Source organism: Zalophus californianus, chromosome 3 (assembly GCF_009762305.2).
Source record: "Zalophus californianus isolate mZalCal1 chromosome 3, mZalCal1.pri.v2, whole genome shotgun sequence".
NCBI lineage: Eukaryota > Metazoa > Chordata > Mammalia > Carnivora > Otariidae > Zalophus > Zalophus californianus.
In genome coordinates this window covers 121,720,919-121,793,007 of record NC_045597.1, presented here as the reverse complement: position 1 = coordinate 121,793,007, position 72,089 = coordinate 121,720,919, and positions in this window count along the sequence as shown.

Here is a 72,089-nt window from a genome sequence, read left to right as displayed (position 1 = left end):
CGTTGCTAGTGAAAAGATGGTTCTGGTACCTGGAACAAGTTAAACTAGTTACTTGATGGACTGTTATGTAACATTTAAAAATATGCCAAAAAAAAAAAAAAAGAAAGAAAGGAAAGAAAATCAAAACAAAACATGTAAACAAAATTTTGGAAATGTTTCAGGAAGTTAACAGAAAACAAGAGAACATTATACGTGCAGAGGTAAAGGACGAGGAAAGGAGGGAGAACTGGTGCTTGGGAAGAAGGAAAAAGAAGAAAACAGGTGAGTTAAAAAAAGAATGAAGAAGAAAGAAGAAAGCATCTTCCAAAAGATAACAGTGGTTACAAATTTTACAGTCAGAAAAAATGCATATAAGAGAAGACAGTAAAGGTGCTCCACTTGCTTGAGGCAATTTCCTTGGGACAGGAAGACTCTCCAAGCTCCTGGGAAGCAAGAGGTTCTCTAAAAGGGGGTCAGGTCCTATGTTCTCAGTCTAACCTCTGTGAAGCCCTTAGAACAGCACGACACTCAGACTCAACACAACAAATAGATAGGATTGGACTTACTATTTCTTCTTTATAAAATTCTAATGTCAAGAATTTTGAAAGATTGATAAATATTTGTTTACTATCAGCAGCTGAAATTTTATCTTTGCCATAGATTTTCCTGAAACCTAAATAACTAAAAAAGAAAGATCATAATGTTGCCCACAGAATTTTGGTAATCACATGTATTGATGTTGAAATGTTAATGCTGAATTGTTGTTGAATGAACCATTGTAGCACAGAATGGCCATGTTCTAGGCCACCTGTGGTTTTACATTTGTTCTATCTACCTCACCTTCATATGAACACAAAGAACCATATATTAATTCCCGTGGCTTCTTGACCAGAAATGCTGTGGGTAGATATGAAATCTTACTTGTATTTAAGTGGAAGACATTTTGGGTGCCTGGGTGGCTCAGTTGGTTAAGCGTCTGCCTTCAGCTCAGGTCATGATCTCGGGGTCCTGAGATCGAGTCCCACATCAGGCTCCCTGCTCAGAGGGGAGCCTGCTTCTCCCTCTGCCTCTGCCATTCCTCCTGCTTGTGTTCTCTTTCTTGCTCACTCACTCTCTCTCTCTCTCAGATAAATAAATAAAATCTTTAAAAATTAAAAAAAAATAAGTGGAGGATATTTTGCTACTTTTTGGTTTAGTACAGAGGGTCAATATATTGATTGGCTTGAGCCGTCATTCTGGTGTTCGCTTTTAAACAAAACAATTTATAATGAGAAAAAGCAATGTAAGCGCTCCTTGAACTTCCCTTAAAGTTTGAAAGATTGTGATAGGCTTCTCCTTGTCACATAAAGAGACAGTATCTTGATAGTTTTAAATATTCCAATCAGCTGTATAAGTAGCAAATTTATACTACTGTTCATATAGAAAAAAATTAGTGATTACATCTAACACTAATCCTTTGCCATAAGAATGTCTTATTCTCAGTCATTTAATTTTAACATCTAAAGAAACTTATAGTTTACATTCTTGTCTTGCTCCAAAAATGCCAACTAGCACTCAAGCTTGTTGACCTCTGTGAGTTTTTTTCTACTGATTATTATATTTTGCCATGCTTGGGAGATTTATGTACTTATGGCTAAAGTCTGAATTAACGTATATGTGTGGTGTATGGTGTTTAAGTTAAACTAGTACATTTCAGACCAGCAAGTTTTGCTACTCGGATGGAGGAAGGATATAAATTCTATGATTTTGTCATCGTGAGGACTCATGAATATGCCATTGTGTACCACCCTGCCGCTGAAGAAACACAAGATTTAATATGTGCCTTTAAAAATACATATTTGTGTAAATATATGTAAATATAATTTCTCCTGGCTATTTCATTGTTAAATGATTTGACAAATAATTTGGTTGAGATCATTGCCCTAATTTGAAAAGAACTTTAAATTTTGACACAAAGATGACTTAAGAATCAGATATATATTTTATTTGAATTATGTTATTTATTCTTCTTTTAATTACTTTTATTAAGTAATAATAAACCAAAATAAACTGCAAAATGCTTGTGCACTTCAACATATTCAATGAGCTTGCAGGATGTAGAATTAAAGAATGGCTCAGGAGGACTTTCTTTGAGCAACAGGAACAGAGAGAGAAACCAATATGCTTACCTATCAGAATTAAGTATTTTGATCCACTAAATTTGTCATTGGTTAAATAAGAAGGAACAATATTATCTAAAGCAATAAATTTTGATATATAAATTTCCATAGATAAAAAGACACTGTAATTGAGAAATGTTAGAAAGGGTTAAATATCCTATTCCATTTTATATATTTTTCCCATTTTATATTAAAAAAAAAAACACTCCTGGGGCGCATGTGTGGCTCAGTCAGGCGTCTGACTCTTGGTTTCAGCTCAGATCATGATCTCATAGGTGGTGGGATAAAACCCCAAGTTGGACTTTGAGCTCAGTGGGAAGTCTGCTTGAAGATTCTCTCCCTCTGCCCCTCCTCCACTCAGATGGGTAAATAAATCTTTTAAAAGAATTAAAAATAAAATAAAACACTCCCTTAAGTGAGGATTGCTTTTTTAAAAGCCACCAACACCAAACATCTGCTTCTGAGTAAAATAGAAAAAAAACAAAAACAAAAAAAACTACCACGTTTGCACAGTAATGCCAGTAAAAACAATAACAACAACAAAACCTTAGTCTCTAGTCAAACTTCCCATGAATATACTGAAAAAATAAGCAAATGAAAATATTACAAATCATAAGAAGTGAAGAAAAGGAGGAATTAAGAAGATAAAATGCCAAGAGCAATCTGGCCAATTCCAATGAACGGAGAAAAGTAACATTGCAAATCAAAAACTAAAACTGCAGAATTTGTTGTACCAACTAAGTAAACAGAACCCAACTATTCATCTGTGTGCACTTGAAACCAAATAGATGACTAGAAGACTTGCTCAGATTAGAATACTATGTATGTTCCTTATCAAAAAATTCTAAACCCAACTTGAACTGAGCTAATATTTTATTCTATTTATACTTCCACTTAATTTGAGGAAGAAAATAGTTAATCAACCAACACAAGTTCTTTGAAATCACCTAAATGAAACAGTTGTTTGAGAGTAGGGGTTTTTCACTTTTCAACCGGCTATTTTGTCATTTAAGAGATGGTGTGTTAAATGGAATAGTTTCTAAGAAAAGTTCTATTGATCTAACCCATTTTAGCCCTTGTTAAGAGTAAATGCAATAGACACTGGGAAAGGGATCAGAAGACTGTGCATTAGTAAAAATGGCATTTAATTGTGTGCCAGTATAAAGTTAGCTTTAAAAAGCTTCCATCAACAAGCCCAAAGCCAGACAATCAGGCATTACTATTCTAAAGAAATGGAGGATGTTAATCAAAATGCTTGTGTCGCTAAGGAAAAAGGGGCGGACCTTCTAAGTCACAGCAGTCATGTTGGTCCTGTTCACAGGACCATTGTCTCTAGCCCTCTCCATTCTTCTGCCCAAAGATAGCTATGGAGCAGATGTCTTACAAGGTGATATTATTCTTTATGTAACTTTCTAAAATATTAGTCACCATTTTCTATTCCTGATGATGACATATTTTCTAATTGCTTCATAATATAATGAGTAGTTTAAGAACCCAAGTAACTACAGGTAATCTCTGCTATTTGGCAGTTTATGTCACGCACCTTTGCTTTTATGAAAGATTTACATTAATACCTGTTCTTGCTAATCAAAGAAATTCAAAGAGGATTCTTGCTTTAAAAGAATAAAGGTAAAAAGGGAAAATAGAGACATTGCATTACAGAGACAATGTGCCATGACGGTGGCCCCATCAAGCTCCTTCCCCACGACTACACTCAGCATCTCAGCTGCAAGCCACTGTAGCTTTGAACTGTGCCTGGGAGCATCTGTGCTTTATCTCCATTTGTCTTGGGCATCTGTTAGCAAGATGTGTCCGAAGGTATCAGGAAAAGCCAAGCGAGGTTAGTTTTTGCGTCTGGGAATGCTCAAAATTGTTCCATATAAATTAACAATAATTACTTCTTCCCTTTACACTGTTTCAGCTTACAAAAGTTAGGCATGCTCTACACTCGAATAGTGGGGGCAACCTGTATAAGAAAGGAAATTTTACTTTCTTCGCCTCATTATCTCTGTTGTACAGAAACAAAAGTGACTATGCTAGTCATACTAAGCAGGGATATTTTAAGGATCACTGGCATGGGTTACAGAGCTCTCAAAGAATGGTACCATGGAAATATATCCCATTGCTACATTTTAAGAAAATGGGATTTCAGGCCCTTCAGAGAGTTAGATAATCCCTTCAAATCCTTAAAGATGTGAATAATAGCTCTAAGTAATACTGGTGTTTAGTAAATATAATTTGATAACTGTATGAAGATGTAATCCAATGTAACTGGGCTTTCACAAAGAACAGTGAAGGAAACAAGTTATAATAGTCAGATTTCATCGAGTCATGTGATAAAATGAAGAGGCAGCCCTAATGCTAAAGAGACTTCCGGGAATTGTTGGGGATGGGAAGGAATATAAAAATAGTCCAGCAGGGCGGGTCACATGGGGTAGACCTAGGGACAACGCTGACACAAAGCAAAGAATTAAAGGCATCACTGACAGTGAACCGTACATTTATGATGGCAGGCATTCACGATATTAATAGATGCTTAGGTCACATATTTGTCAAGGTGCATATCGGTCCTGATGTCTGTCTATGACAACACACGTGTCTCTGCGCTGCCTTGCCATCATGATGTAGTGGTTAGGATATGGTCTCTGGTGCCAGGCTCTTAGGATTCAAATCTCAACCTAGACATATATCGGTTGTGTGACATAGACATGTCACTGACTTCCCCTCTGCCTTCATATCTTCATTTGAAAAATGAAATAAATTTTTCAACGATGAATGACAAAATTGAAATAATAGTACTGTCTACTCCCAAAGGCTTTCATGTAAATTAAATGTTATTATATGCTAATATATGTTGAGGACTTAAACCAGTGGTACAGGGGTGTGTGTAGGGAGGATTATTAGACATTTAGAGACAGAAACTCTAACATTTGTGAACAACATGATATCATTAACTAATGAGTCAACTAATTATTCCACAAGTATTACTGGGGTTCAAGGTCTATAGAGATTTCAAGGTAGGCAAAGGACCACCTACAAATCTGAAATTGGGTTTTTGGCAAGCTAGTACAGCAAATATGAACTGAAAAAACTCTAGTATTGATACAATATGAAAAATAAAGAGGCTCTGCAAAAAACAAAACAAAAAAAAAACCCTATTCTTATCATTTAAAGATCATGCTTTATGATGGTAGACTAGTTCCCATTGACTCTAACATGACAAATGTTGACCTGTAATCACAACATTCAGATGAGAAGACCTACACTGGCCTCCTGCGTAGCCCCGGTAACCACATTTTCCTAAGTAAAACACAGCTTTGAGTTTGTAATGCTCTATTTGAGGCTCAGTTGCTGCTTCCATTATAAACTTTGCTATTCCATATTATAACTTGTTACCTTTCTTTTGCATCAAGATAAAACTTTAGCGTATGTTTGTCAGCTTTAATGTAAACTATTATTTTAGGGGAAAAAAAGGTGCAAATGAGTAAAATGAGGAGTTTGTAGTCTTCAACATCCTTTGAAGAAGTACAAATAAAATAACCACTCCTCTTTCCCGACCTTCAGTTTGACAATGTGGTAGATGCCTTCAACTGTATACAAATCTTTAATATGAGCAGAAGCCATTTTAATATGAATTCTCAAATGTCTAAATTTGAAGCATTGTAAGAGCCTTGAGGATGGGAAAATTAATTTTCTTTGGAAATATATATTTAAATAAGTATAATAATAATTTACAATTCTTTGCGCACATACTCTTTGGGATTGCACTAGAATATATTTTTTTTGTATGCTTACTTAACCCTTGCAATAATCCTGTAAGGGAATTCTTATCCTCATTTCTCAGATAAAGAAAATGAAGTACAGGGAAGTTAACTAATTTGCTATGGTCACATTGCTAAGAAGAGGAAGAACCCAGGATATGAACCTTGTTCCACTTAACTACAAAATCGGTTTTAATTGCTGTGAAATGCTGCCTATTTAGACCCACACCATCTCCATAGATACCTACTTGGTGGCAATATGATGTAAAGATTCAGCACGTTGAGGCTCTGCTCAGTCTACCTGAGACAAAAATCTCACCTCTGCTACTTACTAGCAGTATGGTATCAGGAAAGTACTTAGGATGGATCTAGCACATAGTAGGTGCTAAATAAATATTAGATCCTATTATTTTCAGAATACACAGAATTTGAGCATGAGCTCACTACAAGGAGAGAGTCATAGGAGTCATATCAGAGAAATGGGGGGACAAGTATATAAATCCTGTGGGATCTTGAAGGCCATTGTAAGGATTTTGGCCTTTACTTTGAATGTAACATAAAGACACTAGAGAATTCTAACAAGAGAAGTGTCATGATCTAACTAGGTTTTCTTGACTGCTCTGGCTGCTGGATGGAAATACACTGCAGGAGGGCAAAAGTAAAAGCAGGGAGACCAGTTAAGTGTCTCTTGCAGTAATCCAAGAGAGAAATACCAGTCTTTTAGACCAGAATGATAACAAGGGAGAAAGTCAAGAAAAAAGTGGTTAGGTTATGCAATCACAGGATGTATTGATATATTGGATATGAAGAATGACAGAAGAAAAAATATTTAAAAATGACTAACGTTTTAGCCTGAGCACCAAAGATCAAGATGAAGGACTTCAATAATTAATAACTAATAATATTAATAATTAATGCCTTTGATAATTTCATTTCTTATAGCTAAAAGTTAATTCTACTCCTGGATTTTCTGTGTATTAGTAAATGTGCTAAGGATTAAATAGACTACCAGTTGAATCTGCTAGACAAAGGATACCAGACAAATCTTTGAATACATTATCTGGTTTTCTGATTTCACAATCTAACTGTTCTATAATACAAGAACTGATGACTTGGTGAGTTAACAGAGTGATAGGCGTCCAGGACACATGGAGAGGCCATCGTGAAGCATGCCTGGATCTATTACCTGAGTAACCAGTCTTTTACACTCAGAGGTATAAGTATGAAATATTGTTAAATTTCCCTTCACACTAGTAAGCATTCTGGAAAGATCTCATTGTTTTCTTGTCCTTTTCATGTACTCAAAGTCCAATCTAGACCAGTATATAGTTCTTATCTTACATCTGAGTCAAAGCTTTCATTTCTCACTGGCCTGCGGGCTCCCAGGCATGTGTGTGGATGTGTGTGCCACCTGCCATCAGCAGATCACCCCACAATCTTAGGGAAACTCTCTCATGGCCTGGACACTGCGAAGACAACTGAAGCCTGACTCCTTCAGAGCATCCCTTAACCCAAAAAGAAGCTCCTACATTCTTACGACACCTCAGTCACTTTTCTCTTCGCACTGCCACTTCTCCCCAGTCCTCCTTGCTTTTGTTCAGGTAGGTTCAGAGTAGATCAGCAAGTTCGCTGACCAAGCAGATGTCTGAGGAAGGAAGGAGATGCCAGCCTCGCAGGGACCTTCTGTCTGTATGTTGATGATTCCCTTGGCTGGTCTTCCCCTGGCTTGGAGTTGTGCAGATCACAGCATTCCTGATGACTCAAATTACTCCCTGACTCTTCCTCTACCTTGTCTTTTACTTTTTTTTTTTCCTATCCTTTACTTTTTAATAGTCTGGTATGCAATTTGGGTACTAACAGTTGGATGGAGATCTAAAAATTAGCCCAGAGGCCAATAAATAATACAACCTGAGGGAGTGGGCTGGCCTCTACTACAGCCAGCTCTCTTCAGAACAGGGGACACACAGCATCTATCTGTCCTCAGCTTTAGGCCCAAGTTAGCAGTTTAAGGCAATAATAATAATAATAATTATTAATAATAATAATAAATCCCACTTGTATCCAACTACATACGTTTAAAATTCTGAAAACTTCCCAAATGGTGTTGCTGAAGCACAGATACTCCAAGAGTGAGTGGGCAAATAACTGACTTCCTTTGAGCCACTAAGGTGATTTGGGGAAAGCAATTCGCAACACCTTTGTTCCGTAGTTCTTCTTTGATCACAGGCTCACACACGAAAATACACATGCACCACCATCACCACTCTCAATTAGTGTTCAGGGATATAGCAGAATGAACATATCTGTTCTTTGCAAAATGGGTATGCCATGGTGCCAACAAGAGAATTCAAAATAGAAGATGTGAAAAGTTTACAAACTACTGAGCTCTTGATTCAGCTTGTTGGGGGACACATGGTCACTAATGATCAGAATTTAACCCTCCCTCCCCCCGCCCTGCTTGGCAGGCAGCCAAGATCACAGCTCCAGGGAGTACAATCAGATGCATATTGAAGATCTGCTTCTAGTGATTTTCTCCCCCCCTTTCTACATAGGAAGCCTATTTGGCTGAAAAAGTGGTTCCCTACTGGAATTCTTTCTAATTGTTATGTTACTCTGACTGGCTACTCTCACTATTGGTCCATTCCCTATCTGTCCTTGTTTTGTCATCAGGTCTTATGCAAATGAAGCATCCTTGTAAGTTGATTTGAGACCTTGTTTAGGAAGTAAGAGTTCCAAAACACTGAGACAGAAGTTGCTGGGCTTCCTACTCCCCACCACCCCACCCCCCCCCCCCCCCGCCCCAGTCCACAGAAGCTAATTGTGGGCTCATCCCCAGTGAGTAAGAAAGGAGACCTTTTCCTCATTTTGTTTACTTTGAATAAGTAGTTCCTGAGAGCTGTGCTTTGAATGTAGTTCCTCTTAGCAATGCTTTCTAGAGATGATGGACCCCGTGAGTAAGCATTGTTTAACATGACACATTCGAACCGACAAACAATCACACAGGCCAAATACTTCCTTCCTGCAATATGCATCTCCAGAAAAGTCTGATAGGGTATCTAAAATAATTAGATTTTGTTCAGTAATCAAACTCAATCAAATGAATTCTGTGTGAACTACTTTTATTCCCACAATGAGAAATGTGTGTCATATCCCCTGTAAATTTGCATATTTTTCCATAAACCTAAAACCAATCAATTTTGAGGAGTTATGATAATATAAAGAATCTGAGGCAATTACATGTCTTTTAAACAGGGATTCTAACTGCATTTCACTGCTGGTATTCATGTAGTAAAGTAGTCAAAACTTCTTTAACCCTTTTCATGACATTTCAATTAAGCCGTAATGATTGAGGCTCAAGACATTTCTTAGGATTAATGACCGGCTGGGGAAGTGGATGGCCTGAGGTGAAGCCAAGGGCCATTAATTCCCTCTGGTCATTAATCCCCCAGGAAATGCCTTAGGCCTGGTTTGATATTAGCATTACAGGCTGCAAATATACTGTTGAATTTCCTGATTGGTTTTAAAATAATTTATTAAGATGTCATATTGTAATTTCTGCCCTGTAAACCAACATTTCCAAATTTTGATTCCTGTTTTTCATCCTACAATGTTGATTGCAAGGACAAAATAGAAACAGTTTCATTGGTCATATTGCATATTTTCTTTGAAACAGTCAAAACATGTTAAAGTTATTTTTGAAACTGAAGTTCCAAATGGCCATTTGTCCTTGTCATGTTGTTTGCTAGTGAAAATCTTGGCCATGACAATAAACAGTACTTATTCAAATATGCATGTAGAATGTTCTATTTGGTATCACCTAAGTTTATGAAAGGTGTTGAACCCTTCCCCTAATTTTGTCTAATGTCAAATGAATATAAATCGACCTTTAATTACAAATAGAATATCCACACTTGAGACTCCTGTTAGAAAATAATCAAACCTTGGTCATAGAAATAATATTTATGGGAATTGTCTAAAATGTGTATGTTCATCCATTCCTCCAGACACTCAAGTTTCTCTCTAAATAATGGGCCACTAAAGTTTGGAATAGAATTCCTTTTGATGAACTGTACTCTGGGGTTATGCCTCTATTAAATTTGAGAATGTTCATTTTTTAGAAAATCTAACAAAACTTATTTTTACCACTTGCATGTTGTTAGATATTGCTTATTACATTGCCATGTCCTCCTTATGAGGTCCAGGAGACACATTTCTTTGAGACTTCGTGTCAGAAATAACTGGGATGAACCTAAGAAACCAGTGCCTTTTTACTTGTTGGAAACTATGGAACTTGCAACTGATCTTATTTCTCTTGTTTGGCTGCTAGAAAGCATGAAGTAAAATTTACAAGACAGAGCTGACAAAATTCTTAGAGCAATTTTGGGTACCATCTTTACTTCTAACTTTGTTTTACTCTCTCCTACCCTAATTCGTCTTCTTCTCTTACTCACCAGCAAGTTCCAATTATATATCTATGTCAACTCCTGCTAATTCAGTTCAGAATGTGCTGGGATATAATTAACTAGTTAATTAATTAATTATTTATAAGTAATTATTAACTGCACCAAGCAACAAGCCTTTCCCTCCTCCCCAGTGCAATGCCCATTTGTACTCACTCCTGACATCTAGTCACATCTTTTTGTGATATGGCGTCAGCTTGTCCATCTCCTTCACAATGCCTGACAGGACAAACATGGTGGGGGCACTGATCAGTCCCGTAATACCTAGGGCTCTCTCCCAATCTGGTCACCAGTTCAGCTAGATAAGTACTCCTGTTCTCTGTTACTCAAAATTACTGTTAATCATTGAAAGATAATTTGTATAACAAATTGTTGCCTCTGCTTTTTTTTTCAAATAAATCTCTATTGACTGAAGTTTTCTACCTTAGAATACCTAATTGAAATTGCACATTTCTAAGACCCATAATCCACCTGATAACACAAAATGTCAAGTGTAAATAGTTGCTTATTAAGTTCGACTTTTATTAGAACATCAATGAAAAGTGATTCTTAATGGAAAAAAAAAGGAATTGTAGTAAAAATATATTAGGTAAGGGACTATTAGATTCTCCCCCACCCCCCCAAAAAAGCAATGACCCCTTCAGGAGCAATATGGAGATTCAGGCTCGGTCAAGGGACATTATTATATAAAGGATAAGAAGGAATATCTGCCCATCTATCTAGCTGTCTATCTACTTATCTTTCTCCATCTATATATTTGATGATTGCCATGACATCCTTGAGTGAATTGAAGGTCAATTCAGGAAATACGACTTGAGCTTACTGATCTGAGCTGTGAAATGACAACACAAGGTCCATAGTCTGTCCTCAGCTCAATGCCGCATGTGTGTGTGTTCATGAAGCACATGGTATATGCTGTGTCTGTCTGGCAGAAACATTTGTGCTTAAAATACAGCCTGACAGTTCCCTGCCATCTTGCAAAACAGTGTGGCTTATTTAGAACAAATCTGTTATGACTGACCACAGAAAGATGCATGTGTGTTTCTGAGCCTCTTCCTATGAATAGGCAAAAGGACCATCTGGGCACGTGGCATTTACACATCTTTGAGCAAAGTTAGCATTCTGCCTCTCAGTAAAATCCATCTCCCAGGGACTCTGTGGGTTTGTGATGCTTCCTGTAGAATGGAAGAGGAAAACAAATGCACTTCAGTAAAACAGAAGTATCTTTTTTTTCATCTGTCATAGCCACAGTTTGATAGTATCTGTATTTCATTTTCACTTCGGAATATCACAAGAGGGAGAAATGGCAGGAAGCAAGTTGCTTCCACATGGTTGTGAAAGAGAGTTGTTATATTTGGTTGCTCTCTGTGGCACATCTCTGTGAAAAAAAAAAATCTAGCTACCATCCTGGTGGTGAGGGAAAAGAAAAGTCATGTCTTTATCCTCTACTAAGAAAAATTATTGCTAAAATAATTTGTGTGATCATAATGACATTTCCCCTTTGTGTATCTTTATTAAAAATCAACCTGACTTTTAATTCAGACAAATACTTATGTGTTTATCTTAAACATGTATTTTATTTGGCAATGCAGAATACTCAGAGAAAACATGAATTGGACTTCATTATTTTGTAATTAGAAGTTATTAAGGTCCAAAAACTTTCCAATATTAAGGAGTTCAAGGCACTTTGCTTGGTCATAAAATAACATGATTTTTTTTAAAAGAAAATCTGCCAAGATTTATACAGCCACACAAATTATTGACCATTGCTAGAAATATTTATTTTACTCAGAATATTTTGTATTTCCTCTTTAAAAAATGACTTTCTACCATATGGTTTATTATTTTCACTGTCCTTGAGAGAAACATGTCTTTCATCCTAGGATAACGAATAAATTTAGAAAAGAGTAAAACTTAGGCAAGTATTACTAACCTGAAGGGTGATTAACTGGGAATTTACATATTTGGTTAAAGGAGGTGTGTGACTATAAAACAATGAGGCTGATCTCAAATGTCCTTTCAATTCTAAAATTTGACATGACATTCCCTCTCTGAGATAATCTTTTGCAACTTGTAAATTCAGAGAGCAACTCTAAAAGAAGAGTGCCAAAATGTTTTAGTGCAATGGCAACATTGTTAAATTTCATGGAGAGCATCCTGAGGGTGCCATTTTGAAAGACAATCACAAGTTGTCACACACGATTGTTGAGAAAAATTGTCAGTCCCATTGCTTTCTAGTCACATATTTTACTTAAGCTTCAGTTGTTTTCCTTCTATGAACTGAAATCCTGAATGGACTAAATTGTTGCCAAATCTAACGTCTTTTAATTCAAAACAACTTCCCCTTAGTCTCCCCTTTCCTCTTTGTTTCTGTAGTCCCTCCCATGGTCTAGGTCAGGGGTCAGCAATTTGAGGGGTCCAGATATTAAACACATTAGACTTTCTAGGCCAATAAAGTAAAATCAAGAGTATAACACAGGTACTTATATAACAAGAGAATAAACCCTTGTCCTGTTCTGCCCAGTTTGCCTGGCATGTGTATTGCAGGTAGTAGGGATGTTCTGTGGCCAGTTGCCATCTAAAGAAGACTTTCTCGGGATGATGAAGGACTAAATCAATGGAGAGGAGCCTAGCGGGTAGTGCCTCAGGTGGCTGCCATGGTCATTGTCACTGTCTGTTCCAGTGAAATCCAGACCCAGTGCAGTGATCTCAACTTGGGCAATGGCCCAGAGAAGAGACCACACACTAGACTAAGAGTCTACCATTTTGTGCATACCAGTTGCCAATAGCAGAGTCCTCGATGTGAAGGTGACAATTGGCACAGACCCTGAGTGGTAGCAAGGTGTGACACAGTGTGCTGGGTATAGAAAGGGAACGCGGCAGGATTCCCCTAGGCCTCCCACCTGAGCCTTGGTCTCCATGACTCTTAGTGCTAGCTTGCTGGGAAATGCCCACAGATAGTACAAAAGCAGGCAGCAGGCCAGATTTGGCCCACCCACAGTTTGTCAGCTCATGGCTTAGAGAATCACTTGGCTCCAATCCTTGTTTTACTAAATCCCAGGAAGGGTCCAGCTCTCCGAGAAATAGTCTTTCCTGCAGCAAATAGATAATAAGCATAAACAGATCTTACAGTCATCCTCAGAAATTTGTGGGGAGAGGGAGTTAGTTGCTGTTTCATCCAGTGAATTATCTTTATGTTTTTCCCAAATCCTTCCTTTAGCAGTTCCTCATGGTCCCAATTCAACAGAAAAATTAGAAGGTCCCGATTCTCTTCATGAATGATGGGGCCTAGGCAGACTCTTAGGTGGTTCAGCATTCCTTTCTGACTGGCTAAATAGCACTGTGGTTTACAGTAGGGGTCAGCAAACTGTAGCCTGTGTGACAAAACCAGTCACCCCCTCCCCATTTTTGTACGGTCCACAGCTAAGAAAGATTTTTACATTTTTATGCAGTTGGAAAGAAATCAAAAGAAAAATACTATTTGTGACACATGAAAATTTATGAAATTCAAATTTCAATGTCCATAAATAAAGTTTTATTGGAACATAGCCATGCTTATTCATTTACATATTATCTACGGCTGCTTTGCACTAAACGACAGAGTTGAGTAGTTGCGACAGAGACCGTATGGCCTGCAAAGCCTAAAATATTTACTATCTGGCCCTTTCCAGAAAAAAAAAAAAAATTGCCAACTACTGGCTTAGTGTATGGCTCTGAAATCAGACTGTGTTCAAATCCCTTGTCACCATTTTGAGTACTGTGTCCTCTTGGACAATTTACTTAACCTCTCCTTCCAACAGTTCCTTCATCTATGAAACAGGGACAAGGCAGCACTTCCTTCATAAATCCATGTGAAGAAGAGATGTATTTATCTACAGAAGCAACTTAGACCAGAGACTGGCACATACTCAACATTTAAGAAATGTTAGCTACTTTTATTGTGCATTTCTGAAATTGGATCTTATTTGTATAAATATGCATGATAACTAAACAAATATGGTCTTTCCACATACAAAAAGCAATCAGATGGCAAAAGGTTTTGGATTTTTCACATGGAGTACATTGGTATTTTATATATTAATAAGAAACACTTAGTTATGACTATCTATTTTGTAAAAGGCCATGAAAAGCAACATGACTCCTTCTAGAAGCTATCAGTCTACTGAGGGAGCAAAGTTCAAACATGTGAAATAGACATACCTTTAAAAGATGACTTTCTTTATCACAAATTTTAGAAATATACATTTTCCCTACTACTTTAATAGCAGCTCAGCATACTGAATTATCATGAAAGACTATCACTGAGCCTAGTACAACATAGAGAAATCAGTTGCATTTCTTTTTTTTTTAAGATTTTATTTATTTATTTGTCAGAAAGAGGGCACAAGCGGGGGGAGGGGCAGAGGGAGAAACAGGCTCCCCGCGGAGCAAGGAGCCTGATGTGGGACTCTATCCCAGGACCCTGGGATCATGACCTGAGCTGAAGTCAGATGCTTAACCAACTGCCACCCAGGCGTCCCCAGTTGCATTTCTATACACTAACGACAAACTGTCTGAAAGAGAAATTAAGAAAGCCAACAATCCCATTTACAATTGCATCAGAAAAATATACTACTTAGGAATAAATCTAACCAAGGAGGTGAAAGACGTGTACACTGAAAACTCTAAGACACTGATGAAAGAGATGGAAGAAGACACGTATAAATAGAAAGGCATTCTGTGTCCTAGGATTGGAAGACTTAATTGTGAAATGTCCATATTATACAAAGCAATCTACAGATTCAATGCAATCTATCAAAATTCCAATGGCTTTAGAAGAAACTATCCTAAAATTTGTCTGGAACCACAAAAGACCGTGAATACCCAAAGCAATCCTAAAAAAGAACAGAGTTGCGGGCATCATACGTTCTGATTTCAAGCTATATTACAAAGCTGTAATTACAAAGTTACAAACTAAGCAAAGCAGTATGGCACTGAAATAAAAACAGGTACACAGACTGGTGGAACAGGATATAAACCCACATATGTAATCAACTAATTTTTGATAATGGAGCCAAGAACACACAACGGAGAAAGAATAGCCTCTTTAATAAACGCTGTTAGGAAAACTGGAGGGCAGAATGTAAAAGAATGAAACTGGACCCCTACCCTAACATCACTTGCAAAAATTAACTCGAGATGGATCAAACACTTAAATGTAATACCTGAAGCCATTTAAAACTCCTAGAAGAAAACATGGAAAAATGTATCCTTGACATTGGTCTTGGCGATAATTTCTTGGATAGGTCAGCAAAAACACAAGCAACCAAACCTAAAACAAACAAGTGAGACTACATCAAACTAAAGAGCCTCAGCAAAGGAAACAAGAAATTGAAAATGCAACCTTTAGAGGCTCCTGGGTTGCTCAGTGGGTTAAGCAACTGCCTTCGGCTCAGGTCATGATCCCAGGGTCCTGGGATGGAACCTTGCATCGGGCTCCCTGCTCAGCGGGGAGTTTGCTTCTCCCTCTCCCTCCACCTCTCCCCTTCACTCATCTTCTCTCTCTAGCTTGCTCTCTCTCTCTCTCAAATAAATAAATAAAATCTTAAGAAAAAGAAAAAGGCAATCTTCAGAAAATATTTGCAAATTATATATCTGAGAAGGGATTAATAGCCAAAATATATATAAAATAATTATATATGAGAAGGGATTAATATCCAAAATATTTATAATATATAAATATATAATATAAAAATATATAAAAGAACTCACACAACTCAATAGCATAAAAGCAAATAATCCAATTTAAAAATGGGCAAAGGACCAAAATAGACATTTTTCCAGAAAAGACATACAAATGGCCAATAGATATATGAAGAGGTGCTCAACATCACTAATCACCAAGGAAATGCAAGTCAAAACCACAATGAGATATTACCTCACACCTGTTAAAATGACTATCATCAAGACAAGGAAGAGTAAGTGTTGGCAAGGATATGGAGACACTGGAACCCTGGTACAGCATTGGAGGGAATGTAAATTTGTACAGCCATAATGGAAAATAGTTTGGCACTTAATAAAAAAATTAAAAATTGAACTATAGTATGATCTAGCAATCGCACTCCTGGGTATACATCTAAAGGAACTGAAATCCAAAGAGCTGCACACACATTCATTGCAGCATTATTCACAATAGCCAAAGTGGAAACAACCCAAATGTGTTTTGATAGATGAATGGATAAAAAAAATATGATATATATCGATATGAAACAAATATGCGTATAATATATATGGATTATAATATATACGGACATGTATGTGTGCACATAATATGTATGGATATGCATATAATATATATGGATATATATATGTGCACATAGTAATTTATATGTACACATACAATGGAATATTCAGCCATATAAAAGAAGGAAATCTTGCCATTTGCAATAACATGGATGAAACTGGAGGGCATTATGCTAAGTGAAATAAGTCAGACAGAGAAAGAAGTACAGCGTATGGTATCACTTGTATGGAATCTAAAAATACAAGGCCGATTTCACAGAAACAGAATGGAATGGTGGATGCCAAGGGCTGAAGGGAAGGGGAAATGAGGTGATATAAATCAAAGGGTAAAAAATTTTAGTTATAAGAAGTTTTAAGGATGTGATGCACAGCATGGTGACTGTAGTTAATAATATGGTACTATATACTTGAAAGTTGCTGAGAGTAGATCTTAAGCCTTCTCAACACACACACACACAAACACACAAAGTTAGCTATGTGAGGTGATGGACATGTTAATTATCTTGAACTTGGTAGTCATTCCACAATGTATATGAGTATCAAATCATTACGTTGTACACTTTAAATATATACAACTATATTTGTCAATTATTCCTTAACAAAGTTAAAAAAAGATTACTTTATCTACCAAAAAAAAAGAAAGCATCCAATTTTTCCTACTATTTTAGTAGCAACTCAGAATACTGAATTATCTTGAAAAGCTCTATTTATTGAGCCTAATAATAGTGCTGAACCACAATTCATCTTTAGAACCTGCTGTTCTTTCCCTTATCAACATTCTTGCTGCCTATAACCTAATGTTCGTTAGTCTCCCCATGGGCTGAATGAGGATTTGTAAATTAGCTTTTTTTTTTCTTCTCACTGACATCAGAAATTATAAATAGACTTGAAATTTCCCAAGGCATTCTAAATGGAAAATATTGTTAATACATAAATTCTAAAACTCCTAATCAAGAAGTCTTGTTTTGAACTTGAAGTTGATAAGAACAGGCATTCCCAATAAGAGAGACATGACCATTTATTATTTCAACAACTATTTATAGCATAGGACATAGAACCTGTAGCTGGGAACAAGGCAGATAGCAAATATACCTGTGCAGCTTGCACTCTTGTGGCTCTGGAATGGTAATAAATAGTTCTGACTTTCTTCTCTCCAAGTTTCTTCCAGTCTATCCTGTCAAGAATTGCAGACTAATCTTCTCAATGCCCTGTTTTTGTCAATTCATTCTCCCCTTCAAAAAGCTTTGTTTCTCATTGTGCCGCAGATCAAGTGCAAATTCCTTAGCACGGCATTTAGGGCTTTTCATGATCCAACCCAAGACTGTGTTATGTTTTCTCTTGTTGCTGCATTTCCACACTTTCATTTTTAAATTCTCTATTTCAGACAAACTTACCTATTTAGCATCCTACAATCACATCTTTTGCTTCCACACCTTTAAGTCGTTAAAAAAAAAAAAAAAGACTAAAAGGAAATGAAAATTAGCTAGTATCCATGGAAAATCTTTTTAAATTTTGACTCTATGGACAAAGCATAAATGGGGTTTTATTCTTTCTCTTAGGTGTCTTTTCATTCCCTCTCTTGCATAACACTTGACTCTCCAACGGTGGTATTATAAGACTGAATTGTAGTCAAATGCTTCACACTGATTCCTGGAGCTGTTTCCACTACTATGTCTAAACTAGCTCTAACTTTTGGAATATTTTTTCCTTCCCTTGCTCAATTTAATATTCAAGGTTGTGATGGGACATTGATCTTTAGAGTTCAAATTTTCATTGTATTACAGTGAGTAAACTTTTTTGAAAGCCATCAACATTCAAATTCTGCCACACTCAAAGCTTCATGAGGACATGTGACCATTTGCCAAGGGCTGTATCTTCAGTAGAAAGTAGTACATAAATATTTCCATGAAATCAACAAATCCTCTTTTTTCTAAAAGCTTTTAACACACATCCCTCAATTGTTATTTAATCAAATATAGTTTAATGCTTACTTTGTATCAGGTGGGTACATTGCTAATCTATAACAATGCAACGACAAAAACAAACATTAAAAAATAACACATGTTTATAAAGCTAGCGGGAGTAGAAACGTTTACTCTCCCATGGTTCAATACAATTTTATTTGAAACTTTGTAATTCTGAACAGAGCCCTCTGGCCATGCACAATCTCAAGAAGTATTTATATTACTCCACCCACAAAACTCCAAGCATTTGTGGTTAAGGGACCAGTCTCTTCCATCTTTGGATTCCCTTCAGTTCTTAGGCAGTACTTTGTAAGTAGCTGATGCTAAACAAATGTTTGTTTAGTTGAACTGAATGATTTAAGCAAGAGAAAGTCATTACCATATGCGCAGACCTTACATCATAAATGTATAATGCCAGGTAGCAAACTTCATATTTAATAGTCACATCCACAATGTCAGCTTATGACTGTTACTTCCGTTTTCTGGTTTTGTTGTGATCTTACATAAAGAGCGAGAACTTGGCCTTCAAAACCCAAGATCCCATCCCTAAGTTCATCTTGTCCATGACTGTACCACTGCCCATAGTACGCAACCTATAATTCTCCATTTCTTCAGCCCCAAGCTGAACTTTATTGAAAGATAATTCCAGAGAGGAGTGTTCCCACCTCACTCTTCACCACTTGGGTTACAGCTTATCTTTTTCCTAATTCCTTCACCAAGTAATGATTTATAGAACAGACCTTAACTCAGTCATATTGATCTGCCTCTTGTGGTTATTATGATGGAGTCAAGTTTTACAGCATTTTCAAGATTAAGATTCTATGTAGCCCTATCAAGTTTCCAACTAATACTTTCAATGGCTTTTGATACAGTGTAATTTCCCTTTTTTACAGCAATGGTCTTACATGTTTAAAAGAGAAATAGAATACCTAGGGAGCGACATTTTCAGTAAATGACGGCCCTTATTAGAAATAAAAACAATTGTGTCAGTCCAAGTTGATACATGGGTTGCACTTCTGGATATGATCATAATTCATTTTTCAAAAGAATGATTTTATATTAGCATGTCCTGGCATTTACAAGGAGGTTAGGTGGTAGTTATGAATTTGCATATAAACAAAAAATTAACACAAAGCTAAGCTTGTTTCACTGTGCTTTTATTTTAGTGAACTATGTTAAACTTTTAACTTGGAAAAAATGCCTCTACAAATCATCAGTGTCTGAATCATGTCCTCAGACTGCTAGCCCTCTCTGACAAGGACTCTCCTTGTACTTTACTCAGCGGTGGGGTTATCGGATGGAATTGTTCTCATTTTCCAATGGTTTTATTTTAAAATATCTTAAAATATTTAAAATATCTTCATAGGCCTCCTCTCTTTAGTCTCAAAGTCTCAGACTTTGCCTCCTCCCCCCACAGTTTGGGCTCCTAATCTCATTTCCTTTCGTTTGGCCGCCCCACCCCCTCAGTTTTCCCTGTCCTCTCTGCCTTCCTGGTCCGCAAGCTCTCCTTGTCCAGGACCTATCTTTGCTTACAAATTTATGTACATCTAGAGCTCATTACCCAACAAATTTTCTCCGATGCTTTATCCTCCCACATACACAGATCCTGTTTCTTAACTTCTTTCCAGCGCCAGATTCTAAAACAAACTGATCTGACTGCCCTTATTTGTGTACACTTTAACCCTCTTATTCCTCTGTATGCTCACCTAACCTTGATGACGCTCCTCAAATTGCCCTGTTGAAGCCTTCATGGTTTTGATGATCTCTCTGTGATCAAATTCAACTAGTTCATCAACTTTTGTAACCCTCTATCTTTCTCGAATTTCTGGGAGATTTAATGAAAACCAATACCCCCTATTTCTTGGAATATTATCTCCTCTCTCTGATTATAATTTTCTATCTTTCCATTGGCTTCTCTTTCTATTAACATTCACTAGAAGCAAGGTATCTTCAACTGCTTGTGTGCTCTCTAATTTTTCTTGTTTATGGTTTTCAGTTATTCCCTTTTATTATGATACACACCCTGTTAATGTAAAGAACAAATGAGTAAGAAAAAAAAACTGATAATGGTGTTGCTCTTTTTTCTTTCTTCCAAATCCAGGTGCTTTATTAAATGTTTCTAAATACTGTCTTCAGCCTTGAGAGAAATGAGGAATAAAGGATCTTTTGTGTTTCCAGCTCACAAAGAAGAGATATTTTAAGAGGGAAAAGCAGATAGGATAGGGTCTGACTAGAAGGAAGATGGTGCACCCTGAAGCAGGTTGGGGTGGGTAGACCTGGTGTCTGATTCCAGTCCCAAGGTTGAGTTTTCTGCCAAGCAGACAAGTAAGAATTTGGAGCAGATTAAATTTCATTTGGAGATATAGATATGTTGAATCTTAGGGCAACATTAATACACTGAATTTATATTACCTGCTTCGACCCCTCTCCTGAATTTCAGTTCTTATTGCAGAATCTACATTTCTCTTGTATGCTACGTTATGACCTCTAAATCAATTTATCTTACAGTAAGGTTAGATTTTAGGTCATAAATAGCACTACAAAGAACATGCCTATGACCATGTCTTTCTTTTAGATTATTTCCATAAGATAAATTCCCACAAGTAAGCTCACTGGGTCAGGATCAGAGTCAGGTGGTAGGCAAGAATTCAGTAAAAGACTTGCTGGGGCAAGACGAATTGTTTATTGTGTATGGAAGAGTAATTGCTTACAAAAGAAGCTTTTCCCATAGAAATCTGTGTTGATCTCTCTTCAGTTTTTACACTTAGACACTCTCAAAGACACCATCTATGGCTTAATTCTCTACGCTTAATCCCTCTACCTCATGGTTTCCTACCAACTGATATTCCTTGTTGTGGCAGTGGGTGGGGAGGGCTTTCCCTGTGCATTGGGGGATGTTCATAGGCATCCCTGGTCTCTACCTGCTAGATACCAGTAGCTGACTAACTCCTTCTGAGCTGTAACAATCTAAAATGTCCCCAGACGTTGCCAAATGTTCCAGAGTGGGGGAGGGGGGGAGGGAGACAAGCCACTATACTACATCAGGTCACAAGTTTAAGTCGACCATTTTGACAAAAGATATCTGGGCACAGCTATTTTATGTAGTCTTTTCTGATGTATGGAATTTTGATGCATTGTGAAAAGCTTGGTTATAAAACTTACATTTAACAAAAAACATGAAGTATTGTTGATATCAGATGTCTTCACCATATCTTTGAACCTCATCAGAAACCTTACTCCATCTCTAATCTCATCTTTCACTGAGACTCACCTCATCAAAGATAAAGTAACCCCCATCTGTTTGTTGTTCATTACCTACACACACACACACACACACACACACACACACACACACCAGATGGTAAGATGCAACCTCATGAAAACAGCAGCTTCAGAATACCCTGCTGGACTACATCGTCTCTCTCTGGGTGTCTCCCACTTCTCTCTTTTTTTCTTGTGGCATGACCTTCCATCTCCTGCTAACAGATTTTGGGGATACCCTTTTTTGTTAGATATTCTGGGTAGCAAAGTTGAGATGTATATTTGAACCATGGGTTAAATGAACTCGAAATGAGCTGACTCCTTCACCATGATGGTCAGTTAGCAAGAATGATGCATGGAGGTGTGTGCAAAGAGACAAAGGTGTGTGCAAAGGTCAAGGAGCTCTTTAGTAGAGCAGTTAGATGGCTAGATTTCTAAGGCAGTCTGGAAATTTAATATGTTGGGAAGCAATATATTCACTTTATAGGTTCAAAGGCCACATAAACTTAAAGAATTCAGAGTAACAAGAATCTCTGGATCTGGAATAAGACTTAGAACAGGAATTGCATGTAATCACTGCTAATGATTTAAATTCTGACTCCTTGATGACCAGTTTCTCTGTTTCATTTTCCCTAAGGACAGAACTCTAAGCTATTTGGGTAAAATAAAAAAAAGCCCAAGTAGATTTAGTATGAGGAATATATACCTCATATATATGAGGCCACAGTGCTTGCCACTTGGTTGAACCACCACTTCATCCTCCCGCAAATGGGAGGTGTGAGAATCACCATCATCATCGTTACAGGAAGGGAAGCACCTAGAAAGAAGTCAACCCATGAATATACCATCTTAATGCTAACCAGCTCTTTGGAGTTTGTTTGTGATGAATAACTATTTTCAGATTGCATTACAGCCATTTATATTAAAATGCTATATCAGTGCAAAATAACAGAGTTGCTGTAGGCTGCCACCCAGCTGCTCACTTCCCTGTCAGAAGCTGTTTCTTTTCAGAGGTAATCTGGTAAGAGGCAACTTGCCACCTTAAAGAATATTGGCGGAAGCGCAGTTCACACACACACACACACACACACACACACACACACACACACACACAAACACACACACGCATTATTGCTGAAAAAAACAATATAAGTTAGTACAAAGTCCAATGTAAAGTTATTGGATCCAACTGTATGAGATCATTAAATTTTTTTCAAGTTTTTAAAAATTATTTTAAGGTTTTAAAAATAAATGTTACTGAATTTTTGGCAACAATAGTGGTTTAATTCCAAGGAAGTATATTATTAGCCACAAACTTTTGAATAAGGACTTCTCATGTAGAGGGACCTGATTTCACTTATCATTGAATGGAGAGGTCCATGGGAGGGTCATGAATAGGAGAGGTATTCAATATACAATGATTACGTGGAATGTCATCTGATCATTCCCAAATAGATGACCTACAGGATTTTTCATTTGAGAACTACTTACCCTTGCAGCTCTCCCTGCCTGCTGGGCAGGTTGCCTGTACCTCTGTCCTCTTAACTTCAGTGGGAAGTCATGTATTTCTCTCAAGACAGTTCCTTCTTCAGACACCTGCAATTCTATGGCAAATCTGTTTACCCAATTAACTAGTCGACTTTAATATTTCACAGTCAGTTACTTTGTCCTGTCTATTGCTTCTCTAAAATCACTCTCAGCTCAATTTCTACCATGGTACCATCCTAACTGTAGTGTTCAGGGCCCCGGCCTCCAATCACCAGCCGTGAGACCCCGAGCAAGACTGTTAGTTCCTTTGTACCTTAGTTTCTCTTCTGAAAAGTAAAGGGGCTGCACCTGATCCCTGTTTCACAAACAGCAAGACAACCTTTTCGAAAACCTTAAAATAAATAGATGTGTTTCCATCAGCATTTTCTACAATTTAAAAGGAAAAAAGCAAAAAAATGTCAAATGTCATCGTAAATATTAAGGATAGATGTCCTGTTAAACGTTTTTGTTTTATGAATGTGTAAGTAAAGCACATATCTTAACTATGGCTCATAGTTAAAAAAAAAGCTTGAAAGCTACAGCATTCCAGATAATCTGAAGGTCCCTCCATGTATAAATTATATGATTTTATTCTGGGCCTTTACCATTTCATGCATAGATTATTTCAATAGCCTTCGAACTATTCTGCCTGTCTGGAGTCCCTTCCCCTCCCAATCCAACATGTACATTACTGCGAAGCTGTGCTTAAGTAGCTCTTTCCATGTGTAATTCCCTGGGTCAAAACCCTTAAATTATTTCCCTGTACTTAGTTTAGAATCAAAAGTTCTCCCCCGACTGGGTCCACTCTATCTATGTAATCTAATCTTCTTTCCTATATGAATTCTGGGTTCCATCAAATGTGTCTGTCATCTCCTAAACATCCTTTCCAAATTGTTGCCCATAAAACTTGGCCCACCCATTTTTCCAGCTTGGAATACTTGCCCCCCCCCCCCCCCCCACTTACTCCATGTATCCAAAATTTCTTGTTCCAGATAAGCTAATTTTTCAAGTTGAAAAAAAAAAGTCTTGGTAATATTTTGATCAGGATTATTTTGATGAAGATTAAATTAATTTAAATAGAACAGAAAGCCTTAACATATTGACTCTCCTTATCTACAAACAATAGGTGTCTTTGTGGTTTTTGAAGACTTTACAGGTATTTTCCTCATATATGCTCTAGGAATTATCTTGTGTTTGGTAAGCATGTAATAAATACTTGTTAGTGACAAATTTATTGCTTTTACGGATGAATTTGCACCTAATTTGGTTGGGAAGGAGCCAATTGTTCATTTTAATGCATTTAGCCTAATAGTAAAAGTTAGAAAAAAACAACTTTGAAGAAAAATGATTGGTTGAAACAACTTATAAATACATTAAAAATAAGAAAGACACTTGATATGGAAACCTGAGAATTAGGTTTCATTTTTGCTACTCCCGCTGGTGCTTAAAAAAGTGGGAGTCAGAAGAGCTTGGTAAAGACAAGCAGAAATCCAAGAAACTAGACTTTCCTGGTAATACCACCAACTTGCTTCTCACCAGAAGGTTTATTATTTGCTATTCTGATTTCCTTTTCTTTCCACACATTTAAAATATTTATTAGACCTATTTGTCTCCTCTTCTATGCTCCTTAATACCATTAAATTGAAGTTGGTCTTCTCTGATGTGTTAGGGGTAAGTTTTACAGTCTTAAAGATAGATGAGATGCCCATGGGGTAGACAACCATAATGATGGGGTGGGGACGGGTCTTGGAGCCGTCTCTCAACAAGTAGTATAACTTTTATGCAGTTGGGTCAGGAGAAGTTTAGAAACGAATGTTAAAGATGGAAGCCCAGATATTACAAAGGACAAGGCTAGCTGAATGACTCTTTGGGAGCCTCGATTCGATCTGGAGTAAGACTAACCACTTTTCTTTTTCTAGCTTCCCTTGGGACCGTGACCCACCTTCCTTTATTACAAAAAAGAAAAAAAGACAATGGCATCATCACAGGACTCCATACACAGGAAGATCATCTTGGAGGACTTTTCGACTTTTGAATCTTGTGGTTGTAAAATCCATTATCATCCGATTGCATAAAAATAACACATAAATGTTATAGACCATAAAGTTTAGAAGTGTGGTTGTAAATTATATAAGCATATCTGTACAAATACATATTCATGTTGTGATGCATTCAAATGATGAAAAATATTCTTTGCTCCATTGCTGCAGTGAGTCTCTTTTCTAAAATATGTTCTGGGGACATTGGCAGTGTCCTCTCTCTTTGCAAATGACTAATGCGAGAAGGTAACTTTGGAAATTACATTGCGATGTAATCATCCATATTGTGTATTGTGGATAAAATTGATTAGAATAATATTGAAATTCCCCCAAGGGACTCTACAATTATAAGTCAAGTCCCAAATGGAAAAGGTTTTTTGAAAAGTTGGCAGATGTCTTAATGAAAATGAAGCATTGCAGTAATATATTAGGGCAATTTGTTCATTATTGACAAGCAAATCACTAAACTATATAAATTACTGGATTAGACAGGCAGAATTACTTTTCTTTCAGCGAATGGTTAATCAAATATTACTTTTAAATGCTCATTTGTTTAAGTTTTTGATATGCATATTAGTAGACAAATGTGATTGCCCTTTACTTAGAGCTCCGAGTTGGCTTTAGATGCTGAAAATCCAAATATTTGAATTAACATCTATTAGGAACGAAATTCAACTACAAGATTGAAGTCAACCATTCATGGTTTACAGTAGAATATATAAAAGCACCAGGATGTTGTATTTCCTCTTAATAAATCCATTTACTTGGCATTTCTGTTTCCTTTTTTCCCCCCCTGTTTTTCTTTTTAAACAGCCTTTCATGAAAAAGCAACATGGAAATAAATCCTTGAGGAACAGACAGCGTTATTTAACAAGTGAGGTTATTACCTATCTCCATTCCACATGCTGGCGGGGCTATAAATCATTTGAAAGTTTGTTTCTGCTTTTGTTCCCAGGGACTTGACCGAGCACAGAAGCTCTGTATATATCAGTAACTGGGGCAAATTTATTCTAATAGATATTTACTCCAAGAACAGGAGTCTTTCTGTTTCATATTGCACATGAATATTAAATAAACTACCTGCTGGCAACTACACAATATTTTAGTCTCTAATTTTAAAAGTACACTGTATTTTAATACCTCTTTTTAAACAGATATCAATTTTTATGGAGCAGTACATGAGTTGTTGATGGATAAATCACCCAAGCATGGTTAAAGAGAGCCTAATATCCAGCTGGTACCAGATCCATTTAATTGTATCCTCTGACCTCACCTCACCTGAGCCTGCATTAAAATCATAATACAGTTCAAGTGTAAAAATGATATACTGTTTGTTCGCCCTGTTTATAGAGGGGCAAACATACAGTTAAATTCACATGTTTAAAATTAGTGTAGTCATTTGAAAAGGTTGACTTAGATCAAACTGCCTCTCAGCGTTTTCTCTGCCCTTTTTTTTTATTTAAACGATTAGGCCTCCATCACCAGATGAGAGAGGCTGTTAAGAAAGTTGTAGCCGCTTTTCCTGGACACCCAGAAGATTGCTCCCCTCCATCGAAGACGGAGCGCTTTCTAGCAGCATTTAATATTGGAACAGTTCATTTTTTTCATGCGGTCAGCAGGCAGGAGGACAGAAACTTTGGGGTGTTTGAAAGCCTTTACAAATGAAGTATTTCCAAATGGCCTGAACACCAGCCCTGAGTGTGTCTCCCTTCCCGTCCTGGTGACGTGTTGTCTTGAAGTTAGTGGCAGTTTCATTTTCATAAGTTAGAGTCTCTAGGTTTTTTTCTAAGAGCCAGAGGGTTTTTTGCTTTTTTTTTTGAAACGCTGCTCCAGCCAGACCTATATTGATCTTAACAACGTTTCCAAAAGCTTAGTTGAGAACATTGGAAATGGTATTGCTTTTGAATTCAGATTCAGAGAAATGATTAGCTAATACTCATCACAAATAATGTTTTTTGAGAGCTTCTTGTGAGCCAGACAGACTGGATGATGAGTCTCCACAGCATGCAGTGCACTGGAATGTCCATCTCCCCCTCTCCCAAGCAAAGACCTGTCTCTTTTATTCACCATTAAATCTCCAGTGCCGTAAAGAAGGCCTGGGAGGAAGCCCAGTGAGTAAGAATGAATGAATAAATGAATGAATGAATGATCTCGCTGAATCTCTACAACCATCCTATGCAGTAGGAAATAAGTTTATCTCCACTTAGAAATAAGGAAACTAAAGTTCAGAGAAGCTAGGTAAATTTCCCAAGATCACCTCTATTTGGTAGAAGAGCCAGATTTTCAAGACATGTCTGCCTGATTCTGGAGTCCATGCTATTAACCACTAGGACAACAGCTCAGTCACTGTGGTTCTTGAACTTTGATATACAGCAGAACCCCCATGCAGGCCCGTTCGATCCCAGATCACTACCTCCTCTGCCCTGTAGAGTTTCTGTTTCCATAAGTGAAGCAGACTGGCAGAATTTGCTTTCCTAAGAGGTCCCCAGGGAAGACTGATGCTGCTGATCTTGGTACCACCGTTGAGAAATGCTGGCCCTGTGATTCAAGCTGAGTATTCCCAGTAAAATATATAAAATAAAAGCATGTTCAGTTCTACTTTTATCTACGATAGTTATAACCCTTGGTTTTAACAAAATAAGCTCTATTTCTATAATTTTCAGTACAAGTCCTTTTCTGCATCCGTACCCATTTATCCACAGCTCACAGCACGTATAATAGTCCTAAACAACGAATACACTATTTTGAGTGATCTGATGGATGGGAATCTCTTTCCTGATCTAATACTAATTTTTATCTTAGTAAATCTCTTTGAACTTACATAGTTTTGGATGGACTCCAGAATGATCAAAATATAACCAGCATCCAGAGCGAAGAAACTCGAGGTCAGAGAATAACAATGGGTTACTCTGTCAAAAGGAAAAAAAAAAAAAAATACTGTATTTAACTCTTCTGGAAACATTGTCTGCTTTTAATGTTATGGAAATACCCATGGGAGTATTTGTTAGACGTGGAATTGCTGATTTAGGATTTTGATCTTTATTGTCAAGTGTACCCAGGTCCATGGGAGGACCAAAATAATCTTTCATACCATGTATTTTTCTTAAACCCTTTAGGTAGACACAGGGTTAATTCTTAATTAATTTGTGAAAGATTTATACCCTGATGTCAGTTCTCTCTGTTACACACTGTAACCCTCATCCCTTCCTACTGGATTACTAGAAGCGTATCGCTATCGTTCTGCCATCTTGGAGACTGACCTCTGCCAATCTCTCCACACAGTCCAGCCAGTTATTTTCTATGATACAGACCTGATGATGGCATCCCCTTGATCAATCACTCTGTGTTGCATCCTAACACTTTTAGGGTAAAATTCATACTTGTGAATTCTGTCTTACAAGACCCTCTATGATGTTTCTGCTCCCTCCAGCTCTCATCTCCCCACACCCCTTCCTGACATGCACCCTTCCATCCAGACTTACTAAGATACTTGCAGATCCTCCAATGCATCATCTGTTTTAGGCATCTGAGTCTTTTTTCTTCTATCTTGAATATTCCTTCCAAAGCTGCCTATCCACACATATACAGGCCCTTAGACACGTTTTGTCTACCCAATTTCTATTCGTTCTTCAAAATGTAGAACTCCAAGTACCACTTTCTCCATGACCACCCCCAATTGCCTCTTTGATTTAGAAGTCTTGCTTCTTCCCTCAACAGCACCCTTGAATCTCTCTACCGTAAGACCTAGCACTCTATACTTATAGAAGTGGTTTACTTGTCTGTCTCCTCTTCTAGACTATTTCATAAGATAAGTACCAGATCTTATATAACCGCAAATTCCCAGTGCTGGTAGAGTGCTGAGCACCTTGTAGAAATTCAAAGATAGTTTAGTAAATGAAGGAAAGAAAGAAAGAGAAAGAAGGAGGGAAAGAGGGAGAGAAAGAGAAACAGACACAAAGAGAAAGGGGGGAAAATGCAATTAAGAATCTCCATATGGTTGCTTTAGGTAGCTTGTATGTTTCTTCTTTAACAAAAGTATATGATAAAGAGGAAAGAAGCCTAGACATAGAATACCACCTCGAGCAACTCTGAATAATCTTCTAGTCACTCCTCTGTAAAATAATAGGTTCCTTAAGGTACTTTCCAGTATTGAATTCTGTGATAAACCACATCAGATAGAAAAGGGGAATGAAATGAAAGATACCATACAACTAATAGAAGATAATATTTTTCTCTTCTTCACTTACAACACTTAAAGTATTGAAAAGATCTCATCCCTACTGAATATTCACCTCCTTTTTTTATTTCATCAGCATTTTGTATAGTAATATAAGTTCTAAGTAATTATAAGTCTAGGTAATCTAAGTAGTATGAGCTTATTTTAAGTATTACATGAAGTATCACCTCCTAAACTAGTGATGGGAAAGTGTAAAGAAGAATCTCCAGTCTTTAAGTCTGAACCAGGTTGATGGTTTTCAACTTTTAACCAGTGGTATTTTTTTTTAAAAAATTACATATGACATATAAAAAACTTGTAAATATTTAATCTGTAAAACTGATTGAAGTGGTATTGTACTGATCAAATGAAGTGGTGGGCAGGGACGGGGTAGCCTGGACTTCTGAGTGCTGGTATTGCTACCTTCTAACTGCTATCCTCAAGACCCCTCTTTTGGGGTGCCGAGGGCTTCTTGGAACAGTTTGAAAACCATGTATCTAACCCAATACCCTGAAAAAAAGGAAAACGAAATGCAGTTATTCGCACAACATCTTGGCAAATTAGTTGTAGTGCTGGAATCAAAACATAGGTCCAATTTTGTTTTGTGTTTTTAAGTAAGTTCCATGCCCAGTGTGGAGCCTGACACAGGGCTTAAACACACAACCCTGAGAGCAACACCTGAGCCGAGATCAAGAGTCAGACGCTCAACCCACTGAGCCACTCAGGTGCCCTAGGTCCTCTTTTTTCCACCAATATCTGTACTATGTCATCCAGGTATGTTCCTAGCGGTTTGCATCACAGTCCAAGACTTTTAAAACTGCATAGAAGAGCCCTGCTCAATTTCCATTCTTCCCATCCTCCATCCAAACATCACTCCACAAATGTGTGCATAGTATGTGCATATAGTGTGTATAGGCTCTTTACGGAGATGATTTAAGGTTCTTGGGTCTTATGGATTTAGGCCCTATGTAGCAGATTTTCAATTCCAAGGAATTTTAGAAATGATTCACTAATCACTGTAAATGCCTACATCATGTCTCAGAGATGACTCTAGGTCCTGTCACATCTGTGGCTGTGAGCAGGCCTTACAGTGGGATTCCTGGAACACAAGAAGCAGAACTGGAAGTGAAGTAAGCATCCTGTGTTGAAAGGTCACTTTTCCTCTATTGCTTTTAAACAAAGACTTCATAGGAACTGGCAGGTGGTGAATAACTCCCTGACCAGCGAGGTAAAGGACCGGTCCTAGGTCTTTTTTTAAGTGCTTGTGTCTTTCCAAAAATATGTCAAACTTCTATTTCTTTAAAGTATCATATTATGAGGTCAACTTCATCGTATTTCCAGATCTGTGACTTTCCCCCATCATTGATTAGGTAAATCTAACAATACAAGCAAATTCCTATCTACTGTATTTGTTCATAATGTTAGAAAAAGATGAGGATAGTACCACAAATATCCAGGGATTACTGTAGAGAAATTGGGCAAATGCCCAATATGCTATGGTTAATCTTCATATTTGTCAAGCTCAAGGATGACCAAGGACTTCTGGAAGTTCTGAAAAGTATTCATAATGACAGGATTGGATCATGCCTAATTCATTTTGCCAAAGCTGCTAGTCCTTGTGAATATGTGTTAATTAAGACGATAGACAACATTTGAATATATAGGGCATGCCAGGCAGGTCCTGAGTGCTTTCGCATCTTTGCTTATTCTTCAAAAAAAAGTCTATGATTTAAGTACTAATACTCTTTTAACTTTAAGAAAGAAGGGTATGAAGCAGAGTTAATATAACTTTCCCGGTACTGTATAATAATGAAGCATATGAACCAAGGCACTTAGAGGCCTATATCAACATTCTTAAACACTATGTTACACTGTTCCTATTGCTGACATTGGGTAGAACCTCCACAGGATGGCAGGCTGATAAAAACTCTCTGAGGAACTTCATCCCCCAAAACAACACTCTTGCCTGAGTGACCCACTGACTTTACGTGACAGTAACTATAGGGCCCTAATGACCCAACAATCATCCATAGACCAACCTTTGAAATGTATTTTTACAGCAGTCCTTCTAGAAGGCCTTCCTCTCTCCTCTTGAACTTTTTAAACTGATTTGGTCCTGAGATAGATTGATGACTTTTCCTCCCTATTGTAATCTCTAAGAAAGCAAGGATAGTGTCTTGTTTATAATTCTAACCTCTGCTTTATCATGGACCATACTTAGAGATATTGGAAGAACTATCTTTTCTCATTATCCTCCACTAAGTTTTCAGTCGATTCAAGGAATGCTATATTTCCTGGCCAGGTGGTATGCTGGTAAATGTTTAACAACCTGCTCCTTGGAGGAATTTTTTTAAAGCCCTGCTTAATAGGATTTACCAATTCTCATGGTGTAAATACTATTACCATTAACAATTTCAAGTAATTAATTAACATGTTGATGAATTCAGAGTTGGGAAGAGATGTTACCAATGGATTCTCACCACCTGCCGACAGCACATCACTGATTTGGTCATTAAAAAATATATATATATATAAGTTCCACTGAAGAACGTGGAGAAAAGATAAATAAGGGAAGATATGAGTAAATAGTGACCTAAGGGTTTCTGTTTAACATCCTGTGGTCCCATGAATTTTTACAAACCACCCAAAGTTCAGTTAGCTGCTCCTTCTGTTACCCTTTCAAAACATCTGTGAAGAGTCCTAATCAAAGTGTTAATCTCCTTCTCTTTTTACTTGTCCAGCTTCTCTAGTCAACTGTAAACAATTTGAGGGATTATTTTATCATTATTTTATCTCCTGAGTCTGGTCAAAAGAAAATACAAATATATATATATATTCAGTCTCTCTCTTTCTCTCTCTCTCAAGATATATATATATATAGACTATGTATATATATATATATATATATAGACTATGTGTATATATATATATATATATATATATATAGACTGAAAAACTAAACACTTGAAAAATATTGTTGTAGCACAGAGGTCATACCTATTTTTTTATTAGCATCTAGAGGTCATGAGTACCCGCCTAAATTTTGGTCTTAATGCAGAATTTGCCTGCTTTGTTGATTTACGCTTAATCCATAGCATTACCCTTTAACATAGTTATTTGTAGTTGGTGATTAAGTTCTGTGGACTTGTGATTAAGGAGTAATTAATTTTCCATACTTAACACTAATGAAATTTCATGTGAAATGAAAAGTAACTACAGAATTAGCATTTGCATCTACTTAGCAGCTTGTCTTCATTATATAACAAACAGAAACAAAGTACTCCAAGTCCCCCCTAGCCAAAGGCTTGAGAAGGGAGTGTAAAGAGCTAGATAAAGACAGGCAGGCAGACAGACAAATCAGCAGGGAAGACTAACTTAAATTATTATAAATGTATTTACAGAGATAGTTTATCAGTTTTATTGCAGATATACTAGATAATAGGAAAAAATCGAGTAATTTATCCAGCAATTTTCACATAAGCAATATATTATTCAAATGAAGACCTGAAGGAAGAGATTATAGAGTAGAATATAGATAGGCCACGGATAAATGCATTAGGTAGCAGGCATGGTGAACGTTTTAGAAGGTTTGGACTAGGTTTTTAAAAAAAAAAAGAAAAGAGAAAAGTACTCAGTTTCTGTGAAGTCTTAAAATATCTGCTGGGTGGAAGATTTGCTTATAGTGGGAAAGTTTGTCCCCGTCTTTTTACTGCTGGTAGTGTTTTCAAAGCCTGAAAGCTAGTCTTCGTCATAAGGCGGTTGGGGGAAAACAGAAAACCGAGTGCAGCCGCGGAGGTGGCGTTCAGGAGTGAGAGAAGAAGAAGCAGTGCTAGCAAGCCGAACAACCGTGTGTGAGGATGATGGTGCTGAGTCCCAAAGTTCCTGGGGATATTGTGCACATTTAGGGAAAAAAACACCACCTCCTGTTCTTTTCCTTTTTTTTTTATAATTACCCCATTTCCTCCTAAACATCTATAACTGTAGAAGTGCCATTGTTATTTTATATTCCTGTAAAATATCATTTTAAAAAATATACTGAACTTTAGCTACAGGAAAAAAAAACCCAACACAACATATCATCACCAATTTTGAAGGAATGAACCTAGACACTAGCTAAGCAGATTTGGTTTCTGCAGAAAAGCCACAGCACATTCAGGCAGAAAATCCTGGTAAATAAATGTTTTGTTTTGTTTTTTTATTAAAAAGTAAAATGGGGGGGGCTGGGTGGCTCAGTCGTTAGGCGTCTGCCTTTGGCTGGGGTCATGATCCCAGGGTCCTGGGATCGAGCCCCGCATCGGGCTCCCTGCTCAGCGGGAAGCTTCTCCCTCTCCCACTCCCCCTGCTTGTGTTCCCTCTCTCTCTGTGTCTCTCTCTGTCAAATAAATAAATAAAATCTTAAAAAAAAAATAGTAAAATGGGATGGACTTAACCATACAGGGTTTAGAACTTAAGAAAAAGATGGCCTCTTCCACTCAATATTTTGGACAAGAAGGGTCTTTTTGAGTATGAAATCATCAATTTCAGTGCAATACTCTAAGAGTTGCTTTTAAAAGAGAGCAGGTCACAGCCTCACATGACAAATACGGAGATACAGTGAGCACCCCTGAAACCACATTGAGAAGAAAGCGTACATTTTCTTCTTGAGTTGGTCCATGTTGATGCTGCGTGTGCCTGTGCGCATGTGTGGATCTTATATATATAATTATAATATATAATTATATTATCTGTGCTCTTGGATGAATGCAGAGATATGGACAGTGCATATGTCTTTGGTTTTAGTATGTATTTCTGGACAATATTGCCTCTGCTATTTAGTTTTCTTGGATATCCCATCTTTCCGCTTTAGTGAAATTGCCAGATACTAAGTATTTGTGTTTTTGAGCTCCAAATCGCTTTTTCAAAGAAGTTTGCTCAAACATCTTAAAATCCCTGCTTTCTTGAACAGAGAGATATAAACTAATTGAGTCTTTCTGATTCTACCCATCAGTATCATTAACAGTCCTTACTGTTTGATTCGGTCATACAAAGATGCCCTCCAGACCCCTAAATGTATTGGGACCTTTGCCTCTACACTAAAGGGCCCCAAAATGCTTTGTGTTTTGAGTTGTCCACTGACAAGTTTGTGGTTATAATTAAGTCATCCAGTGGTAAAACTCCCTTCATCATTATTTGTTTGTTCTCCTTTGTTGAGGCCTGGTACTGAATCACCATTTGTATCAAAAGGTGTATATAAAAAAATGCAAAGAGTTTTAGTATATGAATTCTAATAACATCTCTTTGCCCTAGGTATGGACTCACTTTTAGTTACTTGTTTGTGATTAAAATAAATAAGGCATTTATAATAGCTACATTTGAAAAAATGGGGTGTTTGATGTTGTAAGAAATCATGGGGCCCCTAACAATATAAAATAAAAAAGTTCCACGTGAAATTCTGACTCAAAGATAAAGAGTTGCTCAAAGTTCACTGGATACCTTGTTGGTCTATTTTTTTGGTCAACTGACATGATGAGGATCAGTGGAAACAGCTTGGAGATTGCACTTTTAGTCTTTCTGTCTCTCTCTCCCACACACGTGCAAGCACACCACCCACCCACATACACACCTCTTGGGCAATGTCTGATAAGGAAGAATGTTCTTTTCATGCATCTTTTTTTTTTTTTTAAGTAGTGATTTTTCTTGATGGTCTTCCCAGGATTCCTTCTGCATTTCAGGCCCCATGCACAATATGAAGCAAGAGATTAAAATTATGACAGATGTTCTAAGTCCTCCAGCTACAGTTCCACGACAGAGAAAGATGAAAATTCTGCACACATAAAATGTCTTTTAGGCCATGGAAATCTGAATGCAGTTGTAAATATTTTTGCTTCATTTCTTTGGTTGAACTCCAACATAGATCAGAAACACTGATACAAAGCTATTTAAAGATAGACTGACTCTTTCTCTTTTGAGAGCCAAAGGGGGAACTAGGAATAATAATGAAGTATATTCTGGACAGAGGTGGCTTGGTCACACTTCTCAAGTAACGCATGATACTGGGCGTCAAGGCACAGACCCTCCCTGCCCATGAGGAAGACGTGCTTAGTAAGACTGCACATTCATGGTGCTGCAGTGTATGAACTAAGTGTGGCAATGATATTGGAGAACGAAAATTGAAAATGTGGTATTTTATGTCAAACCATATATCATCATTTGGTATATTTTAAAAGTTTTGTTATTTATTCACCCTATATATATGTTATCCTATCCGATGAGATTATTTTTAAAAGGTTAACCTAAAAAAAGTAAGTCTATTTCAATACATTCTCAAACAAGTGGTCTTCGAAAAAAGATTTCGGTCCCTAATGGTGGATATATACTCAGTACTTATATGGATTCTTTTGTTCTCCATGACTTTAATTTTCACTGCAGGGTAGCATTAAAGTTTGTATATCAAAAGACTATCGGAAAAATACTCTTGATTAACAAACATGTCTCAAGTCTCAATGGGTAAGAAGTTCTTATTAGAAATTAGGATGATACTCCACTGCTTCTAAAAATGTATGGCTGGGATGGGTGCAGGCTTCATGACACTTGAATAAGACTGATTCTCAGCTTAGAGAAGGATTCTCAAATCAGCTATAATTCTGTGGGGAAGAGAGCACACTCCAGGGATAGGATGGAGAAGCTGCTGGGAGCCCAGGGGCTGCATATTTACTGACCTGGTTACTCTCAGATAAACTCTTAACACGATAGCCTGGCATTCAAGGGCTTCCCCGAAAAACTTCTCTTCAAGTTTTATGTCTCAAACTACCAACCCTAACTAAACTTTCACTCTAGCTAACTTGATAAATTCACTGTCCCCTGAAAAATCTTCTTTTATGTCTCATTTTTCTTGGGTGGGTTTCCTGCAGAACAAACTGTGAGACTGGGATCAACATAAAAGAATTTTAAGGGAAAGTGCTCTGGGGAACACCTGTAAGGCAGTGATCAGAGGATTGGGCAGAGGAAGATGTTGGTGAAGAAGTGGGTGATCTGGTTGCCATAGCGAACTGAACCAAACCCTCGGGGAGCTCTGGAATGGGGCTGGCCTGCAGAGCTGTCTCACATTGAGTAGAGGAGACTGGCCTTTGTACCTTCACATTAACCAATCTCTGGGGACAAGTTGCCCTTTGAAAGGGGCTATAACCTTGGGTGATACAGGTCCCTTGTGCTGAGGGCAAGTCCTAGACAAGGACTCAGCTATGAATTTCAACAGCCAGCACTCCTGGCGGCAGAGGAAATGAGCACCTGGGTCCTGAAGCAGGGATAAGGTTGGCGCCCCAATATTCATACCACCCTTTTACTTGAAGAGCTGCTCTGATCTTCCTCTTCCTTCCCTCCTATAGAATTCTAATTATCCTCACAGCAAAAATCAAGTGCCACCTGTTATTCCTTTTCTGGTGTGACCACCCTAGGCCAGGGAAAGTTTCCACCCACCCCTCAAATTCCTTTATTGTGACAGGATAGTTCAGGACACAGCTGAGCCAAAGCACAGTAGAGGAAGGGGAGATGTTGAGACACAACCCTACCCCACTTAAGCAATATGATATTTGCATGGCTTAATATGCATGAGGGTTTTATTTGGGATCAAAGAAGTAAGGAGACCTGGCACCTGGGATATAGAAATATGTAAAAAAAATCATAAATCATAAAAGCAATAGCATCGAGTCTGATTTCATGTGGTCCCAGAAACCCATCACCTTCAGAGCCATTAGAATTGGAAATTTAAGGATGTATTTTCGAGAGTGGTCTTACGAAACTTAGGACTCAAGTAGAGCTACTTCTTGGGCTGATGTGGCTCTGAATGACACAAAATAGAGACTGTGTCTTCTCCCCACCTGTTCTGCCTACCACGGTACAGCCCTTACACTCCAAGAAGGAGCAGTTGGTGACATTCAAAAGTAGAGTAATCTCATGAAGGGCACCGGCAGCCACTGAAGAGGTGAGACTATTTTTCAATAGTCTTGCTGGCTCCACGAGGAAGCTGGAACAGAAAACATGAACGGACAGTTCACGAGCATGTCTGAGCAACTCTCTGGGGGCTTTCAGGTGAGGAAGAGATGGTTGAGTTTATGCCCTAATTCATGGGGGAGGGGTAGGAAGGAGTGGAGCCGCTGAGTTAATGGGATCCATGCATAGATTTTAGTGTGAGCTGATCTGAAAACCTCAGGTTCTCTTAGAAGTTACCACAGAATGCCTTGGAGACTCTAAACCATTCATGCCTGTATCTTCTCTCCCTAGCTGAATTATAATATCCCTGCAGGTAAGAACCATGGTCTTTCCTTCACAAACGTTTGATGATTCATTTATAGATTGATGACTGTAGGTCGCTTAGGGTCCTGAAGGATATTATTTATTATTTACCTCTTTCTCCTTGGCAGACATGGACTTAGTAAACAAACAATCGTACAGAAGTGTTTTCTCAACATCTGTGATTAGCATCTTTTTTGCCAGCTGTCTTTTTACCCTAAGATCAGAGTCCCTGTGTCCTTATTCGTTCTTTGTTCCAAATGTTTCACATTCCTGTTTTCACGTCTTCACAACGCTGATGATTCTTTCATGAAGATATGGCCTCTCCCCCACCAAAACCTACATGGCGTATAGGATCACTGAGTTCTCAGATGCTAGTGATAGTAACCCAATTTAAGAATGTTTAATAAGCTTGCACCACAAAGAAAGTCAGTGAGTATAGGCCCAAGCCTATGCAACTTTTTAATCTTCTTGCCTTATGCTCTTGGATTTTTGGTTTTTTTTTTTTTTCTTCTACATCATTTGGCAATAAAACTGAATACTGATAATACTGCATTAGCTGGTGCAGTCCCAAATATTTTCAGACAGTTAAGTATGAGAGTCAAGTTAACAACAAATTAGTCTGAAAGGATTTAGGGGGACTACCCATGGAATTGTTGGTTGGTTGGTTATTTCACTGTATTTTCTTGCTCTCTTTCCCAAACATAGAAAATTCTCACTATACAAAGTCTGCTCTATGCTAAACTTCACAAATGACCTCCAACATACATACTTTGTTCAAGATGTGGGAATCATTTCCTGAATTTTAACTGGGCCAAAGAGACATATGTGTATGCATATCCATGATATTCTCATAAATACATAATATGTTACATATACAAATGTTTTATACTTTTTTCATAATGAACAATATGTAGACAAACACAGAGACTAAGACAAGTGCAAACATAAATAGGAGATGGTTCTAAATCATATTTAGGGAGAAAGAAATGAACCGTGCCCTTAGGGGTCAGTACCTTGCTTGATAACAGGGCCTCTGTGCTAAGAACTTTTCCTGTAAACTTAAAGGAGGGTTTTGACTGGACAAGCCAGTTTATTTATACCACCTTTTTCAAGTTCTATGAAGATACAGGCTTAGACATGGAGAGGAGAGCAAGAAATCTCCTTTTTTAAATTAACAGCACTGTCTTGCATAAGCTTGGACCATTCCCTGAACTGCCAAAGGACAGTGAGCATTATGAAACCATCTTATGAAGGAATATCCTATTTCCTGAGACCCAGAAACCATCTTGATCGTTGGTTATCCTCTAGCTGAATTCCTTATCTGACCCAAGTCTTCACTCTGCAAAGCTTTTGTTCAGGCATTTCTTTCCTACTATTACTTACAAAAATTGAGAAGGTCAAAGTGCAAGTGGTAATTGCTTTTGGCACTTTAGAAAATGGTTTTCTTTTCATACTTATCATTTTCTCTAAAGCCTTCTTCTGCTGAATCTTTATTAATTGTGCTTCACACTGTAGATCGACACATTTGGGGGACCCCTCTGACTGCTAAGTCCCTTTCTAGTCTCAGGGAGTTTAAAATCGGGGAAGTAGCCCAGTGTAAATGTATGTTTTGTGCTATATTCCTGTGGAAAAAAAGTGAGTGAAAAACGTGGTTCTCTTCCTGCATTCAGGGCGCAGTCACAGAAGAGCTGAGATTTGGAGATGTGTTCACACAGCAGAGACAAGATATTTAGGGGAAAAATTAAATGGGGAAAGAAATTAATACTGTGTTTCTCTATTTAAGATCACTACGAAATAAGGAGAAAGACCATATAAGTGGTCTGCCTTTTCAAACATATGCATCATTCTATTTAGATGTCTTATTGTCATCCTACTCATACTCCCATGTGCCAGAACTGTTGTCTGATTTCTCCCTTCGGTGTTTCCTAATGACTTGACTTTTCTTCCTGCCTTTGTTATCAATACAGAGCTTGGATTGGATCTATCTCTGCTCACCTTTATTTCTTTGGTAGCTCAGCTGAGCCGTTTGCTCCTATCCACTACACCTACTTCATAGAAAACCGAGAGAGAGGTGTTCTGAGTGAAGTAGTTAGACCTGTCTCCTGATTTCATTCAGTCACGTCATCATTACTTTGAACCCTTATCTATATAAGTGAGGAGAATTTTCCTTACTGGATTAAGAATCTTTCTCCATTCTCCTCTCCACATCCTTTGTTATAGCAAATAACTGTGTTTGCTATAATATGATCATATAATTCTACCTTGAAGCTTTCCTCCATGAGCATTGAATTCAATAGTAAACATAAGTCATATCACAAAACTGATCCAAGTTTTTAGAATTAATAGACAGGAAAGAAATTCTGAAGGTATTCATAGTCCATCAATCTTGGGGGGAAAATATGTTTCAATTTGGATTCACTAATTTGCCAGAGTGACTCGTGTTTCCCAGTAGCAATAAGCAGGAATATAGTGATACTTTCACTCGTATAGCCCTTTTATCCCAAGCTCATAAATACGCTGCCACCATTAATTAATTAAGTGTTACAGCCTTACCACTGAAGTAGGTGAGTTTCCTGTCTCCAACTGAGGCCAGCGCTCAGAGACAGGCTGAGTCTTCCCTAATGCAGCTAATTAGGCAGTGCTACATCACTAGGGAAAATTTCTGATCCCAGCTGGAAACCAACTTGTGCCCTGAAGAAATGGGACTTGATAGCCCTTCAAGTTTTCCTCCTAACCTCTGCCCCTGCTGTTGATATTCTTAATCATATCAATATCTAGACCTTTTTGGTCTATTACAGAGCTGTTGGTCCACAGGGCATTCAGGGTCTAACAGAAATCACAGAGAAAAAGCACAGTGCATTAAAACAAACAAACAAACAAACAGATCCTTATGCTCCATTTTAGCTGAACCTCTGTCTGTGGCAAGGGCACGTATTTGACTGGTGTTGTGATCAACCCTCACACGCAGGACGGACTCACACGCCCAAGATTTGGCTAGGATGTTGAGACCGATGATGCCATGCATCCACTAACAGGAAACACAGGGGAAAGTAGGGCTGGCTGCCAAGTTAGCATGAAAATAGATCAAGGGAGTAGAGAAAGGAGTTTGCCCTGGGGTTTCATTAAAGTTGGTGAAGGACTAAGGCTGAGGGGAGGGTCCTGCATGTACAGGCTGGGGCTGGTGTGATTGGAATGTCCCTTCAGTGCCAAAGCGGAAACTGAGAGAGCTTTCTTAGAGCCTGTCCAGATGTGGGGAAGAAGGGCGAAAGGAGAAGTGGGGATTGAAGGCTGTTGGCAGGCCAACATCAAAAATTCAGTCACCCTGTCACAATCAACATATTGCATAAAACTTCAACTCATCCAAAGATGTTGCACATAAAACCTACCATGTTTGCGGAGCAGTTTGGAAGATAAAATGGAAATAAGTAATTCAAAATACCTAAGACGTGACTGGGCTATCTGAAGCCCAGAATATAACAGCTGGCAAGGACTCTGGTACCAGGAAATAAAAAATTCCTCTATTAATAAATGGTAATGAAATGTAGTTAAGTTCCTACAGCGATTCTTTGCCTTTCTGGCCTTCTTATTTTACCCTTATCCTAAGAACATGAGGGCTATTTAAAGTATCACCATATTACTTTTATATATCAATATAGGAAACAATATAAACAATCCAGGAAAAGGATTGTTCATAACCACTTAGCAATAGTGGAAGTGGCAGCAAACAAGGAACCTAACCGAGGATCACAAAGACAACATCATGATTTCTGATTTAGCCTAACCCACCAGAGCAAAATGCCATTCCTGCTCTCATCTGCTATAATTTCAGGAATCATATATGCATGATTTTTCTTTCTCTCTCAGCTTTCTAAAAATCATATTGTCTGATCTGTATCTGTCCTAGTAACTTAATTTCATGTGGAATTTAGCCATGCCATCTTCTTTTTCAAAAATTTTTAAAATTTATTTATTTGCAACAGAGAGAGCATACAGGGGAGTGGCAGAAGGAGAAATAGACTCCCCGCTGAATAGGGAGCCTGATGCGGGGCTTGATCCCAGGCCGCTGGGATCACCACCCGAGCCCAAGGCAGAGGCTTAACCAACTGAGCCACCCAGGTCCCCCTAGCCATGCCATCTGAAAAGATTACACTTATATCAAGAAAACTCTTGAAAAGAATATTCAAATAAATGAAATATTCCCAGCAGATATTTCACGAGCAAGACAAATGTCTCAGCATTCTAAATTTTCTGTTGTTTTCTCATGTTACAACAAGAATTCTGATGTTATTCCTAGGCTCAAGTTAGATGAAAGTAAGTAACAAGCAACATTTCTCCCCGGGTTTAATACATTCACTCTTGATACCCCATTTGGTTGGTGCAAAATAGTATTTCCTATTGTTCGAGTGCCTATGTTTCTCCCCTCTCCTGTAACACAAACTGCTCTCCAGAAATGATCTGGGAGTTGCTAAATATAAAACTGTTTTCTCTTTTGTCATTATATATGTAAGGTGATTTGATTTACTCTCTTATTCCTTCAACAAACATTTATTAAGCAGCATTATATTTGGGGCTCTGGTAAAGTTCGACATCTCGTTGTTGCCCTCATGGAGTGTAGCTTAGGGGCCAGGACGAGCATTCGTTCTTCATGAAAGGTAGAGAGTTTTCATGATTTCGCAGATGTCTCAAAGCACCTGGGTGGAAAAGCCAATATGCTGACAGATGCCTCTGATTCTAAATCCTATACCCTTCACCATATCCTCCTGAGGTAGCAAGGAGATGTTTCTAAGTTTAAATCCATTCAATTCATGGAGAAGCTGTTAATTTTACAAATGGAATTGAATATTGGCCAGCAGGCCCTACCTAAATCAAAACCATTGCATTCCACAGGGGCTGTCCCTTTTCTGTGCCTTTAGAAGGCTTGGAGTTATTAATTTATTTTTCTGAGTGTTTGTGTAATATCTTTACCATATTTCTTTAGACTGTAAAAAGCCTCAGCATAGGTTTGTCTGTTGCTAAGGGCAAGGAACGCAGGAGTTGGCTCTAGGCATAGTTATAATTTTTTTTTTTCCCAAGAAGAGAAATAGCCATGAGAAAGCCGGTTTCCTAGATAGGATGTGTTGGAATTTGCTGCTATGGTTGTGGTTGTGGTTGTCCTCTCGTGAATGATCATAGCGCCAAATTAGGATTATTGGTCTGGACGTTTAAAAAAAAAAAAGTCTATAGAAGGGTATTGAAACACACAGATCTCATATAAATTCCTAGGATCCCAAACAGAATTCATTTCAAGGCTGACCATTTGCAGATTATCTTAAGATGTATATATACTCAGTCAGTGATATGCAGACACCAGTGCGGTGGCTGGTTTAGGTGGCATATGCTATGTAACACATTGAAGAACGCGGCACTGGACACAGTATTAGAAAATGTTTGGGACACCTGGGTGACTCAGTCATTTAAGCGGCTGCCTTCGGCTCAGGTCATGATCCCAGGGTCCTGGGATCGAGTCCCACATCGGGCTCCCTGCTCAGCGGGAGGCCTGCTTCTCCCTCTGCCTGTCACTCTCCCTGCTTATGCCCGCTCACTCTCTCTCTGACAAATAAATAAAATCTTAAAAAAAAGAAAGAAAGAAAATGTTAAAGGAGTGCTACACTCCATAATGTTTATTCGGCAAAACAGCGACTTTGCAAAAAGGATCCCCCAAGAACTGAATGTGCATTTTCTTTCTTCGTGTTGTCGGGGAGAAATGGCCCAATGTTAGATCAATTTTTGTCTTTGTTAAGCCAATTCCAGGAGGAGGTTTTAAAAAATAAATGGCTACAGAAGTGTATTTTCATTTGTTACACTCTGGTGAAAAGGCATCGGCACAGCATGTTCTGACTTTCTTAAATGTTCTCAGGATTTGAAGGGCTGGTCATTGTTGTGATGTCTTAAACTCTCAACAACCTGTCAGAAAGGAGTGGAATAGGAAGTCAAAATATAAAACATACAAAACATTTCAAAGTAGACTGAGACAGTCTTATGCTGGTTTTTTTTTTTTTTTTTTTTTTTGAACAATCTATACTGTGCCTTTAAATCCTGATGGCTCATTTTGGGGGAAAAAAGTCCAAGTGCAACAGGGAACGATGCAATGTGAAATTACTTCTGTGAATATAAGGATTACTGGAGAGAGGAAACTGGTGTTTGAGACTGAAACTCACCAACCTATTTGGAAGCCAGGATACATCTCTTCCAGAGAAATACTTTACCCGTAGTCCACATTCTCCTTGATCTTTCTCATGGTATTTCCCACCATTCAAATATGGAAGTCATTTTTAAAATTAAAGGAAATCAAAATGATTTTCCCCGAATATATGGTAGCTGACATTAAGTGTTACACTTTTACTTACTAATTCATTTATTTACACCAAAATGGGAGTGGGTACAATTTTTAATTCCACCAACTGCTAAATTAACTTTCTGGTTTTTCTTTGAAGATTTAGCCATGGGGGCAGTTGGATGGTGCAGTCAGTTAAGCGTCCAACTCTTGGTTTTGGCTCAGGTGCTGATTTCAGGGTCATGAGATCAAGCTGCCTCTTGGGCTCGGCCCTCAGTGTGGAATCTGCTTGAGATTCTCCCTCCCTCTCACTCTGCCCTCCTGCTCGTGCTCTCTCTCTCTCAAATAAATACATAAATCTTTAAAAAAATTAAAAAAAATAAAGTTTTAGCTCTGCATCCCAAAAAACTCATGTTTTCCTATGGATAATAATTAAGACTCACTTCCTTTATATTAAATATCTGCTGTCTAACTCAATGTCTTTGAATAGGAAGATTCAGTTTCAGTATTTTTCTACTCATTCTGCATTTATAAGAAAAATTTCATTTTTACAAATGCTGAGAGAAATAAATCCAAAGCCTTAAATTGTTAATATTGACCAAAAATGTATACAGCCGCAGCATATGCCACTTGCCATTCACAAAACATATGCTAATTGGAAGTAAATATCATCCATCCATGACTAGACTTGCAAACTCAGAACTGTTTTATAAGTAACAAAGTGCGCCTTCTTTCGTTATCCGATAGCAGAAAGAAGAAAAATCACCCGTGGCTCTGTGAATGTATCAACTGATACCCTACCATGTATTTTATTTAAACAGAAGTTATGTTTTTAATGTAATCCTAGAACCAATGAGAAGAAATATAGGTAAGAAATGAAGAAAGAACCTTAGATATAACTTCTTAGTAAATTTCATGTCCACTAAGGAAAACATGTATTTAAATAACAAAAATCATATTTATCCATTATAATTATTTATGGATTCCCAAGTTTACTGAGTTGGTTTGTCAAATAAAAATGTTTCTCGATGCTCAGGATTTATTTATTTATTTATTTATTTACTGAGGTACTGAAGCTTGAAGAAGTCAACTGACCTAAAAAAAATTGTTCCAAGTTCCTGGTATCTTAACATTATACATATGGCCAGCTGTGGCCCAAGCTGAATGTTAGCATGACTATACCTAAGAATAAGAAGACTTTCTGGTCTAATGGTACTCTCCTTCAAGGCTTCTTTCCTCACATCTGGTCGCCAAAGAGTCGTTCCGTCACCCTGCAGCCTGCTAATGAGATCCCCCATTTAATTAATACCATAAGAATTTTAATTCTGACTGAATCAATTTAACGTGATGTGATTTTGTCAGCTCTATTCCCCAAGTAAAAAGTGAGCCTGATGCTTATTACATACATCATTTCACGGGCCCTGCATTCCCTGCTGACTTAAACAAATTCTAATTAAGACTAATTAAAGCATCATTTATGAAAGCGCTTGTGATAGCTATGCAAACATTCTGGGTGGGTATGCTTTGCATAATAATTATCCTAGTTAATATTAAGGCTAGGTCCTTGGCAATTAGGTCTTTGAAACAGAGAGTTATTCTGAATTTAGCCCTTTTCAGTGTGAGCAATTAATAAAAAAAAAAAAGTGCTAAATTTATGTAGTGGCTTCATTAACAAAATAAATTTAGAAGTAGTAGTATTGTTTGCATTTTTAAGCTAAGCGTAATTCTTAACCCAGGTGACAGTTATTAAAATAAAAGGATGCAATTCTTTGATCTGATACATTTATTATAGCCATCCAAGAAAAAAAATTAACTTTATAAGTTGCAGATTTTTTTTACACAAACCCTATTAGTCTAAAGCATATTACTTGGATATATAGATGTCTATAAGGAACATAGACATCTGAAGTATTTTATTTTTTAAAATTAAGTTTTTAAATGATGGTTTAAAAATCTGATGTGCACTCAAGGCGTTATACAAGCAGATTGAAGTCTTCAATTTATAATGACTTGATAGGCCTAATATATAAGCAAATGCTTCCTTACACCTGCTGAGTTTAGTGAAATTAAAAATTCTTACAGCATTCATAGTTTGCTTTACCTTTGTTTTTAAATTCTCTATTATACTGTCAGTATTCATTGTGCTGCAAAATTGAAATGGATTAGAATGCTGTAGAACTGCTTGCCTTTCAAACTCCTGTATACTTTTTCTAGGACCTTATGGCAGGGTCAAGTGAAGTTGGAGGTTTCCAGAGGTGAATGAGAAGAAAGAAAGAAAATGTGACTCCTTTATTAAATGGGTGAAAGAGATTGATAATAGATGGCACCAAAAAAAAAAAAAAAAAAGACTAAGAAACTTCTTTTTCTTCCATCTTTACAAATACAGTGAGTGTGAAATTCAGGGCAGGAAACTCAGAGTTAGGAAACTATTAAAATAGGCTGGGTGCATTAAACAGAATCAACTGGTTTATCCAGCACTAGTGACAAATAGTGCTATCTTGTGTAAAATTGTTGTCTTATATAAAGTCTTATCTTTGAATACACAGAGGTTGAGAATCACTGATGTTTAGAAAGAAATTCTGTATCTTAGTATTAGGGAAAGAGAGAATCTCTCCAAATTTCTATCAAATACACAGCCACAAATTTTAAAGGCATATAATAAGCCCCCACAAGGGCAATACTGTGCCTTTATAAAGAGCAACGAATAACAGACTGAAGTGTCTCCAATGATTTTGTGCAACAAACCTGAGAGTATAAAGTAATATACATAAATCTAGTAAGCTTGATCACATTTTACACAAAATTGCTTTAAAAAAAATATGACCTGATTCTACAACCCCAAAGGCGGTATGAAATGTCATGGCAGACTGTGCCCAGGCTGTGGATGATACAACCACTTTAGCCTCTTTATCAATTAACTGGGCGTAAAAGAGTAGGTAGGCTCATTAAATTGGTGAATGACACAAAGTGAGAGGGCTTTCATTTTAACATCTTAAGAAAGTGTCCAAAACTGTGTCTAATAAATAAAACTTACTGCAAATACTTCCATAGCCTAAACTAGTGAAAAACAAATTGTATAAGACAGAGGAATTAGACAGTTTCAAGGAGTTGTAGTTAATATGAGTTTGATCATGCTCTATCAGTTTAGCAGTAGATTTTCCTAAATCCAGAATGATCCTATACATATAAATTCTATGTAGACAGAACTGTGTCATATACGAATCATGAAGCAACCCTTCCTTCAATCAAAGTAGAGGTCAGTACAACTACAAATGGAGAAATGACCAATAAGGGAAAGCTATTTAGATTAAATGATTAGAATCAATTTAACAAAGAATTATTGAGTGCCTTTCAAGACTAGGCTCTTGGGGAGGACTAAAGGGAGATATAATCACAGCTTTCCATCTTAGTAATTCCTTTTTGTTTGTCATTAGGGGTCTCTGAGAGTCAGACGAACAATTAAATGACAAATCACAGAGGTTTCTTCTGAAAACAAGGGCAAAATGCTTGGTGAACTTGTTTCCAAGTGTGGTGAAAGAAATATCTCCTGGATAGATTATGGGGTTGGCCAAGAGTCTAAGTGTAGGTGGCAAGATGAAGACAATTTCTTTCTTTTTTTTTTAATTTTAATTACAGTATAGTTAACATACAGTGTTGTAATAGTTTCAGGTGCACAATATAGTGATTCAACACTTCCATCCATTAGTAGTGCCTCAAGCTAAGTGTACTCTTCATCCCCTTCACCTATTTCACCCATCCCCCCCCGCCTCCCCACCCCTCTGAGAACCTTTAATTTGTTCTCTATATTTAAGACTCTGTTTGTTGGCTTGTTTCTCACTCTCTTTTTTTTTCTTTTGTCCACTTGTTTTGTTTCTTAAATTCCACATATGGGCGAAATCATACGATACTTATCTTTCTCCAACTGATTTATTTCACTTAACATCATACTCTCTAGTTCCAATTATGTTGTTGCAAATGGCAAGATTTCATTCTTTTTTATGGTTGAGTAATATTCCCCTGTATACACATACCACTTCTTTATCCACTCATCTCTCGATGGACACTTGGGCTATTCCCATAATTTGGCTATTGTAAATAATGCTGAAATAAACATAGGGGTGCACATATCCTTTTGAATTAAGTGTTTTCATGTTCTTAGGATAAATATCCAGTCGTGTGATTACTAGATCATAGGGTAGTTCTATTTTTAATTTTTTGAGGGACCTCCATACTGTTTTCCAAAGTGGTTGCACCAGCTGGCGTTCCCACCAACAGTGCAGGAGGGTTTCTTTTTCTAGGATGAGGACAATTCCTACTCAAGCGGAACAACTGATGAAGGGGTAGGAAGTGGGGAGGGACAGAACTTTCTAAGTATCCTTACACAGGTGGTGACCAGCTGACTTCTACGTGCACTTAGCGGAGAAAAAAAAAAATAAACCAAATCCCTAGCAGGGATTTAGGTGAGAAATTTAAAATAATAAAATAAAACAAAACCTGAAAAGGACCTTGAAAAATCATTTGCTTACCTTCCAGATAGATGAATTGTAAACTAGGCCGGGTACTTGTGGCTTCCCTTCCAGGGGACAGCCCTTCAGCGCAGTTGGCAGAGTTGTACCAATCTACGAGGGTCGAGTTTTCTTTTCCTTATTCTCTCAGTCTTCCCTTTCCTTCATTCGTTTACTTACTTATTTGTTGTTCTCACTTTCTTTTGTTCCTTCTTTTTCAAATAGGAGAGAATGCTCTGTGAGAGCTCTTTTATGTTGAAGCAGGTAATCAAAGAATTAACATCTAAAGCATTGATTCTCAAGCTTGGGCACGGATTATAATCATCTGAAGGGCTACTTAAAACATAGATCACTGGCCCCACACACAGAATTTCTGATTTAGTGGGTAAACCCCATGACCCAGTGGGCAGAGCCTGAGAATTTGCCTTTCTAACAGGTTCTCACTTGATGAAGCTGCTGATTCTGGATTACAATTCTGAGACCCGCTGCTATGCCAAAAGTTGAGCAGCCCCACAGTCAGCATATTGAAACCACAAACACAATCACTAGTTTGAATAACTGCAGTCTCTACATGAAATATCACATTATTCAGCCGGTAAACATCTGGAGGGCCATACCAGTTTTTTCCAGGATGGTGTGTTTCAATTCTTCCATGCCCAACTCAAATGAAATGTTTTAAACATTCCCCGTGAACATTATCCATGAAGTGTTCATACATTTCAAATTCTATACCAAAATTATTCTTGCTGGGAAGAAAATCAAAAGATTTTTGGGCTTAACCTAAATATTTTATTTCACAGCTGAGGAAGGATTGAACTTTCAATCATGGCATATATAATTAGCAACTAGGAACAGTTGTTTAAAAAAAAAAAACTCAAAATGATGTGGTGATTGGGTGATGCAGTCAGTTGAGCATCCTATTCTTGGTTTTGGCTCAGGTGGTGAGACTGAGCCCCCTGTTGGCTTCGCATTCAGCACAGAGTCTGCTTGAGTTCCTCTCTCCCACTTCAGACTCTGCCTCTACCCCACTCTCTCTCTCTCTCAAATAAATAAATCTAAAAAAAAAGTTCAAAATCACTGTTTTAAAAAAAAATCTCAAAATGATAACAGACAAGATTTTTTATGGTACTCTAAATCCTAGTTGTTAAGGGCAATGTATGCTTCTATAGTAATATTTGATTAAATATACAGTATAGGTCAACTATTATGAATACCAGTACCTTTATTACTCTTATGGGCAGAAAAAAATGAGGGCTTACCTTACATTTAGGATATAAAAAACTTTATATTAAGGATGCTTTTAAAACACTGGATTGTGTTAACAATAAAAGCTCTAAAAATAGTTTTAATAACCTTTGAAGTAGCATCCCTTCTTTCTGCTTTGCTAGGTGGTATCTTGCTTAGAGGCAGATGGAAAGACTGCCTAGAGGTACTTTTACAACTTTATAAGGTTGGATCTATTGTAATTATCACAGATGAGTTGTGAAGATCTCGGGCTGATTTTTAGTGTATGTCATTATTAGATAGGGTATTTTAAACAAATTTAAAATGTATAAAATATTAAAGTAAATTAGAGATGGTAATTGAACCCCTTAAAAAACAGAAAAATGCCAACCCCATATTAGTTGTAGGCAACCCAACACCACCCAGTTCACATTAAGGAGGAATGGAAAATATCTAGCCCTCTGACAATACCACAGAGTTGAACAAATTCACTATGTGGAGGAAGAAACTAAAGCCCAGAGAGATTAAGTGTCTTGTCTGAGACTATACAGCATTAGATCAAGATGAAGTTTTCCTAAAAGAGGCCAGTGATTTTTTTCCACTGTCATCGCACCACCCTCCATACTTGGCCCCTGATGAGAATGCATTAAAATGTATTAAATGCATTCAAAATTGGCCATTATTAAGGCTGTTGTTTTGTCCCTCTCAATGTTCCAACTTTTTTCTCCATAATTGCTTTCAGGAAGATGAGTTGTGTTTTATCCTTGATGGGAAATGCTTCTTTTGGACAAGGCTGTGGTGTCCAACTCTGAGCGCTATCAGGTAGCACTAACTTGTTGGGAGATTGAAAATAAAGGAGCTAATGGGCTTGGGCTTCGGTTTCACTCCCCTGTACAGATAGCAGGTATGCCCCGCAGTTCCGATAGGAAGAAGCAGCAGGTAACCCAGATCCCACACCACCGCGCTCCATGGAAGCCTCTAAGAAACCGTGAGTGACAAGAGCTTGGGAAGAGAATTTTCATTTGTTTTCTTTTCAAGCACACAAGGTTTGTATGGATTTAATTTGATCGAGTGAAAAGCCTATAAAGAGAAGAGGCAGAATGAGGTTTCAGGATCTATATTCTCCAGCGACTAATAACTGGCAGCGGCAACTGGGGTCTAAATGGAAGTGAGCGAGCTGGGCTGGGATTTAACTCGCACCCCGAAGGGAAGGTCTGTACATGGGTTGTTTGTTCAAATAACAGTTTAGCCTTGGAGTTTAATACAAGGTGTTCAAGTAAAATAAAAAGTAAACTCCGCTCAGCGCGGCAGCCAGATCAAGAAGAAATGGGGCTTTATGATGGAACACATTAAAATCCAGGGAGAAGGAGAAGCGTGCATTGTCGACTTCCTCTCCTAACAGAAACAGGCAACACTGGACTCGGCAGAAATCAATCACAAGGCTGTGAACTTGCCTTTGCCTTTAGCCACATCTCTGATTATTGCCTCCTTCATTGGAGGAAGCACAGAGACCGAAGAGGGGAGTGGGTAATGCACCCCAAGTCGCTACTTATTTGTTAACACTTGAGTTAGAAAGGGGGAGGCAGAATTTGAAAGAAGGGGGCACTTTCTAAATGAGGTTCAGGGATTATCTGTGGTTTTCAGTTAGTCATTCTCTCCCTTACCCCCAACATCCTGGGAAAGTGGAAGTTGGTTTTATTCATGCCCAAGAATATGTGAAATTCAGGCTCTACCTTGCCTCTTGTATCTCCTTCCACGCAGGGCAGATAAATGGTGCATATGGAAATGATACGGTTTAATTAAGGAATATTCAACAGGGTGAACCAAAAATCAAAATATAAATATGCATTGTATAAACAGAGAAATTTAGAAATCCATGTTAATTGTATCTAGTTAATTTTTAACAGCTTCTTGGTACATTAGCTTTCTCGGTTGTACTCTATTCCTTTCCGTATTCCTCTATTGACAGGCAGCTGGTGCAGTAATAAAACCGCGGCTCCCAGATCGGCCAAAGGCTCAGAGAGAGATGAGTACAAGACAGATATCTACCCACTCACCATTTAACGTGTACCGTTTCCTACTGAACATGCAGATGGCATGGCAGTCCCAGATTTCATTTGAGTTAATCTAATCCCTCCACTGCTCCCACTAGAAAGGAGGGCATTAGCAGCCATATGTCAACCAGATTTGTCAGATTATTCATTACAATTAATTGCTGTTCTCACTTAAGGCCTTTAAGGCTGTGAATTGCTCTGAATTCTATTGCAAACACAAAATTATGAGTAAAAGACTTTAGCCCTGTCATTCAAATTTCACGCTGACCTTTATCAGCTTTTGGCTTTTCCATGGGTGCTGGGCTGAAAGCTTTCTAATTGGTGTTCCATTTCTTCCTCACTACAGGTAAGCTGTCGACCTAGGCAATAAGTATGACCAGAAAGACAAGAGGAAAAACTCTTAGGTCCCAGCAGACAGTATTTAACTGCCAACTAATAATACATTAGGAGGGTAATGAGACGAGTTAGATGTCATAATGACCCAGTGTACTAATTAAGCTTCTAAATACTGCAGGTTTTTAAGACATTTTCTGCCGTGGAAAGGCTTATTTTTGGAACCAAATTTCTTTTTACATTGTTTCATTATTCAAACTCTTTTGTAAGTTATTACGAATGATCATTAGAAATTAACCAAATTAATACCCATCCCTTCACACGGAGGGGAAGTTGGGTTTCAGGCTCCAACACACCGGACTCCTTTGGTGTTGCCATTGTAATGTATTCACCGGCCAAAAATTTTTGAGACTTCTCAGCTCTTACGGGAGTTGTTATTGCATTTATTTTATTTACCGCTTCCTTGATACGGTAACTCAGAGTTCTATAGAAGCACTTCTTTGGGCACGCTCCTTTGATTTTCAAGGCACCATTGAATTTGCTTGGTTTGGGATGAGTCCTCTTCTCCATAAACTCAACCACAGTGATGGTGTGATAGCATCAGTACTGTTTGATTAGATGATCATCAGAGGAAACTTGATTGCCAAGAAGTGTCTGTCACTGGATTATTAAGCCACAGTGGGGCTGCCTTGATTAATACTTTGTTTGCAACTTCAGACCAGTGATTTTGTCAGATGTTTCACAAATCTTGACAGGAGGTTTTATTAAGGATCTTCTAAGCAGAAAAAGTCGGCAGTTGAAACTTCTGGTATGATTTCCTTCTTCGCATTTCAAGTCCTTGTTCGTAGTGATGTCTTGGGTGGGGATAAAGCAGAAGGAAGGAAATTGATGTGTGGTTGCTTTTTTCCCCTCCTGATCATTATCCAGGTACTTCCAGGAGCCAAAAGAAATTCTCACCCCTCAAATTCTAGAATGTCCATGTAACCTATGAATGATAGCAAAAGATTTGGCAATGTTCTCTAAAACTAAGATAATGATTTAACATTTCCTTAAAGCAAACTTATTTATAAAATAAACAAGAACAGTTATAGAAGTTAAATCATTTCTACATTGAAGCCCACTGCTTATTGTTCTTTTTATTGCATGCAAAGATTTTCAATTAGTAATAGCCAAGATACAGTCATTGGCACGTAAAAGCTATAATTAGTACATTTCCCCTTTAAATGTAAAAAAAGGATTCTCCTTCACTCAGACCTTCCTTTTGACGAAATATTATCTTTGTTCATTTTTTTTAAAACACTGAATATGATTTAGAGGAGTTTACATAAGATAACTACCATGTCATGATTAGATTTCTCTTCTTAATTTAAAAATAAAAGACATTATATAAAATACAAGACATGTAATTTATGTAAAGATATGTATGTTTACATCTCTTATTGATATATAAAAGAAAAACACCTGTTTCTACAAATTAATATCCTAGAGAAATGATTACCCATCTCTCAAGTGATGCAAGACTACTTTCTCTAGGTAGTCGTTAGAGCACTAAACAGTTTTATCTTTTGACCTATCTTTTCATATGTCCTGGCACCTCTTTTTTCAACCAGGAGGATTTCCTGTTTGAAATAAGCTGAGGGGTGATGTGTCTGGTCGAACAAGCTTTTATATCAGATGGCTCCTAGATCTAGAAGTTATGCTCTCTAGGAAGCAAAAGAAGGACAAGCACAAGATGGAAAAGGGAGCAATAATGATGCAAAGAATAAATGAGGAGAGCGCCTACATTTCCAACCACCTTGATCAGTGATGGTTGAACTTGACTGCTGACAGAAGGTGTGCAGTGAAACAGTGAACCCGGAAATGTCAAATAGCACTCACATCCCAAGCTGTGGTTGGGCTTCAGCTAAACTGGTTCAACCCTGACTCCTGCTACTTTTGATCAATATCAGATGACCTGGGCAAGTCATATCGCCTCACTTAACATCATTTATTTCATCTATGTAAGTGAGAGAGCTGGAATAAATAATTTGTTTCAGTTCCTAAATTCAGTGCTAAAAGTTATATATATTTGTATTTGTATTTCTATGTATTTGTATAGAGAGGGAGAGAGGAAGAGAGGAGGCACAAAAATCTGTGTATATCAGAGAAGAATGTTAGACAAGTTGTATCGGTCTCTTTTTACATCACCCATGAGAATTTGCCTGAAATGGAATAGAAATCATAATGAAATAAAAAATTTTCTTCCAAAACATCTAAGTCCATGTTTTTCTCTCTGTATGGGCAGTCCACACTGGACTATAGCTCTCTCAAGTTCAGCTGTTTTTACTTTTCCTTTCAGTGATACAAGTAACATCTATCTCTATCTCTTGATTTTAAGTGCTGTAATGACAAGAATTATATATGTCTGGTTCTTTGTTACACAGTTCCAGATATTAGTATAGTACCTCGTGCTTAATTGATGCATAGTAAGTATTGTTGAATGAGTAGAAGAAATGAATCACAGTGACAAACATAAATGTATCTTAAATCCTTTTTTCCTAATCTGGTAGAAAAAAAATGGTGTTAGGTGAAAGGCCCTAGGAAATTATAATGTCAAGTATCCTATTAAAGTAGTGTGAAATCGATTTATCTTAATTTCCAACAAGTTCTTTTCATCCTGTTTCATTTCTGGTTTCTTAAATGTGTCTGAGTTTGAAGATAATTTGGGGAATTTGAGCAAAATCCATTTAGCCAGGGATGAGTTCCTCAAAAAGTTACCAATACCATTTTTACTAACTAAAATAAAGGTGCTCATGTTTTAAGTGGTTGTAAGAATTCAAATGTATAACATCATATACATAATACATCAAATATAATATATGATACATATCAAATATGGCAGAATTTGTAAGTTCTTTTTAAAAGTCACCTGTGTAGGTAAGTTTTTTAATGTTTTAAAATATATAAATGTTTAGTTTTATTGTTCATTAAGTTTTCTGAGACATTACTTTGGAGTTCCCATAATAAAGTCCATCTCATTTAAGGTCACTTTGGTTGAAAAAAAGTGCCCAGTTAAAGTAAATAAGTAACCTGTCACAATGAAAAGAATCTTTTTTTCCCCTTAAAATAGTGTAAAACCAAAATGCAAAATCTCAGCTGATTAAACACTACATAGCCCTCACCAACAATAGAAATCAACAACATTAAAGTCCACATTGCAGTATTTGACTTAGCTTGCTATACAAAGGAAACCTTTTTCCTGTAATGCACTGGTTATAAAAGCAGGAATTAAGCAATGTGGTTCTAAATTGGCTAAACCAAAGCTTAAAGTGAATGAGGTCTCAGTTCTTGTCCCAGTTACTACATAACTATTGTGCATTTTTATTGGTAAAAAGAAAAAAAAAAGGCCAAACATGGGGAAAAATCCTTATTCTAATAAATATGAAAATTGTCCATTCTTTGTCAGGAGATTTTGCTAATATTTTGGCTTTCCCTTGTGCCATTTTGACTGTATAAAAATTTTAACCTGGAAGTGTTATGGAAAAACCTTAACATAATACTGGGACCAAAACATTTATGCCAGAGAGAGGAGCAAGGTACTTGGGAAGGTAGATCAGTGGAGGTAACTTTTCTACGACTTAGATTTCTAGAAGAGCGGTTATGCTCGGTTACTGATCACAAGGATGAACATCCCCATATTCACTCTCTGGGATTAAACCAGTTAATTTAGTCAATGTCCAATGCACAAATAATTACAAAAGGTAGGAGTATTTAGGATATCCTGATGTATGATTTCTAACATCACAAAAATAAAATTTTAGTACATAAAATAGACCTAGAATCAAATAAGAGTACAAAGCAGAACATTGTCAATGTTGATATTAAGAGGATTTTTAAAGGCTAAAGGGTTATCAAATATATTAAGAACATCTTTGAAGAAAAAAATCTCGGGATATATACAAAAGTAATCTAAGCAGATTAAAAATGAGAATGTATATTACTTTTGCATATAAATATGCTTGGGAAAACATTGAAATTACATAAGCACATCCAAATGTTAACAATCTTTTCTCCGAAAGTTTTTGTTCCTATCCATTGCTTTTCTTTATTTTCTAAAAGTTCTGCATTGGACATAAATTACTCTCTTAAGTGGGGGAAAATGTTAAAGGTTATAGGAAATTCTGAAGACAGAGAATCTGGCAATTTTGCAATTGGAGAAAATCCACACAGAAATTAAGATTTGCTCCAACTCTGATAAACCAGGAAAAGTTGTTCTGGGAGCAGCAAACAGCATGAATGGCATCTAGATGGGAGAACAGGGGGCTTCCCAGGACTGGCATGGAGTCCGTTGCTGGTGCTTAAGCTGGGTTAAGGGAGCAGTATGAGATGGGACTCTGGAAAGTTAGTTTGGAATCAGATTATGAGTTCAAAGCCATGCTAAGGGTTGTGGTCAACTAAAGTGATAGATGGGCAGGCAGCAGAGAACATTGACAGCTCGTGAGAAAGGGACTCCCATGACCATAGCAGTTTGAGGGTGGGTCTCCTGATAGTAAGACTATGATGCTAACTGGAAGCAGGGAAATTGTTCGGAAAGTGTTTGTAAAGTTCCCTTGAAAAGTTCCATAGACCTAATAAGAATTAGGAGAGGGAGCAAAAGATTTAAAAGGTTTTGCAGAGTAAAAATCATGGGGATTTGCTACCTGACTGGAACTAGAGGTCCCCGTCTAGGAAGACTGGTAGGGTTTACCCACTCAGGGCCTGGGAGGGGAGTCAACTGGCAGAGCCTACCACCAGCCCACTAATAAAGCCTCATAATAACGCTCTGACTTGAGAATGTGAAGGAACGGAGTTTACTGCACAGGTATGCTGGGCAGAAAATAGAAACCTAAGGACAAAACTCTGAAAAATTTCTTATTTAAGGGGCAAGAGGAAAAAAACAAGCCCTTGAGAAAGCAGACAGAATGCTCAAATACAACCAAGAAGCTTAGTTTTGTAAGAGACAAGAAAGCAGACTATTTCAAGAAGGAAGTGAAAGGCAGCAAGGCAAGATGCTCCCAGGTGGGAAAGAGTGTTAGGGTTTCAGCTTCACCCTGGCCTCTTCATCTGTCCCACTCCCAAACTTTGAATCTGCTCCTAGGACTAACACTTTCTCCCCAAACTTCTTCTATACAAATGAAAGGGTCAGAGGAGAGAACCAATAGAGAGACATAGAAGCCTGCCCTGAGATTTACATAGCAGAGAAACATTGGGTTTTAAACCTAGAAGGAGCTTCAGGGTCATTTAATGCAACCTTTCATTTCACAGACAAAAAATATGAGGCTACCACCAGATGATGTGACTTGCTCAGGGTCCCCAGATCTCAGGATGTTAAAACTTCCCTTAGTGCATATCTAATCAGCATCTCCACTAACAGCTGCCTTAGCTAGTGAGAACACAAGAAATGTCACTGAGATGAAGAAAAATTCTGAGGCATTCTGTTTTGAGGCCTTTAGTCTGAATCTAAATCCTTGTTTTTCCTTGAGGTAATCTTCCCTCAGTAAAGACGATTCCCTTGTCCATAATAATTAGTATCCATGTTGTATTTTGTTTTGATTTATTTTGCTTGTCTTATGAGTCACAGACAAAATGAATACAGGAAATGATATTTTTCTTTATAAAAAAGCTAACGAGGGGTGCCTGGGTGGCTCAGTTGGTTGAGCGACCAACTCGATTTCGGCTCAGGTCATGCTCTCAGGGTTGTGGGATCGAACCCTTAGCCCCTAGTTGGGCTCCATGCTCAGCGCAGAGTCTGTTTGTCTCTCTCCTTCCCCCTCCGCCTCCTCCCTTTGCTTGCACGCAGGCTCTTTCTCTCAAATAAATAAATAAATAGAATCTTAAAAAAAAAAAAAAGCCAAAGAGCACGAAGAAACATTATCTGAGGTGGAGCTATCAGAACTGTGAGAGGTAAAAGATAAAGAGAAATAGGGAAAAGAGTGTCCTGCGGGCTCCACATCTCTTCCTGCTCCCTGCTGGAAAAGGTATAAGAAGCTGAAAGCGTTGAGATCACGTGGTCACAGTGTCCCCAGCAGTCAGCAGGGGGAGCCCTGTGTCCGGGACAGTGGACACGCTCTGGAGGGAAGGGTTGGTTGGATGGGAGTTAGGAGTAGCCCCCATGTGAGCTGAGGAAGAAAGCAGAGTGCAAATGGTCATTCTTATAAAACTGACCAAGATGTCATTAATTCGGAGAATAGCTGTTTTGTGAAAATTAAGGTGATATTATCTATCCTGGACTGAGTGTGTTTGTCCCCTTGAAATACATATGTTGAAGTTTCCAACCATCATTGTGGCTGTATTTGGAGATGGGGCCTCTCAGGAAGTGATTAAGGTTGAAGGGAGTCATAAGGATGGGGCCCTAATCTCATGGGATTATTGTCCTTATCAGGGGAGAAACCAGAGAGTTCTCTCTCTTTCTGCACAGGCACAAAGGCGAGGTCACGGGAAAGCAGTCATCAGCCATCCCAGGGGAGAACTCTCACCAGACACCTTGATCAACCCTGCCAACACCTTCATCTTGGACTTCCAGTCTCCAAAACTGTGAGAACATAAACCTTTGTGATTTAAGCCACTCAGTTCTTGGTATTTTGTCATGAGAACCTTTGTTGACTAATATCCTATCACCTAGTAGTTATCTTGTTAATAATGTAGCATCCTGGCACCGAATACAGAGAAGTCAGGCAGGTCAGGTCCCTGAACCACCACAGGGGAATATTTAACCTCTCGATCCCTCAGGGTCCTTCTCTGTAAAGTGGGACGATAAAAGTACCTACTTCGTTGACCAATGTGACGATGGATTGAAATAATGTGTGTGAAGTGTCTGGTAGAAACTAAGTCCTTAATAAATATTAATTAAGATAATAAAGGAACAAGGTTATTTCATCTACCATGCTTATGAATAAAATAAACCACCATGAGCCCGAAAATAATTAGGATGTCACTTTTACCATTTCTGGTTTATACCTCACTTAGATAACAAAAATCTGACCTTATAAAGTAATATTTAGTGATATTATAAAAGGCTCAGAAATCAGAAGCTCCAAAGATACTGAATTTAGATACTTTCATCAAATCAGGGTGTCATGGAGTGGGTTGCTTTTTTCAAATCCTGTCCTTACTTCAGTGAATTCTAACAGTATCAGACCTTGAGACAGACCTCATGACGTTATCATAGCGCAGATACCAAAGCCCCTAAATCTGCTCTTGTTTTCACTAGTATGTGATATCATTTGGACTTTTCCCCTCCTCTTTCACGTAATTCCTTGATAAATAGCTATGACTTATGACTTATGATCATTTAAAAATATATTTCATGTTTAGTGAATTTCTTCCTCTAATCTTCAGATTAAAAAAAAATTAAATCTGGTTGCTTTTGCAGAGCTGACCTGTTTTCCTGGAATTGTCATCAATAAAGTGCATGTTCAAAGACACAGATTCCTATGAACATTCCTTCTTTCTGTGTATCTTAGTCAGAGGAGGTTTTACTACAAAGCTAATGAAGATTCAGGACCTCTCAGTTTCATGGGCCCTTGGAACAATCTGGCAGAGGCCCTAGGAATTTTGTTTTTAGAATTCCATATTATATTCTGAAGAGGGCCTTCCAAATTATATGCAATCCCCAAAACCAGGATCAAACCTTGCTCTTGCTATATTTTCTGAACTTTCAAATTCGATATTTAAAGCAACATTTGAAATTTTACGTGTTTAAAAGAAATCAGGCTATGGAGAGTAGTCTGCACCAACAATAGCCCTGTGTATACCGCTCAGCCTACAAATTGAACCAAAGCAGGTATTTCTTTATATATTGACGTGCTCTAACTTTTATTTCGGCACCAGATGTTGTCAAATGCAATTTTATGAAGTGGAATTTCTCTTGCCAAAGAAAGTCACAAGGAGCTCTACTGGCTCACCACCCCTTCAACCCCACCCCTTGCCGAATCACCCCTCGAGAACCTCCCCTCACAGCACAGTATTAAAGCCACCCTCTAGACAGTCATTCACAATGGGATACAATTGGAGGCATAATGGATGGCTCACGTTTTTCTACGAAGTTTTCTACCAAGTAAGACTGGAAGACATTCATCCCCATAAGACAAATAACCAGTTTTCCGATGGGTGAGGTACATTTCTGCTGGAGTCATGGGGAGGAGAGTATAAGATAAATTTCGAAGGCTCTTTCTTGCCAGTTGATTCTCAGGTCCCTTAGGATAAGACAGGAATAACTACTCTCAGAGACATTTACTTTCTAAATGGTCAGCAATTAGTGTTGACTGCTACGGGGTACCGAAAATACGGGGAAGCATACATCATTCAAGTTTTAGCAGGTGAGGTTTTATTTTATATGGAACTCTAAGAACCTATGTCTTTTAAAAGGCCTCTGATCCAAGGATATGCAAAACATCCCAAGGAAATTCCCTCCATGCCCCACAAATCACTGTCTTTCTTCTAATTACATTTTGAATTTCACCCCATTTTCAAACACCTCTTCATCCAACTGAATGAGATTTCAAATGTATCTTCTTGGCTCCAGCTCTTCTAAACAGACAATGAACTTGATCTTCTTTTGGAAACATGCTACATTATTCACATTGCCTTCTTTTTTTGTATATGTGTGGAATACAAACTGTCAGCTCTTTAAGTATGTCATTTGTTCAGGTGTTTAATTCTTCTCAAGTAGTCTTCATCTCCTATCCTTCCTCCACTCATTCGGTAAAAACTTACTCAGGGTCTATCTGCCACGTTCTGTACCAGTAACTAGGAACTTGTTCTAAAACCAAACAAAACCAACCATGGTGGTTGATTTACCTCTGGAATCTTTGAATGTCGCTAGGTATTTAATAAATGTGGTCCCTTGCCATGGAGTCATCATCTAGGCAAGACTCACGAACACTGCGTTTTGGTGAAAATGTCTTATTCCCGTGAATGTCCAGAATAATTTCTGTACTTAAATTTCTAATCATTTGCTTCTTTTATATATCAGTTGTTAAACTGATTGGCCCCCACTCCTCCTTTCATCAAACTGTACTTCATATACTTTGTGATATGTATACGTGAGATATATATATCAATATATAAAGAAATACCTGCTTTGGTTCAATTTGTAGGCTGAGGGGTATACACAGGGCTATTGTTGGTGCAGACTACTCTCCATAGCCTGATTTCTTTTAAACATATGAAATTTCAAATGTTGCTTTAAATATCAGAATTTGAAAGTTCAGAAAATATAGCAAGAGCAAGGTTTGATCCTGGTTTTGGGGACTGCATATAATTTGGAAGGCCCTCTTCAGAATATAATATGGAATTCTAAAAACAAAATTCCTAGGGCCTCTGCCAGATTGTTCCAAGGGCCCCTGAAACCGAGAGGTCCTGAATCTTCATTAGCTTTGTAGTAAAACCTCCTCTAGGTTTTAAAACCTAGGATAAGTTCTTTCCTCCCTACAAATTAAGTTCCTATCACTAATACACAAGCTTCTAATCACAAGCTTACTTAGAAGTGGCACATACAGGGGCGCCTGGGTGGCTCAGTCGTTAAGCGTCTGCCTTCGGCTCAGGTCATGATCTCAGGGTCCTGGGATCCAGCCCCGCATCGGGCTCCCTGCTCCGCGGGAAACCTGCTTCTCCCTCTCCCACTCCCCCTGCTTGTGTTCCCTCTCTCGCTGTGTCTCTCTCTGTCAAATAAATAAAATAAAATTAAAAAGTGGCACATACATATTCTATACTCTATAAATTCCTAACCAGAAAACTAAAATCCTCTGGTTACTCAGGGGAGGCTGATTGTATTATTAATTAGTGTTTGTAGCATCAGCCAAGAAATGAGTGATTTAATAACATGTTTTCTAAACAAGAATTAGGAATAACTTCCTTCCTTTGGGGACACTGCTTGGCTATTATAAATTAATTCAGTTTTGGAGCTCACAAATCCCGAGCTGCTGTTCTCATTGGTTTCCTTCCTGCCTCACCAAAATTCTCATCACTGATCACACCTCCAAAGGGGACTCCACCTGGTCATCAGAGCCTCTAATCCATTAGCACCTCACATTTAGCTTTCTTGTACTTAAAAAACATTCTTGAGTTCAGTGAATTTTTAGGAAGCAGGCCTTGGGTTATCTCTTACTAGCTTCTATGCTAGTCTAAATGGGAAGGAAAGAGGAGAGGAGACTTATTCATCTGTTTTGAAAATACCTGTTCTGGGGAGAATACCCGCTTTCTATTTATTTTCCTCATTGGAAACTCCTACTTTCATCAAACTGTACTTCATATACTTTGTGATATACCTGAGTGCAGCCTGTCATGGTTACCGGTGACTGATATTATTAAATATACAAAATCATTTTACCAGATGATAAAAGAAGCTACAGTGTCTAAAAATTTCATATATCTAACATGTTGTATAAACAGCCTAAATCCCTATACATTTTATAACTTCAGCAGTCTAAAGGTTAAAACCTGTCAGTTGAATTTCACGAATTCCAGGAAGAAATGGGGAAGTAGCACCAACACTTCATTGTATATCAGTGATCAAACATCTCCTCATTACACTTCAATATTGTTGCCTCTAAAGGTCACCATTGCTGAACATAATCACACAAAATCAAAACTGCAAACTTTATATATCATGGAGGTAGTAAATAGCTTGGAGGTTTATTTTCTGGTGCCTGAACAACATTCTGAACCCATTTATAAATTCCTGGGAACTGTGGCATGAACCAAACATATTTGCAATGCCTAACAATGGCTTCAATTAAATCAATTTCCTATAACAATATTTGTTTCTGTTGGTTTAGGTGGAAAACATAACTCTTCTACTCCAAAGTAGTATGAATATTTTTAATTTGCCTGTTTTAAATGGATTTTCCTTCTCTTATCTTCCTGTAAATACAAATTGGATAATTACTTGTCAATAATTTTTAGGATGGAATATCTAAAAGTTTAACTCAAAGGGAAGTCATGAGGTTCATTTAGCAAAGCACTGGTATGCTCCATAAATCACACACATTTTTTATTTTTTCTATTCATTGATTTTGCTATATGTTATTTGGACAGGCTGCCCTCTTGTGAGATCTATGGTCCAGCTTCATCCAAGCCACCATCAGCTCCTGTCTGGATTACTATACCAACCTAACTGCTTCCTCTCTTCCCTGACTTTACTCTCTGTTTGGTAACCAACACTATCTTTTGAACATGGAGCTCCTACCATTTCATTCCCAAGGAAGGGACCCCTTCAATGGCTCTTGATTACACTTAAAATTCAAACTCCTCATTATGGTCCACAAAGCCCTGGAAAAATGAATGCTGCCTTTCATTCTTATCTCAACTCCTACCCTACTTTGACCTTATTTAACTCCAGCAACACTGAACTCATTTTTATTGAATATGCCAAGGTCATGATGCCTACAGTTTTACGCTTTTATTCATTTCCCTGGGCAGATGAGCATCCTGTCCCCAAATCTTGACATGGTCATTTCTTTCTTTTCTTCCTGTCTCCTCTAGAACTCTCTCTAAGAAAAACTGCTCCTATCCACCGAAACAAATTACCTTCCCTTCTGCAGTCTCTCTTTATCCAATACCTCTACATTCTTTCTGTCATGGAATTTACAGTCTGAACTTATAATCTGTCTTATTCAGATCATTTACTTGCTGGTTTGTTTTCTCTCTCTGCCATCAATATTGAACAAACTGTATTAGAAGTAGGTCTTAGTTTATCTTATTCAGTGGCACATAGTAGACACTCAAGAAGGACTTACAGAAATGTAGATATAAATCCTGGAATGTTTTTCTCGTTAGAAATTTCTGTATGCCTTTAAAAAACAGGTTTGCAGTCTTCAGAAAAAAATAACATAACAGTTTGATACGCATAGATGCAACATGAGTGTATACATTTATATGTTCCACTATTTTACATATTCATTTATAATTTTTGCTGCTGTAGCATGGTTAATTCAATATCATGTTTTTCAGAAAGTCTATGTTTTTCACCATGCTATAAAGAAAAACATTTTTTTAAATTAGATTCCTGATTCTTAATAGAGTTTTTACAGAAAACGATGATAAAAGTGTTTGTTCTCAAGTATGCAACAACCTCCATAGAATATTTTTTAAAATGTCTTTCCCATGTTAAAGTCAGAATAACCAGTACTGCAAGAAGAGGAGACAAACTGGTGGTAAAATTATGTGCTTTGTTCTGACTTTTTGCCTTGGTGATAAAGAACTTAAGATGGTCAGTTCTTGTTTTTATATTAGAACATTAAGTTGCCTACTTAAGAATTCAGAGGAGGATAATCCAAAAAGGAAATTAAGAAAACAATTCCATTTACTATAGCATCAAAGGATAAAATACTTAGGAAAACATTTAACCAAGGAGGTAAAAGATATGTACATTGAAAACAGTAAAACCCTGCTGAAAAAAATTGAAGAAGATGCAAGTAAGTGGCAAGACATCCTGTGCTGGGAGGCCTGGGTGGCTCAGTTGGTTAAGTGTCTGCCTTCGGCTCAAGTCATGATTGCAGGGTCCTGGGATCGAGTCCAACATCAGGCTCTTTGCTCAGCAGGGAGCCTGCATCTCCCTCTACTTGCCTCTCTCTCTCTCACTGACAAATAAATAAATAAAATCTTAAAAAAAAGACATCTTATGCTTATGGTTCGAAAGACTTAACATAAATATTGTTTAAATATCCATACTACACAAAGCAATCTACAGATTCAATGCAATCCCTATCACAATCATAATGATATTTTTTGTAGAACTAGAAAAAAATCCTAAAACTTTTAAGGAACCTTAAGGGTCCTTGAATAACTAATTGAATAGCTAAAACAATCTTGAAAAAACCAAACTGGTAGACTCATACTTCCTTTTCTAAAATATACTACAAGGCAATAGTAATCAAGATGGTATGGTATTAACATAATGACAGATATATAAACCAATGGAACAGAATAGAGAGCACAGAAATAAACCCTTGCATATAAGGCCAAATGATTTTTGACACGTGTGCCAAAACTACGTAATGGGAAAAGGACAGCCTCTTGCAACAAATAATACTGGGAAAACTGGATATCCATAAGCAAAAGATGATTTGGACACTTACATCATATACAAAAGTTAACTCACAATGAATTAAAAACCTACATGTAAGACCTAAAATTCCTGAAGAAAACAGAGCTTCAAGACATTGGACTTGGCAATGATTTCTTGAATATGACAAGAAAAGCAGTGGAAGAAAGAGTCGAAATAGACAAATGGGGGTCTCAAACTTCAAACTTCCGTGCATCAGGGGAAACAATCAACAAAGCAGAAAGATGACATTTGGAATGAGAGAAAATATTTGCAAATCAAATATCTGGTAAAGGGTTAATATCTAGACTATATAAGAACTTTCTACAGCTCAAATGCAAAATAATAACCTGATTTAAAAATGTGCAAATAAATTGAATAGACATTTCTCCAAAGAAGATACACAAATGGTACATATATACTGTCAATAAGCATATGAAAAGATGTTTAACATCACTAATCATAAGAGAAATACAAAGCAAAACCACAATAAGATATCATCTCACACCCATTAGGATGGCCACTATCAAAAGAGTAGAACGTAACAAATGTTGATGACGATGTGGTGAAATTGGAACCCTTGTGGACATGTAAATGGTGCATTCTTTATGGAAAATGGTATGACAATCCTTCAGAAAATTGAATATAGAATTACTGTATGATCAAGTCATCCTATTTTTGGGTATATATCCAGAAGAATTCAAAGCAGAATCTCAAAAAGATATTTGTACATCCATGTTCATTGTAGCATTATTCACAGTAACCAAGAGGTATAAGCACCCCAAATAATCATCAACAGATGAATGAATAAAGAAAATGTGGTATATACATACAGTGGAATATTATGAGGCCTTAAAAAAGGAAATTCAGTTACATGCTATAACATGGATGAACCTCAAGGGCATTAATGCTAAGTGACATAAGCCAGTCACAAAAGCACAAACGCTGCATGATTCCACCCATATGAAATATCTAAAGTAGTCAAAATCATAGAAACAAAACATAGAAAGGTAGGCTAAGAGAAGAGAGGAGGTGATATTAGTATTTAATAGGTTTAGAGTTTCAATTTTGCAAGATAAATGAGTTCTAGAGATCCATTGCACAACAGTGCAATGGGTACTTAACAAAACTTAACTGTACACTTAAAAATGGTTAAGATCGGGGCTCTGGGGTGGCTCAGTTGGTTAAGCATCTGATTCTTGATTTCGGCTCAGGTCATGATCTCAGGGTTGTGAAATCGAGCCCCACGTCGGGCTCTGCACTAGGCATGGAGCTGCTTAAGATTCTCTCTCTCCCTCTCCTTCTGCCCTGCTGTCTTTTCTCCCTCTCTAAAAAAACAAACAAAAAAAATCATTGGGTCATCTGGGTGGCTTAGTCGTTAAGCGACTGCCTTCGACTCAGGTCATGATCCCAGGGTCCTGCGATTGATTTCCGCATCGGGCTCCCTGCTCCACGGGAAGCCTGCTTCTCCCTCTCCCACTCCCCCTGCTTGTGTTCCCTCTCTCGCCGTGTTTCTTTCTGCCAAATAAATAAATAAAAATCTTTAAAAAAATAAAATAAAAATAATTAAAATGGTAAATTTAATGTGTTTTTTTTTACCACAATAGAAAAAAAGAATTCAGAATAGAGGTTTTTAGTCTTATTTCTTATAGTTGATAACAGAAAAATCTTACTTCATAAAGTAATTGCTTCTGGTTAATTTTCATAAAATTAGAGAGACTGAGAAGCACTAAAAAGAATTTCTGTCAAGGCAAACCATCAAATAAAAATTACAAGAAAACAAAGATGAAAATATAAGGTAAAGTTGATTCCTACATTAAGAATCCACAACCACATTCACTAGTTTATCTGTGAGTTTGATGTATGTAAGTTATGGTGTATGAATACCAAATGACAATGAAAGAAACAAAGGTGACTATCTAAAGATTTCAGGAAAAAACTGCTCATGAAATGAATTATTCAGATATTTCTTTCCATTTTGTATTTCATATAACATGCTTTAATTAATTCCACATATTTATGATTTATTCCTGTCTTTTTTTTTTTTCCTAAGTGTCTTTTAAAAAGATTTTAGCAAAGTCTTACTGGGGGAAAATCAACTATTAAATTTCTGTCAAAATATGAGAAATAATTGTCTCCTCTATTTTTTTGATTATAACATTAAATTCATTTATGATGAGAAGTCTAAGAAACTGTTGTTCTCAGTACAGCCTGATTTTTATTTCATATTTCCTAGTTGGGTGGGGTGTGTGTGTGTGTGTGTGTGTGTGTGTGTTGCTCCTGTTGCAATTGTTGAATTCTTTGCTGGATTACCCCATTCCAAAGCACTTTCCTCCCCTTAATTTTTCATCCTCTCTTCGCCTCACATCGTCAACAGCAATTCAGGTCCAAACCCCTCTGAGGCAGGAATTTCCTCAGAGTAGTGGGACTGGTACACATTTCTCACATACAGCATTTGGTGTCTCTGGGCATCCAGAATCTCTGCAGTATGCTGCTTCTGGGGCAGACAGGCCTCTCCACATAGGGATGAAAAATAATTACAAATAGAAGCAGACAATTGGTTTCTTATAACTTTTGACTTCTTCATGCACTGATTCTGTTCAATCTAATGACTTAATGCTGAACCATTACATTTCCCAATGCTGCTGAACATTATTTCATGGAGTTATATAGTTTTATCTTTCTTCTCTTATTTATGTTTGTTTGGGGAATTTGTGAAATGCTTTTTGATCTGCAATAAGATGAGGGCTTTTTATATTGCAAAATAATGGGACTACATGCTACATGAACTACCTTATCCTCTGTTCATTTTGCCTATTTTATTATACCCATTGGTAGCCAATAAATATGTCAACATGCTCTCATGCGAAACCTGTCTGACCTGTGAGGCATGACTCCATATCATTGGAGATACTGAAAACAAATTTATCCCCGAAAAAAAATGAATGATAGCTTAAAGTATTTAAGTCAGCTAGGAAATACTAGCAACAATTTTCTTAAATGGCCATATTTAAACAAAGAACACTTTCTTTTCCTACTTTGGAATTATTAATAAGTCTCAATCTAAAAGGAAATCCACAAAGTAAGTGCCACTAACTGCAAGGGAAAATGGATGCTAGGATCATCTCCTAGAGTTTAAAGCCCTATTCACTCAATCTTATCTCTTTAAGTCATGAAAAACAATGACCAAATAACATCGGTAGTCTCAAGCTGCAGTATCTAGTACAGGAGACACCAGCTGAATATTTAAATTTAAATTTAATTAAAAGCATACCAGCCACATGAAGCTAGCGGCCACCATATTAGACAGTATACGTAGAAAATATTTCCTTCATCCCAAAAACCTCAGTTGGAAAGCACTCGCTAAAGCATCATGTATACACATTTGCCATCATTGTTAGTCTTGGAAACTGTGCTCCACAGTCAAATTGCTAAATGCCACTTGTCTCATCTTGCACCTGTCCAATTTTACAAGGAATTTAAGAAATCTCTAGCTTGAGGTAAATAGTGAGTGGCTGCCTTGTGAAACGTAAGGGCCACTTTCACGGTTTAAGGATTCCCAAATATCCTCTAGAAAAGATCTAATAATTCCTTTTAGACAATTGTTAGATACTCTTGCCTTTGTTTTTCTGAATTTCAATGAATTTAGGGAGTAAGCAGTAAACTTGTTTTCCTGTAAAATATTCAGAAGGACTTTAAATATTACTAAAAACTCAGGTAGTAAGGAACTAAAACATCAGGGTCCATTCAATTACTACCATTTCTTAATTATTCGAGCACTAGGTCCCTTCCTCAATCTGAAAACCACCTCTTAAAGAATATAAAGAATAATTCACCCTCTTTGTTAAATGCAGAAACCTTTTCTTTCATCGAGGGGGAAGTGGATTTGTTTCAGTCCAGAGTGAAATGTTGGGGTCAAGGGGCAGGGAAAGGGATTGGTGCGGAGGAAGGGTACATTTTAACTCAGGGACAGTAGAACTGTAAGAAGGGAAAAAAGACCTTCTGATCATCTGGCAAAGCTGCTTGTACATCCCCCAAAGGAAGCCACTTCTCCCAAGGCGTGTTTCCAGCCACGGTCCCCAGCTGCAAATATGCTCTCTTTGGCTCTAAGACTCACAAAGCAACATCCTTGCAAAATGTAGGTAGTGGGATTTTTATCCCTAGTCACTATGCAGTCGGAAACCTAAGAACAAATAGCACCTATGAAGAGCAGCTAATGCTACCCGCATCAAAAAGCATGTGTCACGTCAAAGATTAAGGGACAGCCCCACTCAGGACCACAGTTTGGACCGTGCACACACTTTCGGAGATGCTCTCTCACTCTCAGCTCTGCTTGTCCCGGAATATACTTAATATGGTCCTAAGTGGAAACGACATTTAAAGAAGCTGATTTTAAAAAGATGAGGCAATTTTGATCTTGACTTGGATGGTTTGTTAATATTTGTGTTTTTGTCATGCTGATTTGTGCGAGTTATTTTCACTCCTGATAAGCTTTGCCATTGCTTAACAACTTAGCTTTTAGAGCTGTGGGATGCGGTGGGGTCACACATATTTGTATCAAAATCTCAATGCCTTCCATGTACTGGTCTGGTGATCTTGGGTAAACCTCAACCCGTCTGAAACTCAGCTTCCCCTCTGGAAAAGGTGAGCTCTTTGACCACAAAAGGGGTCTATGAGGACTAAATGAAATTACATATGTTGAAAAAGCAACATGGACTATTTGTACTAAATTAATTTTTTCAGTTTTTTGCCCAATGCTCCAAAGTTCTTCGTAGACTGTGTCCCTCCTTCCTCTAGCACTGCTATTTTTAATCACTTACCAGGTATCCAGTGCTTGTTAAGTCATCTACATATATTAGGTTCATTTGTTATGTACATTTTCAGATGAGGAAATTGAGGCAAAGCGACATTAACATGCCTACAGGGAACTTCCCCAACACAGAGCTGAAACCAGGAATTTGAACCTAACTTTCTAATTCCAAAAACAGGATTTATACAACTTCCCAATAGGTGGAAACAGTATTTAGTTTAGCAGATGTGCAAGGAAAATCACAGGAAAGTGATCACTTATCCCCAGTAAGGTAGAATACAATTAACATTCACTTCTGATTAGGCAAAGATCGCTTTTCCAGAGGTTGAGGGCATGGAATATGTCTTTTTCACACCTATCTCTCCATCAGTTAGCACACTGTCTTTGGGACATATAGTCAGCTTTTATTAAATGACTCTGAAATTGACATGAAAACATTTTCAACCATTTCTGAGGGATGGGATGATTAGTGAAACACATGGGTATGTGTAGTGTCTTATTCTCCCAAAATAAAGCATTTTCTCCAAGGATTATTTTTCCAAAATTAAATGTGAAATGATGAAGGATGCAGGTATTCCCCACTCTGAAAGTTTGCATTTGCCACTTCGCTTCTACAAAAGACCTACATCAATCCAGTAATTGATTTTTTTTCCTAAAAGCAAAAATCCTTTTTGGATTTCTTTTGGTTAGCAGTTACTGATGTAGGTCTTTGCTAAAAGTAAAGTGATGTAATGCAGAAAGGGGAAACCTGTATATAGTCACACAAAAAATAACATGTATACACATATGTATTTCTGTCAGATGGTCATGCATTTTAACTTTTTTTAATAAAGATTTTATTTATTTATTTGAGAGAGAGAGAGAACATGAGTATGGGGGGGTGCAGAGGGAGAGGAAGAAGCAGACTCCCCTCCTGCTGAGCAGGGAGTCTGACCTGAGCTGGGGCTCCATCCCAGGACCCTGAGATCATGACCTGAGCTAAAGTCACAAGCTTAACCGTTTGAGCCACCCAAGTGCCCCGCATTTTAACTTTTTAACAAGTATTGATAGAAACAGAATAATTTTCACTTCGGTTAAGAGAACACAAATTTAAACATTTTTTTTTTTGAAATTTCAGTTTCTCGTTTGTTTCCATATCAGGGTTTTTTTTTCTTTTATTTCCTTATCGAGTATTGGGTTGGTAGTAAATCAACAAGAGAATTAAAATTTGCCACCACTTGCCAGAATAGTCACTCTACAACATGAAGACTCAAAGGAGATGAAAAACTTAAGGTTAATAGGATTATCACCATTCCTCTTCTTCTCCTTCTTGTTCCTTTGTGTGTGTGTGTGTGTGTGTGTGTGTGTGTGTGTGTGTGTGTGTGTGTATCTAAATCTGTGTCTCCGGGCCTTTCTTCATGGAGCAAAAGATTGTAATCATTGCTAAAGTCTCAGGTTTTTGCTTCTCTGCACAAAAATGAAATCAGTGGTGTGTAGCTGAATGCATTCCAGATAGCAATAGCATATCATTAGCATATCAGTGACAGCAACACAAAATATACTAAAACAAAAACATTGCATACAAATGGAGATGTGTAAGAGTTTTCTACAAAAGAGAAACTGTTTTCCTTGTTGCTTTTGGAATGGGTCTTTACATTATAGTATGCCAGAGCTAAAGCTTGCAAAACCTGGAAATCCTAGGAAATAAAAGAGAGAACCAGAACTGAGAAATCTAGATCTATTGCTACTAAGACACAGTGTGTTGCGGGCATATCACAACCTTCCCGGGCTCCAGACCACAGCAGCTATCTGACCAAAGCTAACGTTTGTCCCTGTTAAGCATTTTCTAAGGAACCCCCAGTGAAACCTGCAGAGTTTGCTTCAAAAGC